This window comes from Pituophis catenifer, unplaced genomic scaffold (assembly GCF_029215685.1).
Source record: "Pituophis catenifer annectens isolate HBS135680 unplaced genomic scaffold, rPitCat1.0.hap2 SCAF_5, whole genome shotgun sequence".
In the NCBI taxonomy this organism is placed as follows: domain Eukaryota; kingdom Metazoa; phylum Chordata; class Lepidosauria; order Squamata; family Colubridae; genus Pituophis; species Pituophis catenifer.
Window position 1 is genome coordinate 9,300,845 of NW_027256885.1, and position 60,948 is coordinate 9,361,792.

The following is a 60,948-nucleotide window of genomic DNA, read 5'->3' on the forward strand; positions in this document are numbered from 1 at the left end:
TGCCTCAGGGTCAGGTTTATGCCTTGTATAAGCAACTGCAGGGATATTCCTCTCCTGATTACGATGCCCTGACAAACAAAACAAAACAGAGTGAGATGTAGAGGTAAAAGATCATGGTGTCAGGCTGAGTGCAGCACACCGCCTTGGCTCAGACGCTATGAATCTTGCCTGTTTGTATGATCTCATTCTGGCTCTGATTTGCATTATCTCACCTTGCCTTCACTATCAGGAGGATGCAGGATGATGACATCTTAAGGGGGGTGAATAGTATCTACCAATTAAAACACTGTTGCTGGTTTGCCTTTTCTGCTTGTAAAAAACTGTATAAAAAAGCAATAAATGCTGCGAAGGAGAGACATCTTCGCACAGAGCAAATGCCTGGACCTTGATTTCTACAAGTACCAAGGACTCCTCATTTCAAACATGAGCTACAGATATTCTCCTTTATTGGTCTACACTCTGATCATTGCATGATTCACCTTGTACCTGCTTATAGGCAAAGACTTAAAACCACAAAACCAACAATTAAATCAGTGAAGACCTGGACGGAGGAGGCAAAGTTAAAGCTACAGGCCTGCCTTAACTGCACTGATTGGAATGTTTTCGAATGTACCTCTGCAGACTTAGATGAACTCACAGAGACTGTAACATCATATGTCAGCTTCTGTGAAGACCTATGTGTACCCACCAGGAACTTGAGAATATACAGTAACAACAAACCTTGGTTCACAGCTAAACTTTAGACTTTAGTTCAGCATTCAATACCATCGATAAAATAAGAGATGATATTGTTTTTGCTGTATCAGGACTCTCAAACCTTGTTATTCAGCTCGATGGGAAAGTTGAAGAAATTAATGAAGCCAACTTAAATTTGGAAAGCAAAATGGGTAATGTCATGACTAGAACAGAGAAAGTGGATGATGAATTGGTAATGTTACAATACAGATCTATGGAGTTTGCTCTGAGATTGAGAGGCCTGAAGGAAAATAGCAAAGAAAATTTAAAAGACATTTGTGCTGATGCTATTGCGGAGATAATTAAAGGAAGACCAGAAGATGTGGCAATCCAAATTGATAAAATTTACAGGGTTAATTCCTGGTTGGCAAAACAAAGACAGCTGCCAAGAGATGTGGTGATCTACTTTACAACTAGGAGGATCAGAAATGAAATTCTACAAGCTTCTTACAAGAATAAAGTTCAGGTGGCTGGGCAGGAGGTGGTGGTTCTGAAAGAGATTCCTCCAAAGATGTTGAGAAGCAGGAAAGACTTTGGCTTTTTGGTAAATGAGTTGAGAAATCAACAAGTGGCATACAGATGGGACGTTCCAACTGGTCTAATAGTGACTTATAAAGGAGAAAGATACCGATTAAACACAGTTTGGAAGGCAAAAGATTTTTATGTAAATGTTTTACAGGCTGGATACCCACCCTCACCGGGGGGGGGGGGGGGGAGGAAGAAAATGGAGATGTTACAACAAGAAAAAGATGGAAAACAGATACAAACCTACGCTGAAGCTGCAGCTGGAGGAATTATTATGGAAGAAGATTTGGATTTTGGGGGCTTACCCCCAACTTTGGAATCACCTAAGAAGGGAGAGCCGAAAGGACAACGACTGACCCGATCAACTTATAAAATCTTTTATCTTTATCTTTATCTTTTATAAAAAGATAAAAAAAGCTTATCAAAGACTTCAGCACGTGCAAAACTACCTAAATCTTTTTTTGATATGATGGAAGATATAGAACTGAGAGATATCTGGAGAGAACGTAACCTGGAGGAAAAAGATTTTACTTTTTTTTCTGATAGACACCAATCCTTCTCCAGGATTGATTTTATACTAATCACAAATGATTTTATTTCCAGGGTGAAGAAGACGAAGATATGTCCAAGAATTTTAACTGATCATAGTCCGGTTTGGATTGAATTTGAACAGGAGAGGGGAGAAAGGCGGTCTTGGAGGTTGAATGAAAATTTATTTAGATATGAAGAAAATGTGAATGAGCTTAAAAAACAAATGAGAGAATTTTTTGTTATTAACATGAACAAGGGTACTCCTATGGAAATGGTCTGGGATGCTAGTAAGGCCTATATGAGGGGTATCTTAATACATATGAATAATAAATATAGACTAAAACAACAAAAGAAGTGTAAAGAGATAGAGGAAGAAATAAAAAAGAAAGAACAATTACTTATATCTAATCCAGGAGATAAGAAAGTAAAAGAAACAATAAATATACTACGAGGGCAATTTAATATGTTAATGGCTGATCAGGTGGCAACTAGTTTACAATATGCTAAACATAATACATTTTGTAATTCCAATAAACCAGGTAGGTGGTTGGCCTACATGTTGAGGAAAAAACAGAAAGCACGAGTCATTAGTAAGATCGAATATAGAGGTAAGGAAGTTTACCAACAGAATATGATTAAAAAGGCTTTTTTGGAATTTTATACAAAGTTATATGCTAGGGACTCAATACAAGGTATAGATATAGATAGATATTTAAAGGAAGGGAATATTTTGGAATTAACGTTGGAACAGAAGGAAGGATTGAATCAACCAATAACTTCTGAGGAGATTGTTGCGGCAATTAAGCAGTTAAAAATAGGGAAATCTCCAGGAACAGATGGATTAACAGCTGTTTATTATAAGAATTTACAGCTTGAAATGGTAGAGCCGCTTAGAACTCTATTTTGTAAAATTCAATCAGGGGGAGGAGTTCCACCCTCTTGGAGAACAGCTTTTGTTTCATTGATTCCGAAGGAAGATCAAAACTGTATTAAACCTGAAAATTTTAGGCCAATTTCACTTTTGAACACGGATTATAAAATTTTTGCTAAGATACTAGCGAATAGATTAATGCCAGTTATGCAACAAGTTATTCACAATGACCAATCAGGTTTTATAAAAGGGAGACAGATGAAATATAATGTTAGGCAAATTATAAACTTATTGGAATATTTGGAGAAAAATAATCAGGTCCCTGCAGCGTTTATATTCGTGGATGCAGAGAAAGCATTTGATCGATTGAACTGGCAATTTCTGTTTAAAATAATAGAAAAAATGCACTTTGGGGAGTATTTCATACATTCAATTAGAGCAATATATCAGGAACAAACAGCACAAATAATAATCAATGGAGGTTTAACAGATGTGTTTAAAATTGAGAAAGGTACGAGGCAGGGCTGTCCCTTGTCGCCATTGTTGTTTATTTTAACTTTAGAAGTTTTGTTGAATAAGCTACGTGATTCTGACAAAATAAAAGGAATTGTAATTAGACAGCAGGATTATAGACTAAGAGCGTTTGCAGACGACCTGGTTCTTACTTTATCTCAACCTATAGAAGCGGCTCCCTATATGTTGGATATAGTAGCTCAATATGGTAAAGTATCTGGATTTAAAGTAAATCTACACAAGACAAAGATGATAACTAAAAATTTATCTTTAACTCAAAGAGAAGAGTTAGGGAGGATAACAGGGTTTGAAGTAGTTAAAAAGGTTAAGTACTTAGGAGTATACATTGCAGCCTCAAATACGAAATTGTATAAAAATAATTATGAAATTCTATGGCAAAAAGTACAGAAAGAAATGGAAAAATGGAAAAAGTTACAACTATCACTACTGGGAAGGATAGCAGCAATAAAAATGAATGTACTACCTAGGTTTTTATTTTTGTTCCAAATGATACCAGTGCTTAAAAAAGATGGAAATCTGATGGAATGGCAGAAAGGGGTTAATACTTTTATTTGGGCTGGGAAGAAACCAAGAGTGAAACTGAAAATTATACAGGATATACGTGAGAGAGGAGGTCTTAAAATGCCTAATTTAAGATTGTATTATGAAGCAGCAGCTTTATCACAAATTAGTGATTGGTTTAACTTAACTGAAGAAAGAATGTTAAACATAGAAGGTTATGATTTGTTATATGGATGGCATGCTTATTTGTTGTATGAAAAAAAAAGTGGATAAAGTGTTTTAAGGGTCATATACTCAGAAATGCATTGTTGAGGGTTTGGAAAAAGTACCAATATAAGCTGAACTATAAGATACCTATATGGGCAAATCCCAGACATGCAATAGAAAATATAAGTATAGAGCAAAAAATAGAGGTGATTACCTATAAAGAGCTTCTTCTTTTGGAAAGGGGTAAGTTGCAACTGAAATCTCTAGATGAATTAAAAGAAGAAGGGATAATTTATACTTGGTTTCAGTATGGTCAGCTTCAAGCTAGATGGAGGGAGGATCAAAAAATTGGGGTTATGCAAAATGAGGAAAATTTGGTGAAACAGATTAGAGATCAAAGTCAGATGCATATTAAAAGGTTGTATAATGCATTGCTGGAAATAGACTCAGAAACAGAATTGGTTAAGGATTGTATGATAAAATGGGCACAAAACTTTCAGGAACCAGTGATGATGGAAACGTGGGAAAAGATTTGGGTCAGAAATGTTAAATTTACGCAAGCACAAAATTTGAGAGAGAATTTTTATAAAATGTTTTATAGATGGCACTTAGATCCTAAAAAATTATCATGTATGTACTCGAACTTGCAAGCTAAATGTTGGAGATGTGAATGTAATGATGCAACCTATTATCATATATGGTGGACCTGTAAGAAAATCAAGGCATTTTGGATAAAAATTTGGTGGGTGATGCAGAACATTTTGAAAAGAAGGTTGAAATTTACTTCTCAATTGTTTCTATTGGGTATAATTACGGACTGTACAGTTTCAGAGACTAAATTGATTTTGAACTTAATATCAGCAGCTAGGCTGCTGGTATCTCAATATTGGAAGAAGGACTCTTTGCTTACTATTGAAGAGTGGATATTGAAAGTAACAAACCTAGCAGAAATGGCGAAAATCTTGGCGTATTTGAAGGACCACATGCAAGAAAGATACGTATCGGAATGGAGAAGATGGATTGATTATATTCAAAATAAGTATCAGACAAGAAAATATCAAATAGCTTATGAATGAATGTTAGTATTAGAAGTATTTGGTTATCTGTAGTGGAGTTAAGGTTTCAGTGGGGGAGGCAGTACTTTGAGGATAAGTAGATTAATTTAGTTTATGTTTGATTAAATGAAATACCTTGTATTTTGCTCTGGGAAGTCGGGGGGAGGGGGGGAAGAAGGGGGGAAAGGGTGGGGGGAATATGGGGGGGGAAATTTTTTGTATTTCTTTTTTGTAAAACTTTTCAATAAAAAAAAATACCATCATTCCAGACACACTTCTAACTAAGCTAAACCAGCTACAGGTACCTGAACACACTTGCAAGTGGATCATAAGCTTCCTAACAAACAGGAAGCAGCAGGTGAAGCTAAGCAGAATCGCATCAGATACCTGTACAATTAGCACAGGGGCCCCCCAAGGCTATGTGCTCTCCCCACTTCTCTCTGTATACCAATGACTGCATCTCTAACAATCCATCTGTTAAACTACTGAAGTTCGCAGATGACACAACAGTGATCGGTCTCATTTGAGACAATGATGAATCCGCATACAGACAGGAGGTTGAACAACTAGCCTCGTGGTATGACCAGAACAATCTGGAACTGAACACACTCAAAACCGTAGAAATGGTGGTAGACTTTAGGAGAAACCCTTCCATACTTCCACGTCTCACAATACTAGACAACACAGTATCAACAGTAGAGACCTTCAAAATTCTAGGTTCTACCATATTGCAAGATCTAAAATGGACAGCTAACATAAAAAACATCATCAAAAAAGCACAACAAAGAATGTTCTTTCTGTGCCAACTCAAAAAGCTCAAACTGCCCAAGGAGCTGCTGATCCAGTTCTACAGAGGAATTATTGAGTCTGTCATCTGCACCTCTATAACTGTCTGGTTTGGTTCTGCAACCCAACAAGAGAGACACAGACTTCAGAGGATAATTAGAACTGCAGAAAAAGCAATTGCTACCAAACTGCCTTCCATTGAGGACCTGTATACTGCACAAGTCAAAAAGAGGGCTGTGAAAATATTTACAGACCCCTCACATCCTGGACATAAACTGTTTCAACTCCTACCCTCAAAACGATGCTATAGAGCACTGCACACCAGAACAACTAGACACAAGAACAGTTTTTCCCCGAATGCCATCACTCTGCTAAACAAATAATTCCCTCAACACTGTCAAACTATTTGCTAAGTCTGCACTACTATTAATCTTCTCATCATTCCCACCACCCATCTCCTTCCACTTATGACTGTATGACTGTAACTTTGTTGCTTGTATCATTACGATTTATATTGATATTGTTTCCTGATTGCTTATTTGTACCCTATGACTATCATTAAGTGTTGTACCTTATGATTTTTGACAAATGTATATTTTCTTTTATGTACACTGAGAGCATATGCACCAAGACAAATTCCTTGTGTGTCCAATCACACTTGGCCAATAGAAAATTCCTATTCTATTCTATTCTATTCTATTCTATTCTATTCTATTCTATTCTATTCTATTCTATTCTATTCTATTCTATTCTATTCTATTCTAGATAGCCAGGAGTCTCTTGCTCATTCAGAAAGTTCTCAGCATTCTTCTCAAGATGCTGAAGGGGAAGTCCTAACAGTTACACTGATAGTAAGACAGGAGAATGTCACAGAAAGGATGTCTTACAGTGGAGATCTTGATGCTCTCTGAGCTTGGCTGTTTGGTTGCAGACATTTCATTACCAAACTAGTTGGGTAAAACTTCATCCGATGACATTGGCTAGTTGTGTAATGACACGACTGCAAGCAAACAACCAAGCTCACAGGTCACCAAGAATTCCACAGCTCCACCTTGAGCTACAAATATTATTTCCTACTGGACGTTTTGCTAACCAACAAGAGAACCAACAGTTAACCAGAGACTGAATTTGTGGACTCACAAGAAATTTTTTTTTAAAGTATACTCAGAATCTCTCAAGAGAATTTGAGGGTGAGATTTCCAAACTTCATAGCCTCCTCCTCCATTCTATACAAACATTTTTAATTGATTGCGCTGGGTGGGGGTGGACTGCAGTATCCCTGAGATCATGCCCAATGACAGTACTAGGAAAAAGTCAACTCCATAACCAGCAGCTCGGAAACTGCAAGAACCTCTTGTCTCGTTGCAGGTGGGGTAGCCCTGGGATTAGGGGCCAGTGGGGAGTGCCGGCAACACTGGCTCTCGTGCCTCCAGACCTCTGACTGCCACCTGGAACATTGGCACACCCTCACCAACGAGCTCCCAGAATCCTCCTCCTTTGGCCCTTGAGGCCCCTGTGATGCCCATAGAACTGCACCCTTCTATCTTGCCTGCTTGCCAAAAAAACCAAAGGGAGGAGCCCAGCACCCAGAGGCCCCTCTTTTGCATGAGGACGTTTGTACGTTTCAAAACTACTTGTTGTGGGGGACCATTTATGCTATGCTCTAGGGAGGTACTTACTGTAGATGGAAGGCCACGCGTGGGGGATTAGGGACAGATGCAGAAGGGCTGGAGAGCTGAGAAGAGCAGGAGGCATCCGACAGGCACCCATTGGAATTGCTACGTGTCCCAAGCAAGCATCAGATGGGTGAAATCAAAAATAATCCCTCTGCCCTTCCGATCTTTCTCTCCCCCCTGCTTTTCTCTCTCACCTTGTAACCTAAGAGTGGTTGTGAAACGCTTCTACTTCTATACAAATCATTGCTGGCTGCAAAACATATTTTTTTAACCTTTCAAAAGGAACAAACCGGTCAAAAGGATGAAGTAATTTCATTTTATAGTCCCCAATAGTGTTTTTTTTTTCTTTTCCACATTGGCTCTTGTTCTTCTTAACTTAAAAATGTCAGAAGCAATTACTGTAGTATTTCTGCACCATTAAAAAAAAGCATCTGCATTGATTTCCCAATTCAATTGGGAATTGTATCCTGCAATTCCCTAGTTTATAACTTTTACCCTGTCACCTATTCTTCCCTGTGCTTTGATTTACCTTGGGGGATGTACAAGGGGGGAGGGCCATCTGTTTTCTTTCAGTTTGGAAGCCTCACAGAAAAAAACGCATGGGAATGACTCCTTATCTCTTTCTTAGGACTACCTTTCCACAACATCTTTGCACCTGTGGATTGGCTCATTCAACATCAAACTGACAGGAGGAGTTTCTAACCACTTTATCATAATGGAATTGCCTGGGGGGAACTCAGACCCTGCTTTGCATTGTCTTGCATTCACTTCCTTTCAATAAAAGTTTCCTTTTGAAATGCTAAAGTTTTGAGAGTCCATGCTTTCTTGAACAGGAGGGAGAGGCAGGACCTTACAGTTGCTGTCTTCAGATGCGTGCTGGCTCAAGCTATGCATCCTTTGGATTTCTGTGTCAAGCAATCCTCTTTCACCCCGTCCATCCTATTGTTTCTAAAAGAGGGTCAGAGAAAACAACACTGTCCTCTTTATTTGTGTTAGGTGTTTTTGTGCCAGCCATGGCAGTTTCTTCAAAGGCCACCAGATGGGACCAAAGAGGCACCTTTGATCCCACTGGTGGGTCAAGGGGCTCCGGCCCCTGCAGCCCAATTGGGGAGAGTTAATGGCCCTCCGGCCCCCTCACACATTGGTAAGGGAGGAGCCAGGGGCCCCTATAAGAACCACTGCACAGGGGCTGCTCTTTCTGCTCTTGTTCTACCTTCCTATGGGACTGATCCATGGGCTCAATCCAGGCATGGATACCTCCATGCCAGGGAAATCATTTTACTCTATTTTACTTCTAAATAAAGACTTAATTTGATTGCATCCTTGCGTGCTGCCTTTTCTTGGAAGCGCCCTCAATGAACCATCGATCTTCGTGAGATCCCTCACAAAGTGGTAGCCGAGGATGGTTTGAGGCAATGCTTCCAAGCCACCAGAAGCAAGGTGCCTGGAGGTTCCAGCAAGAACTCCCAAGAGATGGATGGCAGGAGATCCCCGATTGTGACCAGAAGTCTTCAATCAAGGATGGCAACCCTGCATCCAGTCCCTGATGCGAGCTTCGATCCAGAGGAGGGTACAGATGATCTCTATGCCCCCAGGGGACTCAGTGGAAGGCAAGGGACCCCTTCGCACGCTTCCCTGCGATTGCAAACCACAGAGGAAAGCATGGAAGGCCAGCAGTCCACCCAGGACTGCCAGGACACCGGGGAGGCGGCCAGGGACCAGGCCACCTCCAGCGTAGACCAGCTCACTGGCGAGGAATGCAGAGAGCTGCTACGAACGCTCCTAGCAGCCCGAGGGACGCCAGGAGCCCAGCCACATGGAACACCAGCGCAGGGGGCCTCTGGACACCGGGTAAGTCTTTCCCCAGCGCCCAGGAGGCTCCCTAACATGGCGCCCGCCACCCTGGGGGCCCCTGAGCTTTTGGCGGGAAAATTCCCACCAAATCGCAACCTGCAGCTTCTGGGGCCAACCGGAAGCAACATGGCGGTCCCCAGGCTACCTACTCCAGCGAGGCTTGGTAGGCCCCAGCTAGGCCATGAGGCCCAGCAACCGATGGCAGCCAGACAAAGTAGCATGAAAACTGCTGCCCCCCGCCCAGGCAAGCCTCGAAGTCTGCCCAGCCGCACCTGCTGCAGCGGGCATCAGGGCCACAATCCAAGTCCTGGTCGTGGCCCTGGAGGCCACGATGACCGCAACCTCAACCTCGGGGGTAGCCAGCCCCCCTCACTACCCCCAGGAGACCAACGAGGGGGGGCGTCCAGTCCAGAGCCCCCCAGCCACAACCCACGCCTCCAGAGTGTCATATTCTGCTCTCCAAGGTGATTCGAACCGTTGAAAACACGACTCGCAGGCAAAGAACGAGGTTGTAAACGGGTTTACTTTTCATTTCTTGGAGCAGTCACACACGAACGTTATTGACAAACATAAACTCTCGACACAGAGAGTCCCAGAAGAAACCCTGGGGGCTCCAGCCTTCCCAACACCCCCACTGAGGCAACGGAGGACTCACCTCGATGACTTCAGGGGGCCTCCAGCCGAGCCTCCCACTTCCCAAGATGGCTGCCTCCTCCAGAGTCTTCAGGGCCAGCGGTGGGCCCCTCCAGGCAATCCTCAGCATTTTCAGGCTTTTCCGGCCCCATCCTGCAGCCTTCGCCCCCTGGTAAGTGTTCCAGTACCGGGGGGGAGGGGGGGGCTTCCAGAAAACTCTTCAGAGCTCCACAGGCCTGGGCCCAGGCCTGGCCCTAAAGCACAGAGAGAGAGGTCCGCTCCCGTCAGCTCCTGGGCTGGAATGAGTTCTGAGCATGCTCAGTTGGCCCCATCTGAAAAAGAGAAAACTTATCAGAGAAAAATACTTATACTCGCCAGCAGAGGGCTCCTTCTCCCATTTACTTCAATGGAATCCTCCCAAAGGTACCAAGGACAGCACAATGGACAGGTATTTTCTGCTCCTGCTTATTCCCTTTCTTCAGTACTCCCGAATAACTTTGAAAAATTACATCTGGGGGGTGAAAACTTCAACATCTGGAGTAAAGAGATACAGGTATGTCTCTTCAAAGAGAGGACCCTAGAAATGGTTCTAGACCCCCCACCTTTCCCTTGGGGGCCTCAAGAAGAGTGGTACCACAGGAGAGTCTATACCACTCTACTGAGCTCACTGGATGCTAAATTGTACCCTAGCATTCCAGATGGGCTCACAGCTGGTGAAATTTGGGGGTTGTTATATAGCTTATTTACTAGTGATAGCTTGGGCTCCACCACAAGACTCATTGGGGTGTTTTAAATCTGTCTTCGGACAAATTGTTTAATTCGGTTTTATTCTGTTTTTAAATTTTGTATTTATGTGTTTTTATCTTGTGGCTGTTCACCGCCCTGAGTCCTTCGGGAGTAGGGTGGTATATAAATCAAATAAACTAAACTAAACTAAACTAAACTAAGACTCACAACGGAGTTCTATAACACCAAGCTAAAATTTGGGGCTAGCATGGCTGAGCACCTGGGAAAGTTGAAGGCACTCAGGGCAGAACTGGTGCTCAGGGACTACCCCGTGACTGAGGCCAACATGATCACTGTCATTCTGGCATCTCTGGACAAAAGTTGGGGCAATTTTATTGTCTCACTAGAGGGAACCAGAAAGGAAGCCATGACTCTGTCCTACCTCACAGGGAGGCTCAATGAGGAAGACAGGAGGCGTAGAGATGCGGGAGAGTACACCAGGGCCACAACTCATCGCATCAACAGAAGGCACCAGAGTTCAGAGCAGGTTAATGCTCTACCCAAGTGTTTCATCTGTGGCTCTGAGGAGCATCTGAAGAAGGACTGCCCCCATTATCAGCAAGGACCTAAGCGTGGCTCCAATCAAGGAAGGGGCAGGGGACAGAAAGGGGGCCTGGCAGGGGCAAAGGTGATGCTAAGGGCAATTTTGTGAATACTAGCTATTTCACTTTGTGGCGGACAAAGGCTGATGGCCCTACTGGACTCTGGTTACTGGACTCTGGGGCTTCATCTCACATTGCTAACTTGAGGCAAGGCTTTAAGAGGTTGAGGAGAATTAACTCCTCTGTTAAGGTTGCAAATGGTAACAATGCTTTGGTTGTTGGGGAGGGCACTGTCTCTGTACCAGGGCTGGGCAATGTCGAAGGTGTATTACACGCTCCCTCTATAGCCAATAACCTGTTAAGCATAACCAAGCTATGTGATGATGGCAGGGTGGAGGTATTGTTTCGCAAAGGGGGAGGTCATGTCACTCCAGACAAAAGGGTCATTGGGAATGTTACCATTATAAATGGTTTGCCATATTTCTCCCCCGAGTACCCAGCCACAGGAGACAGCTCACAGGGTGCCACCCCAGAAGGGGCCTGCGCGCAGAGAGAGAGAAAGGCTCCACAGCCAGCTCCCAGGCTGTCAAAGATGCACAAGACTGAGGCAGCTGTGCCCACGCCGCCTCAACCAGTACCACGGCCTTCCAAGGCCAATGCAGGCAAGAAACCCGAGCCTCAGCAGGCACCTAAGGCAGATAAGCCCAAAGAAGGGCCTAAGGTGCCAGCACCGCCCAAGGCAACCAGAGCCAAGGGGGTGTCAGGGGGAAAGCCGCTGCATACTAAATGTGCCCACCTCTTACATCGGAGGTTAGGCCATGCGAGCTTCCCAGTGGTTAAAAAGATGGGGGAATTTGCTGAGGGGATTCATCTCCAAGATTGTGAGGTGTTTCTGGACTGTGCCATCTGTAAGAGGGCAAAGAGGAAGGCCGCCCCAATACCTAAGGTGTCACTGCGTAAAACTCAATACCCATATCAATTAATACATGTTGATTTGGTTGGGCCATTTACACCGTCCCTAGGAAAAAGGCAGTATTTCCTCACTGCCGTCGATGATTTCTCGAGGTATGGCCATGTGTATACCCTCACAGAAAAGTCTAAAGCCTTTGATGCCATAAAATCATTGTACAACTATGTGAAAACTCAGTACAAGACAAAGATCGCGCAGCTGCAGAGCGACCGTGGGGCTGAGTTCATGTCCCAAAAATTCCAGGACTGGATAAGGCACAAGGGCATACACCATTTTCGTACAGCGCCTTTTACACCTGCGCAGAACGGTGTGTCAGAAAAATGCAACGGCATTCTGCAGACCATGGTGCGCAGCCTGATTGCGGATGCTGGGGTTGCGGAATCGTACTGGGCGGAGGCGGTACATTACGCCAACTACACCCTGAACCACACCTGGAGCAGCGTTGTGAACCAGACCCCATATTTTCTGGTCCATGGTAGGAAGCCAAATTTGGGACACTTGCGTGTGTTTGGCTCCTACGCTTGGGTGCACATCCCCAAGCAGCTGCGAAAGAAGGGGAGATCCGTCTCCCAGAGACTGAGGTTCTTGGGCTATGCCCCTGGCTCCAAGGCCTACCGATTCCTGGGAGAAGGGGGCAGGATTGTGACCTCCCAATCTGCCTCCTTCGAAGAGGACTCCAATTGGACCCAGATCCACTCAAATGATCTGGGTCCATACATTAACCGGCCCAGCAAAGCTGCACCAACCATGACACCGCCTGAGACAACCACAGACCCTGCCACCGATGAGAGCGAGGAACAGGACAAAGAGGTCAGCCTACCTGGTCCAGATGAGGAGGATAAGCCGTCCAGTCCTGAGGGGGAAGACACGCCATCTTCACCTGACTCTTCGCCTCCAGCGATGCTCCAGAGGCCCATGATGCCCAACGCCTGGGACCGAGGGCCTCCACATCCCGGTCGTGAACAACCAGTTGGCGAGGAACCCGCAGAGGAAAAGGGTGGTGGGTGGCAGGAGGTCAGAAGGTCAAAGCGGTCCAACAAGGGGGTCCCACCTAAGAGAATTGACATTGGGCACGTCGCATCCGTCAACAGCGTCGTGGTCACCCCAAAGACTTTCTCTGTCCTCCAGGAGCTGCCCGTCGAAGAACAGGAGAAGTGGCAGCTCGCGATGGAACAGGAGATGGAGAGCCTGAGAAAACTCAAGGTCTTCACCCCCGGGCAACCACCCAAGGAGAAGAAGGTCATTGGCACAAGGTGGGTTTTCAAGGCCAAACCACTTGCCAATGGCCACTACCTGTACAAGGCCCGCTTGGTAGCACAGGGGTTCGCCCAACGCTACATGGAGGAATACATTGAGACCTACTCTCCAACTGTCCGGGCAGAAAGTGTCAAGGCCGCCCTCGTAACTGCAGCCGCTCTTGGGAAGGAAGTCTACCAATTTGACATCCAGCGGCCTACCTCCATGCCAACTTGGACCGACAGATCTACGTGAGGGCCCCTCCTGGTTACCAGCAGGAGGGGGGAAACACATGGCTACTCCAAAAGGGATTATATGGCCTCAAGCAGTCGGGGAAACTCTGGTACGACTGCCTCAAAAAGGGTTTAGAGCGAATTGGCTTCAGGGCATTTCATGCAGATGAGTGCGTTTTTACACGTGACACCAAAGGTGATACAGAACGGGTGTTGGTTTACGTGGATGACCTCCTATACATAGGGCCTGGCAAGGATAGGTGTGACGAATTTGCCAAGGCCCTGGGGGAAAAGTTTACCCTGAAGTCCTTGGCGCGGGTTGATAGGTACCTGGGTGTACATATCTTGGCCACTAAAAAGGGATTTGCATTATCCCAGAAAGAAAAAATTGAGGAATTGTTGGCCAAATGTAAAATGGCGGAGTCTAACCCAACACGTAGCCCCATGCAAAGTGATTACTACGGCCACAATCACAAAGACAGCCCTGACTTCACAGACAACAAATTATATAGATCTGTGATTGGCTCCTTGCTATACATTAGCAATTGGAGCAGGCCTGACATAGCTTTAGCTGTAAATCTATTGTCCAGGCACGTGGAAAACCCAAAGGAATTCCACTGGAATGCTGTCAAGAGGGTACTTAGGTACCTCAGGGGCACGGCTGATGCCCTCCTTATGCTGGAGCCAGAGAAGGGGAAGCCAGCCCAGCTCTCCGCTTACTCGGATGCAGATTGGGCTGGTGACACCAAGAGTAGATGGAGCACCTCTGGTTTCCTCATAGTGCTAAATGGCTGCCCTATCCATTGGCATGTTAGGCAGCAAAAAATTGTTTCTTTCTCCACGGCTGAGGCAGAATATGCCAGCCTATCGGACACAGCAAATGACTTAATTTGGTTCAATGCTCTGGTAACAAGCATCTGGGCACCTCCTACTCTGCCCATCCAAATTCAGGAAGATAATACGGCCACAATTGGGATCTCAGGGGCATACGTGGTGGGCTCTAGGTCCCGCCACATAGACATCTGCTACAAGAATGTCAGGCAGCTTGCCAGAATGGGGTTTGTACACATCAAACATTGTAACACTACCGACCAGTTAGCTGACCTGTTTACAAAACCTGTGCCCATTGACCGACACAACCTTCTGTGTAAGCGTTTGTGTTTGGTTCTGTAAACCTGTACATGTCTATGACACCTGCTCGCCCTCTCATGTATATTCTCTGGTACCTGTCATTGGCTGGTAAGAAGGGGAATTGTTAGGTGTTTTTGTGCCAGCCATGGCAGTTTCTTCAAAGGCCACCAGATGGGAGCAAAGAGGCAACTTTGATCCCACTGGTGGGTCAAGGGGCTCCGGCCCCTGCAGCCCAATTGGGGAGAGTTAATGGCCCTCCGGCCCCCTCACACATTGGTAAGGGAGGAGCCAGGGGCCCCTATAAGAACCACTGTACAGGGGCTGCTCTTGTTCTACCTTCCTATGGGACTGATCCATGGGCTCAATCCAGGCATGGATGCCTCCATGCCAGGGAACTCATTTTACTCTATTTTACTTCTAAATAAAGACTTAATTTGATTGCATCCTTGCGTGCTGCCTTTTCTTGGAAGCGCCCTCAACAAACCATCAATCTTCGTGAGTTCCCTCACAATTTGCTTAAAGCAAATAAAGCTTCACGTTGGCAAGCTATTCGAATCTGAAAAGATTCTGGGCAAATTGAGAGTTGGAGAGGGGGAGACCAAAAATGTCAAGTCTGAAAGGAGGGTAGAGATAGAGCTTTAGAATAGCACATGGAGGAATGCAGAATAAAGAACCGCAATTTTGGGTGAATGTGTCTACCAGCACATTTGAAATTCACATGACCTTGTTGGAAGAAACATCCTTCTGGGTTCTGCTCCAAGTGGGGAAACAGACACTGGAAACATGGAGACTGCTTGGAAAGATGGTTTAATGGTGGACAGGATCACATGGCTTGAGTTCCTGAACAGAAAAGGGCAGATACAGTAAATCCTCGGGTTTTTATGCTTTCTCTGGCTCTGCATTTCCTGGGGCCCAGAAAGAGTATCCTGATTGGTTGTCAGACTCCCAGGGGGTGGGGGTCTTAGCTAGTCTTGCTGGCTGATGGTCACATGTGCTTCCCAGGTCACATGTGGTGGGTTTCTGCTGCTATTGATTGGAGGGCTAATCCTATCTTTGTTGGATCTTTGGCAATTCCTGCTATGGCTCTGCCTGAAGGAGGCAGATCTTTGTTATGTAGAATAGACTGGCCCAGGCCTTAATGGCCCATTGACAAAGGGTGGGGGGCAGGAAGGTGGGAGCTGCTTTGTCTGTAAAATATGCTTCTCCATTTCTCATACAGGGAAATATAATATTCTGCCTTTTTCATATTTCATAAAATATTTCACTCTTCCAGGAAAGGGGTGGGTGCTAACTTCCTACAACCTTTTCTTGCACCCCCATTAAGGTGCTGCCTCAGGCTTAACCAAGTGATCGATAACAGATACTTCTCACTTTTATTTGTACCATGAATCTTCTTGTTGTAAATCTTTTTTTCCCCATTTTTGTTTTATAGCAAATAATTTGCATTACTCTCTTTGAATTTCATTTTCGTAGTTTCAGGGCAGTTTTCCATTGAGTTTTAATCGTATCATTCAGGAGACTTAACTATAGAACTTGCAGTTCTATAAGACTTGCAAGTTTGTAGGAAGTTAGCACTCACCCCTCTCCTAGAAAAATGAAATATTTTAGGATATACTAAAAAGGCAGAATATTTTCCGTAAAAGAGAAGCAGAAACTCAGAGAAGCAGAAACTCAGCTCCCCACCTTTGTTAATGGGCCATTAAGGCCTGAGCCAGTCTATTCTACATAACAAAGATCTACCTCCTTCAGGCAGAGCCATTTAATTGCCCTTTATTGCACCAGCCACCAAGTTTCAACCAAACTTGGCACACAGACAACCTAAAAGGCTAGCTATGACCTCTGGCAGCAACCAATCAGGATACTCTTCCTGGGCCCCAGGTAGTTCAAAGCCAGAGAGGGCGTAAAACCCCTCACAGCATCTCTGCCCCTTTTCTGTTCAGGAACTCAAACCATGTGATCCTGTCCACCATTAAACCATCTTTCCAAGCAGTCTCCATGTTTCCAGTGTCTTTTTCCCCACTTGGAGCTGAACCCAGAAGGATATTTCTTCTAACAATTCTATTACTACTTATTCTATCCCCTTTTTCTTCTCCCCTGCTATCTTCCCGTTTCTTCTAACAAGTTTATTAAGGATTTTATCACTTTATCGTTGCCATTAATAAACATGGTTAGAATTAGCAGCATCATATCTCATGTCTGTGCTTTACAGGAGATTTTTGAAGTTTCCTAGTCCTGAATGCACCAAACAGCGGGAGCTCACGCACACTGAACACGTTTGCCAATCTAAATACAATAAGGGACCAATCACAGAATTCCCAAGTGCCATTAAGGTAGTAAACTATGAAAAATAATTAAGATTAGTGTGAATCAGTCTCAAGTTTGACATGCTGGTTTCAATGTGCCACTTCTCACGAGGCCTAGAGACTCTTTTATTATGTTTTAGTGAGTTCCTGATATTGTTCCAGCAAACTGGGTCCCCCCCCCCCTTTTTTTTGTATGGATCTCCTCTCCTGACACCACAATCACACCCCATGTTTTCTCAAAACAGTTCAGAGAACACCTGTCAATATACCTTAATGGGCAATTCATCCAGCCCATTAAATCAAGCTAGAAATATTCTCATTGTCTGTATCAATCTTGAATGGGACTCATGCTACTTAAAGCAAAGTTTTCTGTAACTTTGCTTCAGACAAACAGGGATTGGGCAGGTATTTTTTAACCGATCAAGTGGCAAGCCCAATATTTCTTTCTCCTTCCCCTAATATAATCTCTATGATTCACTTACATTTCTGGACTATCTACCGTTCTTCTTAGAGCCTTTCCATAATTCTTTTTCTTCCTAAAATGTCCAGCAACTTCTTCAATGTTATTTTCCGTGCATCCACCTGGTTTTCTCAATATCTGCTACTTTTCTCTCTGGAATTGCTTGCAATTGTGCCTTTTTAGATGTTCCTCGTTTAGAATGTAAACACAGCTATGTTGGCCATCATATGTTTACAGAACAGGCTTGGGACAGTCCTAACCTGGTTTGGGGAAGGAGTTTGTTAAGGTTAGCAAGAGTTGAGGGGCCTGACACATGTACAGAGCAGATTCTGCCTTCCTTTTAGCCTAAATAGCCTGAACAGGTCTATCACAGGTAACCAAGCTGGTGATTAAAAGCAGAAATTAACGTTAAATGCAGAAATTACCATTTAGCTTATTATTATTTTAATCACTACGCGAGCGGGAGGGTGGCGGAGAATTACCATTTGAGTTTTCTTCCCGAGGGACCAAAATATCTTGGGCCCCCTGTAGGAAGAATATCTTTCTGGGTTCAGCTCCAAGTGGGGAAAAAGACACTGGAAACATGGAGACTGCTTGGAAAGATGGTTTAATGGTGGACAGGATCACATGGCTTGAGTTCCTGAACAGAAAAAGGGCGAGATACAGCGAGTCCCTGGGTTTTATGCTCTCTCCGGCTTTGAACTTCCTGGGGCCCCGAAAGAGTATCCTGATTGGTTGTCAGACTCCCAGGGGGTGGGGGTCTTAGCTAGCCTTGCTGGCTGATGTAATCTTCCCAGGTGCCATGTGGTGAGTTTCTGTCCTAGATGGGTCCCATTGTGTTAGTTTCTGTTGCTATTGTGTTGCAGATGATGGTCCATTGACAAAGATTGAGTTTCTGCCTCTGGCCCATTGACAAAAGGGGGGAGGCAGGAAGGTGGGAGCTACTTTGTCTTTAAAACATGCTTCTCCATTTCTCATGCAGGGAAACATAATATTCTGCCTTTTTAATATTTCCTAAAATATTTCATTCTTCCAGGAAAGGGGTGGGTGCTAACTTCCTACACCCCTCAATTAAAACCACTCACTTCCTCTCTGAACAGCCTAGCTGTTCACCAAGAGACACACAGTCCTCAAGTGACAAATCTGTTTTGTTTGTTGATATGAATCAACACTGAAAGAGAGGTAGTGTCTTCTATCTGTGTTTATACACAATTGTTTCACAGCCAAGTAAAGTGAGCGTTTTCATTTCTCTGAAAGCTGATTCACCCATGCGGCCTGAGAAACATTCTCTTCTTTCAACTGATAAAAAAGATTCTTTTTTCTTTTTTCCTTCCTTCCTTCCTTCCTTACAATTTTTACTAGAGGACTCTGTATTCCCACCAGCATTATAAAAAATATATGTAGCAAAAATAATGAAGCACTGCAACAAGTAGCAACTTGTGGAGAAACCATCTGGTAAAATAAACTAAAAATGCAGTTACAAAAAAATGGGAAGTTTTCAGCTCAGCTAGAACTGTCACAAGCATTTTGAGGATTAAACTGCATTTAAGTTGGGCGAGAAGTCATAGATGTCCAATGTTTACATGTGCAATAGAAAAACTCCTGGTTATTGTTCTCTCTTCCCACCTGGACTATGGGTGGTCCTCAATTTACAACCACAATTGGATCCGGAACATCTGTTACTAAGTGAAGTAGTTGATAAGCAAGTTTACCTTTTTCGCTGCAGGCATTAAAGCAAATCACCGTGGTCAATAAGAGAATCACACAGTTGTTAAGTGAATCTGGCTTCCCTATTGCTTGTCGGAAACTATCCAAGAAAGTTGCAAACAGTGGTCACGTGATTCTGGGACATGAACTGTCATAAATACCTGCCAGTTGCCAAGTGCCCAAATTTTTATCATGTGACTGGGGGCATTGTGATGGTTTTAAGTACAAGAACCAGTTGTAAGTCTTTTTTTTTTTCAATGCCGTTGTAACTTTTGAATGGTCACTAAGCAAATGGTTGTCGAGGACTGCCTGTAGATCCAAAGCACTTTAGAATCCCTTGAATTCTAGGGAACTTTGTTTTGTTTTGCAGCAAAAGAAAGATTTTGCTCTACCTCGTCAATGGATGTTAATTATTTCAAGCAGATTTTTCTTTACCAGTGCGTAAAATGACGTCACACAACAGGGTCAGGGAATGTCTCACCAAACTGTTAATAGCCCAAGGATTTCAGGGGAGGAAAGGAACACAGAGTGTAGAAATCGCAACTGGACGCTTTTAATACAAAAACAAAATCCCCTTTATTGACTGTTTTGCATGTTTCCCCCCCCCCAAGTCTGTAAACAAAGAAATAACAAAATAAAAGGGAGGGGTACCATCCCCCTCACATGCAACCAAGAAGCCTGTGTCCTTTCAAATGACACGCCTGCTTTGCCACCATCACTCAGGGATGTCAATGACCAGCTCATCGTCACCATCCAGGGGGTCTTCGCTGCTTCCCTCCCCTGCGTCACTGAACATCTGGTGGGGCACCATGCTGAGGATTTTAGGGGGTGGCAGCTTGGGAGTCCCTCTGGGTGAAGGAAAAGGTAATCCCACCACGACGGAGGAACAGTCCGAGTGGGAGGCTGGGGGCAGCGGGAGCTGCAGACGAGAAGGAAGAGAAAAACTGAGACAGATGTTGGATCTTGTGGCTTTTTCTTCCTTTTTTCCTCCTGCTCACTTTCTTTCACGGTCCCATGGAGATCTGGCTTTTCACATCATCCTGACCCATAATGATGCTTTGGTTCTTTGACATGGTTTATTTTGTGGTTTATGCCTTAAATCAAAAGTCTCCAAACTTGGCACCTTTAAGACTTGTGGACTTCAACTCCCAGAATTCTGGGAGTTGAAGTCCACAAGTCTTAAAGGTGCCAAGTTTGGGGACCCCTGGCTTAAATGTAGTGTTGAGTCATTCACAACCCACAAACCACATGAGATCCACCATGTCCCTCAAGAGCATCCCAAGAATGCATAGTGCCAACAATTCTCCCACCATTTTTCAACAGCTATGGGCTTAAGGGGTAATACAGTATGGGTGCCTTAGGGCCATATGCCCATGAAATCTTCCACAAGAGGCAGACCAGTGGTGCACCCAGTAATCTGAGTGACCATGTTACCTCTACAGCTCCTGGCTTTGCACGGAGTTCCCTGCCTTACTTTATGGGCCACTTAATGCGGGTTTAATATACCATATTACGCAAGCGTATCCTGGTATTTGTGCACCCAGCCACAAAGATGCAAGGCACGGTAAAAATTCCATAAATCAATGAGATTCTTTTCTCACAACGTAATGCTGAAAGTCTTATAAACCCCTGAAACCCAACAACAGCTCCGCTTTCATCTAGAAAATTTTTATGACTCTAGCCCAAAGCACGGGAATCAAAAGCAAGTTTGGATGAGTGAATATCTGCTGTAGGCGTGCAGTATTATTCATAGAACATTTCATAGAAGCCTCAAGCCACGATAGCACCAGGGTTCAAAGTTAATTTGAAGTTTGAAGCATAGATGCATCTCACTTCTTTTATCATAGCTTATTCACCCCACTCAATCAGGGCAACTTCCCTAAGAATAAAAACTTCTTCAGTGTTTGTTTGTAAGCTTAAACACATCCGACCTTGCATATTCATCTCACCCCTGCCCACCCAAGTGTGAATGCAGTTGTGAATTTAATCCAGCGCTATAGATTCCACATCCAGCATGCCCCTAAAGCAAGACTGCATCCACCCCCACGACCTTCCTTGAGGTACCTTGAGCGTGTGGGGCCTTGCTGACCACCGGGCAGAGCGAGTAGCGTTGCTGTCAGGCTGGGGGAGGACAGGTTCGGGCCCCAGTGCCAAGTAGTCAGAGGGGAAGGGAGCATAAGTGGGTGAATTCAGCTGGGTGGGAAAGGGATGGCGAGAGGGAAGAGATGGAATAAAAAAAAATCAAAATATGAATGATGAGCAGGTGATCCTCCCCAGTTGGGGAGGGTTGTATTAAAACTGTGATCTGAACACATCTGGAGGACGTCAAGCTAGGGAAGGCCAAGTCATCATCTTCACACCAGCAATGGACCGATCTAGTGGCAGTCCAACTGGGCCCCTTCAGATGGTTAACATTGTCACCACAACCAGCCAACATGAGTGTTGGTGAAGATGATGAGCATGATAACATTTGGATGGTGCCAAGTTACAAAAATCTGATGTAACCCATCTTTTTTCCTCCTTCACACTCATAAACATTTATTGATATGTCACAATTTTGATGGATCATGTACAATGGACGATTTATTGCCGGCCAATGATAAAAGTTATTCACACCACTATTTTCTGGGCCTCAGATGCTATATAATGTCACATAAGTGTTTTAAATTCCTTCTGTGTTTTAATTTTTATATTCCTTATATAGTTATTCAAAGTTTTCTTTGTTTAGATTATTACACTAATTTTAAGTATCATATTTTCTCTTTTTAATGTAAGATGTTCCAGACTTGAAAAATAATAAATAAATAAATAAATAAATACTAAACAAACCTCAAATCTGGTTCCTTAATTATTTTTTTCCCTCAACAGTATGGAAACCCTTCCAAATGCTTGGATTCTTTGGTGCCCTCTTTTTAACTACTTGTGGAAATAGTTCTCCAGAGTCATCTTTTTTTCTGAGAAGTTATACATCCACAAATATATCCTGCAAGACAGATTAACACCAGCATCTTGGTCAGACACTCATTCACTACATGTTTGCATCCAATTTATACTACATGGGCCACCCAGGGCTTCCAGATCCTTAGCCAAGATGATGAATTGACTCGATCTCAGTCAATGACCAATATATAATAAAACTCAGCAATGTAAAACAGGCTACATGAATAGGGGTCAGCGTAGATCATAAAATTAACTGGATGTATCAGGCACACTTAACCTAACAGAATTACATGGATTTGAAAGTTTTTTTAAAAAATGTAAATACAACCAGTCAGAATGACTGGGAAAATTACTGAGATGTGGGGTTATCAACCTGAAGATGTAGCAGCACAAAATAGGGAATATAAAGACATATTTCATGGCTTCAAAAACTCCTTTTGTGCATGGGCAAACTTTTAATTTAAAAGAGATGCCCTTGTATTCACCTAAGACCACTTAGGATGGACTTTCAATTGTACCAGGGAGATTAAATGTCCTTTTACATTTAAGGATTCTAATTTGGTTAAGGAAGGTGAAGGAGCTAATTCAAAATAGATCCTTGGAAGAGATCCAGGCCTAACCAAATATTAACACTGTAAATCCATCAAAGCCTTTGTTGCACACATTTGATCAAGTGCAGAGAGTTAAAGAAAGTCCAAAGAGCTCCATTTTTTTTTTAAATTTGATTTATATGCCGCCCTTCTCCGGAGACTCAGGGCAGCTTACAATGCGCTAAGCAATTCTTTTATCTATTCCTTTGGGACAGAATGAAACAAAATTATCAATAAGGACTCTACATGGGCAAATTATATTTCGGTCCAGTGTGTAAAAATACAACCAAATATTGGTCTTAATCTAACTCAGGCTGGCCTACAGTGGAAGAACTGCTTTTCCATTGCGCTGCTTAGGCAATTCAAGCGTGGGTTTTCTCTCATCTGCTTGCTAGGGACTGAATGTAGTATTTATTTAAATCTGTTGTGACCACGCCTCTCTTGCTCTGCTGAGCCTCAGTTGTTTCGCTCAGTCTAGCAATAGGGACATGTGTACCACTGCTCTAGCAGTTAGTGTAGTTAGTTTTGAATTTTAAGGTTTTTTAGTTTTAGGTTGTTTTGAGTGGGAGCAGAAGAGGATTAGATAGAAACAGCTTGTGGCTGCAGCTGGTTTCTTTTTGCTGCGGAAGGTGGGCAGTTCATTTCTGGGGCTCCAGATCAACTGCCCATGACTTCACTTGATTGCAGCGAGCGGAGTCTTGTCCATTGTGGGCAACTCCGTTGAGGCTACTTCAGCCCTTGGTTTAGCTGCCGGCGGGTGAGCTAGTTACCCGGTCCTCCAGCACAACCGCCACCGCCATTTGCTCCCTCATCATCGGGCGGCTCCAGAGTCCCTGCTCGGCACGCCGAGGCAAACTCTGTGAAGATTTCTGGCCTCACGGTGCTTTTTGGAGCGTTTTCTCTTCAGCACCTTGAAAGTCGGCTTCATTGGCGGCGAAGAGGATCGGAGGTTGCAGGATGGTCCGGACTGCCACGGAGGCGCGTCGGAGGCTTGGAAATCGGCCTCGTCCCATTTTGTAAGAGATTTGCGAGCCGGCTGACAGATTTGAATCTCCCGCCAAAACTTTTCTGACAGGCTGCATTGAGAGGCGGCTAATTAAGGAAGACAAGTCTTCCAGAGCCACATTTCTATTAAATTTGGGTGAGAGCGCTGGAAGGCAGTTTTTTTGTCTCGCGCCATTTTGGTGTGTGGAGGCACTGGCTGTCTGGATTTTTGCACCATTTTACAACGGCTGGCGCTGAGCTGGGACTGGCTTCTGATCTATTTCGTGGCAGCCTGGGGTTATTACTTGTGTTTAGGGACCTATTTCACCGAGGTTTTAGGTCACAATGGGAGATCAAGAATTTTCCTCTGATATAGAGGAACCTATTACACCACCACCACCACCACCACCCCCTGAGCTAAAAGAGCTTCCGAACAAAAATCTAAAACCTCTGCTCCACTGTGCAGGAAGGATTCTGGTAGCAACAGACCAGCTACACCCCTGCCTTCCTCGAAGTCATCCACTGGGGATAAGGATGCCCAAAGAAGGCATAACGCCTTAGAAAAACAGTTTGCTAAGGCTCAACAAAGGGCACAATCTACCACTGTTCCTGCTACTTTTCAGTCAGAGGTTCTGGACCCTTCTGTTCAGCCTGATGTTTCTCTGCCTCAAAAAGGGGCAGACTTGTCAATACCTGAGGTTCAAGTTTCCACTTCCGCTCACCACCAGGTTAACCTAGGGGAGGTGCAGGTGAGACAGGCCACAGGGCGCTTGGTTCCAGAAGCAACATTTACCCCAACAGAAGTGGGGCTCCGCTTGGGGGAGGGGCAGGGACCTGCCCAGCCATTGGATTTTCAATCCTTGTTCACTAATGCTTTAGCTCAAGCTCTTGCTTCTGGTCTGCACCAAGGGGGTCATATGCCATCAGTGGTGCCAGGGTGGCAATCCCAACCTCAGGTCCAAACAATTCCCAGACTGGTGTCACCTGTCCAGCAGGAATCAATTAGTAGTGAAAAGGCCTGGCTGAAGGAAGATAGCAGGGATCCCGATTTTTCAGAGGATGAAGGGGTGTTACTGGATAAGCTGGCTTTCACCATGCTTTTTCGTCCTTCAGTATTCAAAACCTTACTTCGGAAAGCCAAGATGGCTACTAATATGGGGACTATTGTTAATCCAAAAGATCACATTTCTGAAGTAGTAAAGCCTCATGAGGAGTTGTTTGCAATTCCTACACCAGATCAGGATTTCATTCCTTGCCCAGAGTTATTTTCAGAAGTTATCAAGAGACAGTGGGACCAGCCTGGTGCTTTATCGGCACCTAGCAGTCATGATAAAAAATTATATTGTGCAGATCCTGTTTTAGACGGCCTGCTTAGTCTCCCCACGGTTGATCCACCTGTAGTCAGCCTTTCATCTTCCACAGTTTTGTCTAACAACATCGTGGAAGTTTTGAAGAGGGAGGATAGGCGAGCAGAGGTTTCCTATCATAAAACTCACCAGGCAGCATCTTGGGCCATCAAAGCCGCAATGGTGGCGTCCTTTTTCAATCGTGCCACCTTAATTTGGCTGTGACAGTTAAGGGAACGTCTTCCTCCGGAGGACACCAGGATCCAGCAGGATATTAATAAGATGGTGGCAGCTACTGAGTATTCAGCTGACGCCTGCTTAGATGCGGCCAAATTCGCGTCACGAGCTTTGGCCTCTACTGTAACTTCCCATAGACTCCTTTGGCTGCGCCTCTGGAGAGCGGATCTGAAGTCTAAATGGAAGTTGGCTTCAGCTCCTTATAAGGGATCTGATCTTTTTGGGCCAGCCCTAGACCCGATTTTAGTAGAAGGAAAAGACAAAAGAAAGGTGCTGCCATTTTCCTATCAGAGGCCGGACCATAGATACTCACCGTACTCCCAACGACAGCCCTTTCGGCAGGATGTTGAACCCAGCGGGTCCTACGCACACAGACCTTATTCCCAGGGATTTGATCGATCCTCAGACAGACCTTCAGAGACCGGGGCAGATATAATCCCCCTTCCAAGAGACCATATAGAGGAGCCGGGCCAAGGCCCGCTAAAAGGGGCAAGTGACTCTCCGTCACATCTTCCTATTGGCGGTCGTCTAAGTCATTTCCTCAGCCAATGGGAAGTCACATCATCCGACGCTTGGGTTCTTCGGACGGTGGGGCAGGGACTCACCCTAGAATTCCACTCCAGCCCTCCAGACTGTTATATCCAATGTCCAATTTCCCGACAACAGGAGAAGTGTCACTTTATGGCTGCAGAGATCCAACATTTGTTGGACATCGAGGCCATAGAGCCTGTTCCTTCAGGGCAGGAAAGAACAGGGGTGTACTCAATTCTTTTCCTGGTGCCCAAGTCTTCAGGGGGCTGGAGGGGGAACTTGAACCTCAAATCCCTCAACAAATTCATTCAATAACGGCGTTTCAAGATGCAATCCCTCAGGACGATTTTGGGCTGCATACGGGATGGCGACGTCATGACATCAGTGGACCTTCAGGAGGCGTACCTCCATGTACCCATCCATCCGGCACATCGAAGGTTCCTACGATTTGGTTATGCCAACCATCATTATCAATATCGGGCCATGCCGTTCGGCCTGTCATCGGCCCCGAGAACATTCACCAAGCTGTTGGCAGCGTCCATCCGAGTGGTTCCGGTACGCATTTTGTGCTACCTGGATGATGTATTAATTCTTTCGACCTCCCATCTGCAGGCCAAACAGGACCTACAGACGGTTTGCCAAATACTCAACTGTCACGGCTTTTCAATCAACTTAAAGAAAAGTCATCTACAGCCAACCATGTGTATCAGCCATTTGGGAGCAATGATAGATTCCGTGAAAGGTCAAGTTTTTCTGTCATCTGACCGACAACAGGACATCAGGACACTTGTGGCACGCATATTGGCACAGAGATGAGTCACTTTGCTCAACTTGTCTCAGTTGCTAGGAAAATTTATCTCATGTATTTCAATAGTGCCCTGGGCACGCAGACATGCGAGACCACTTCAATGGTTCCTGCTGCTGTTCCAGAGGGCCAGTCGGAGAAGCTCTTGGTTCAAGGTAGCCCTTCCTTCCAAGGTATGTGTTTCCCTCAAATGGTGGGCTTTGGGGGCCATTATGAAAGGGTGTGTGTTTCAGGACCCCAACCGCATTGTGGTGACAACAGATGCGAGCCTCTCCGGCTGGGGAGCTCACCTGGGTACTCAAGTGGTCCAAGGACAATGGTCCCAGGCAGATTGCAAAAACAGTATCAATTGGCTGGAGCTGAGGGCAGTACACCTGGCCCTTCGCCACTTTCAGACCACCTTATTCCATCAACATGTTCTTGTTTTAACAGACAACATGGCCACGAAAGCCCACATAAATCGGGAAGGGGGCACCCACTCTCGGTCTCTGATGGAACAGACAGAGAGTTTGATGAACTGGTCAGAGACTCACACATTGTCATTGAAGGCGGAGCACATCTCCGGGGCATCCAACCTCTGGGTGGACTGGCTGAGCAGGAAGCGGCTGGATCCCTCGGAATGGAAGCTTCATCCAGATCTGTTTCAGGAACTTGTTCGCCTGTTCGGTCAGCCGTCCATCGATCAATTCGCCCAGCCGGAAAACGCTCAGCTCCCAATGTTTGTCTCCCAGTTTCCTTGCAGGGGAGCAGTGGACTGCAATGCTCTACGATGCAAGTGGCCCCCAGGCCTGCTTTATGCCTTCCCTCCCATTCCTCTCATCCCGAGGGTAATTCGGAAACTGTTAACAGAACAGGCAGAACTACTACTAGTTGCCCCTCATTGGCCAAGGCATTCCTGGTGAAACAGAAGGGTCTTATACTATACCTATATTAATCTAAGTATTGTATCATGCACAGTATTATATTGTTTTCTGAGGTACTGACGTTGGAGCAGAATTTATGTTGCAAACCTCAGGAAAGTACAAGGAACAGAAATAAGGAACTTGTTAAATGTACCGATGAACTTAATGACCTATGTTCTATATCCGTGATGGCGAACCTATGGCACGCGTGCCACAGGTGGCACACAGAGCCATATCGGTGGGCACGCGAGCTCAGCTCTGGTGCACACATTTTCAGGCCTTCTGGGCCACCTGGAAGTAGGAAAACAGACTGCTTCCTGCCTCTGGAGGGCTTGGGGGGTGGAGAAGGCCCGTTTTTTACTCTCCCCAGGCTCTAGAGACTCTCTAGAAGTCTGGGGAGGGCAAAAACGGCCTTCCCCCGCCCCCCCCAGAGGCCCTTGGGTGGGAGCCTGGGGAGAGCAAAAGAACGGGCCTACCGAGCCCACTGTGCCATCACGTGCCAAAAGCGGGGGGAACGTGGAGGGGGGGTCGCACATGCATGCACGGGGGTGGGGCACGGGGCGCATTAGAATTATGGGTGTGGGCACACACACACACAACCCCCCCCTGCACGACCCCCGTTTTTGGCACGTGATGGCAAAAAGGTTAGCCATCACTGTTCTATATCATCCCTGTAACGAATTTATATTAAGAAACATATTAGCAGAAGTGTTCACGGAAAGTAACAGACTGTGTAAGATAGTATCCATATATGGAAATAGAGTCAGAAGCGTAACACCTCTGGCGTGGCTAGAATTGCAAAATGTATAAAAGGTACACCTTGGGCGTAGCCCAGGGTTCGGAATCTGACATGTGAATGCTCCGAACCTTTGCTAGCAAATAAACCTGTGTTCTCCAACTTTTGTGGTCTTGTCTCCTGCATTTGGGAAAGTGGGTTTTCCCGCTTCACTGGTATGCCGACCTGGTGAGCCTCTTCATGTCCCGTTCCTGGAGAATTCCTCAGGACAGGATCTCTCTCAGCCAGGGGGTCGTTCTCCATCCAGACCCCCAGTGGCTCCAGTTAACTGTATGGCACTTGAGAGGATCCTCCTGAGGAAAGACAATCTCTCAGGGAAGGTGATAAACACCATCCAGGCCGCCAGGTGGCCTTCCACTACTAGGATATACGATGCATCGTGGAGGACCTTCTGTCTTTGGTGTTCTCAAAGACATGTTGACCCGACGTCAGCGTCCATCTCTGACATTTTAGACTTCTTGCAAGCAGGACTGGACAAGGGATTGGCCCCAACTACGCTGCGGCGACAGGTTGCAGCGTTGTCAACCGTGCTAGCCCAGGACGTTCCCCATCCCGTTGCACAACATCCACGAATTCGGGGGTTTCTTCAGGGGGCCACCAATCTCAGGCCTCCTGTGATACATCGCTACCCTACATGGGATCTGTCCTTAGTCCTGCAAGCCCTTACGGCTTCTCCATTTGATCCACTGGCTTCCATTAGTCTACGCCTTTTGTCATTTAAAATAGCCTTTCTCCTAGCCATTACATCGGCAAGGAGAATTTCTGAACTGGCTGCCTTGCCCATCAGAAGTGACTTGTGCATATTCCATGCAAACACGGTGGTTCTACGGATGGATCCTTAATTCCTACCAAAGGTGAACTCCAGCTTCCACCGGGCCCAAGAGATAGTGTTGCCTGATTTTTGTCCGGCACCCAAACATCCGTTAGAAATAGAGTGGCACACATTAGACATCAGGAGGGCTCTCCGTAGTTACATTGCAAGGACTGCCTCATTTAGAAAGACTGAGGCGCTTTTGGTATCCTTTCACCCGTCTTCCATGGGGAGGAAGGTTTCATCCACAACCGTAGCTCGCAGGATTAAAGCATGTATCTCATTGGCCTACAGCAGTAAGGACAAACCTTTACCTGGTAGGGTGTTGGCCCACTCTACAAGGAGTGCGACTACGTCTGCGGCCTGGGCCATTCAGGCATCAGTCGTTGACATTTGTAGAGCGGCTATGTGGACTTCGCTGACACCGTTTGTGAAGCATTATAAGTTGGACAGTTTTGCCTCGGCTGAGGCGTCCTTTGGGCGTAGGGTGCTACAGAGTGTCCACTCAACTAGGAACCCGGGGCCCAGCCAGCCTCCCTCCCACTAAGTCTGAGCTTGGGTATATCCCACGCTTGAATTGCCTAAGCAGCGCAATGGAAAATGGACGTTGGCTTACCTGAACGTCCCTTTTCATTGCGATGCATGGCAATTCAACCTGCCCTTCAGGCTGCCTGGTGTTTGGCCCGGGGAGCGTTGTTTATGCTTCGTAGGACACGTTGGTGGACGACGCCTTCGCGAAACAACTGAGGCTCAGCAGAGCAAGGGAGGCATGGTCACAACAGATTTAAAGAAATACTACACTCAGTCCCTAGCAAGCAGACGAGAGAAAACCCACACTTGAATTGCCACGCATCGCAATGAAAAGGGACGTTCAGGTAAGCCAACGTCCAATTTAAGACACAGCAAGGAGTTTGGAAAATGTTTCTAAGAAATGTAGTATGGACTCTTTCTAAAGAAGCTAAGGAACTACATGGGCCTAACTGGACATCATATAACTATGCTCTAAGTACACTTGGGTGTAGCAGAGCTAAATGACATCCCTTTAGTGCAAAACGGTGTTTTTCAACTTTTTCAACTTTTTCAACTTAAGTTGTATGGACTTCAACTCCCAGAATTCTCCAGCCAGCATGACACGGTTGCCAAGATTGGAAAACCAGGTAAAAGTAGGATTGAAACACTGCAATGTATCTCAGGGTCTTTTGTGTGAGAAAAATCATCATTGTGTCACTCTCCCCATTTAAGCTTATATAGTATGTCTTCCTGCAGCCTCCAGAAGATCTGGGACAGCAGAAACATAAAATGCCCTCAGTCCAAAAAAGTGCAACATTTAAATCTTTCCAATGTTTGGGAAGGGAACCAGGGATGCAGAAACAACTTACAGCTCTTCATTTAGGCATTTTTTTTTAAAAAAAAACAGTTTATATCCAAACATATTAGAATCATGTGCCATGTTCTTCCAGGCATCCAATTACCATTGACTAAGATAAATGGAGGCCTAATTTTTATGCCTATGTTCAGCGCTAAGCTCTTGGAAATAATAAGGTGACATGGAAGTGACATGGAAACCAAGCTAGAGGAAAAAATGGGATGAAGCCAAAGCCTTGTGATATTAGTTGGGTTAGCAGGACAAGTAGAACTAATAGAGTCCCAGCAGCCGCAGTTGTAAAACATGCTAATCTTGGTTGTGGGAAGTGGGCTTCTGGCTTAGAGTGCTATCTGTGAACTCAACCCACTTTGGAGTTTTTCCATTTTAATGATTTGTGCAAATCAAAACACGAATTAATGAAATAGCTAAGGGAAGGAAGCACACTGGGCAAACTCAAGCATTCAGTAAATCTTGATAGTAAGGTGCCCTTTGGGGACATATATTATGGAACAGGACTATTAAGTGTGTAGTGTTGGGGTTTGGTTTTTTTTAGCAGCAGTCAGCAGTCCCACTCCAACACAACCATGCCGAGAGCATTGCACACACAAAAAAACCCCTTTGTTTCTTTTTTTTTTTTTGAACTAATTCTGATTTATTGTAAAGCTATATTAACAGAATCCTGCAAGTCTGAAAGTACAAATCTACCATTGTCACTTTTTACTGCCTGATAAATTAGGGTGGCTTCCTCCTAACTTTCTTTTTCTTTTTTTTTTAATTTTTTTTTATTATTAAAATATAAACACAGATATAGACAATACAATACAAAGACAAACAAAAAACCCACCACCTACAAACCCACCTAACATTTTACATTTACGCTTTTGTCATCAACAGAATATATGTCATTGAGCTTATATAGTTTAATAAAGAGTAATTATTAAATGTCTAATTCCAATGTTATAACTTTTCACTACAAATTTACATTTCTTATGGGTTCATCTCCTTGTGAAAGTCTTTACCCTAATTTCTGTCCTCTACATTTTTGCTGATTTTCCTTTCCAGCCATTGATACCATTGGTGCCATACAAGATAGTATTCGCTTTCTTCCTTTTCCTGGAGTTCCAGCGTCAATCTGTCCATTTCAGCACACTCTGTTATCTTTGCAACGATTTTGTCTTTGGATGGGAGTTGGTCTGATTTCCAGTTTTGCGCGAACAGTAGTCTTGCTGCTGTCAAGATATGTATGATGAGATATTTCGTTTCCTTAAGATGTTGTGCCGTTATCATGCCAAATAGAAAAAATTCTGGACTGTTTTCTATTTGAATGTTTGTTATTTCTTCGACAATATTTTTTATATCTTGCCAATAGTGTTGGACTTTCCTACATTTCCACCAAGTGTGATAATATGTCCCCTTTTTTGATTTACATTTCCAACACAACGCCGAAGTGTTTGGGTGTATTTTGGCAAGTCGGGCTGGTGGTAAGTGCCATCTATAAAACATCTTAATGAGGTTCTCCTTGTAAGATGTGGCTCTTGTCATTTTTATGTTCTGCTTCCATAATTTCTCCCAGTCTGCCAATTGAATATTATGTCCTATGTCCCTGGCCCACATTGTCATATTATGTTTAACTGTTTCTTCTATTAATTTGTCTCTCAAAAGGTAGTTATATGTTTTAGTAATCATTTTCTGGTCTGCTCCTAATAAAATTCTGTCCAGTTCGTTCAGATCTTTTGCAATTCCATATTTGATTTTATCCGCATTGTATCTTGAGTGTATTTGAGTGTAGTGCCACCAATCAATATTTATATCGCCATTTTGGAGTTGATGTCTTGGAGTGAGTTCTCCTTCATGATTCAGTAAATCTTGGTATCTCATCATCTTTCCGATTTCAAGGGTATTTGGAAATATCAATACCTCCATCGGGGACCACCATTTTGGTATTTTAGTATAATAAGTTTTCTTAATTCCCTGCCAAATCTTGAAGAGTGAGGCCCGAATTATGTGTCTTTGGAAGTACATGTGTTGTTTGTCTGGTCCATCCCATAGGAACGCGTGCCATCCTCGTATGAGATCAAAGCCTTCTAGATATAACATTCTTTTGTCATCTAATCTCATCCATTCTTTAATCCAGGTCAATCCGGTTGCTTTATAATATAGCTCCCAGTCTGGTACTGCAAGGCCTCCTCTGTCTCGTGTGTCTTGTAGCGCTTTAATCTTAATTCTGGCCTTCTTTCCCTGCCATATATAGGTCATTGTAATTTTGTTGAGATTTTTGAAGAAGTCCCTTCCTGGATGTAATGGTACTACCTGGTATAGATATAGTACCCTCGGTAATATATTCATTTTAATTGAACTGATTCTGCCCATCAATGACAATTGTAGCCTGTTCCAGATTTCCAGGTCTTTTTTAATTTCTTTTAGTAATTTTGTGTAATTGTCTTCTTTGATCGTGGTTGCTTTCGCCGTCAGCCAAATACCTAAATATTTTATCTTCTTTACTAATTGGATTCCTAATTCTTCTTCTAATTCCGATCTCTGAGTCTGGGTCATATTTGGTATCTTAGTCTAGGAAAACTGAGGTAAATAATGTCTTAGAATTCTCCTTGCTATCTGATTCCAGGCTACATTCTCTTATTCCTGAGGTAATCTGGTTGAAAGTTTGTCTAAAGTCACTGAAAATCAAGGTTTTCTGACTTAGTTTCTTATACAGGTAGTCCTCAACTTACCATTCAAAGTTACAACAGCACTGAAAAAAGTGACCGATTACTGTTTTCACACTTATGACCGTTGCAGCAGCCCCATGGTCATGTGATCAAACTTTACAAGCTTGGAAACTGGCATGTATTTATGACGGATGCGGTGTCCCGGGGTCATGTGACTACCTTTTGTGACCTTCTGACAAGCAAAATCAATGGGGAAGCCAGATTCACTTAACAACTGTACTACCTTAACAATTGCAATGATTCACTTAACAACTGTGGCTAGAAAGGTCGTAAAAGGGGGCAAAACTCACTTAACAACCATCTTGCTTAGCAACAGAAATTTGGTGTCGCTTAGCAATGGAAATTTGGGGCTCAATTTTGGTTGTAAGTTGAGGACTACCTGCAATATAGTACAACTTTCAACATTTCAAACCAGCAGAGTCAAAGCAAGAACAGTTCTGATCCAACCCACCTGAAGGAAATCAGGCTGGGGAACTATCAATCTCTGTTAAGTCTTTTCCCAGCTTCAGGGTCCATTTTGGACAACTATCTACTCAGCTTTATTACCCAGATGGAGACAAGATTACTCACTGAGGCTATGTAGGGCAATGATGTCCCTGAAGCTGGAAGCCCAAAACCAGATGTTGGCTGCAGAGAAAGACCTGAGGAGGATGGTGATGAGGCACTGCCAAGCTGGGGGCTTTGTTTTCTGTGAGCAGAAAGAGATGTCATGGATGAACAGCTACCAAAAATGTGCTCCATAGAAACAGCCTGTCTTGAATACATGGGAACGACCCGTTGTGCTAAAAGGTATTGTTTCAATAAGACAACAGGCAAAAAAGGTCCCTTGACTTACAAAGGAGATCAGCTCACTGACTGTGCTAAACCATGCAGCTACTATGGGGAACATCTTCAGAAAAGGCAGGCACAGCCATACACCTGTGTTTTAATGATTCAACTGTGGAGGTGGCTAGTAGTATTAAGTTTCTGGTTGTGTAGCTGACAAGCAGGTTATCTTGGTCACTCATCAGTGAGACACTGATGAAGTGGGCACAGCATCGCTGCACTTTTGGCATTGTATGAGAAAAACACATCTTTTTCTCCTGTCCTTAGCACTTTCTACAGAGGGACAATTGAAAGCACACTGTCGTATTGTATTACTGTTTGGTTTGGAAGTATTCCTGTTTCAGACAGGATGGCTGTGCAGAGGGTGGTAAGGACAGCAGAAAAGATTATTGGAAGTTCACTTCTTCTGTCCAGGACTTAGCATATAAGCGCTGCTTGACCAGGGTCTGCAGTATTGTCAGGGATGCTACACGTCCTCTCCATGACCGGTTTTCTTTCTTATCTTCTGGGAGGTGGCTTTGTGGTATCCAAAGCAGAACATCTAGATTCAGTCACAGCTTTGTTTCATATGGTTTTAACCTTGTGAACTCTCAAGACTCTATATATTTATATATATACACACAATTAATATTTCATTTTAATGTGTGCCAATGTATACACAGAAAAGTGACAATAAAGGTTATCTTATCTAGCCCAATTTTTCTCAACTTTGGTAACTTGAAGATGGGCAGACTTCAGCTCCCAGGATCCCCCAGCCAGCTCTAGCCTGTAGGCCTAGTCCAGGGGTCGGCAACCCGCGGCTCTGGAGCCGCATGCAGCTCTTTCGGCCCTCTGCTGTGGCTCCCTGTCAGCTGATCCCACCACTGGCTGGCCCCACCCCTCCCCTCCCAGTCACTCCTCACCTGGCCTGAGAAGGTAAGGGCGACAGTGGGGGATGGAGACTCGCTTTTGCGGGGCAACCGTAGTCCGCCTTCGCCACGGTATATTTGCGCTCAAGGCAGCCCTTGCCTCCCGCCGCTTTGGGCTTGGAGCTGTTGCCGCCTCCATGGCCTGCCCACTGCTCTCGCAGCGCCTTGCGCAGCACAGTGAAATTTAGCAAGCTTCACAATGGGGGAGACGTGGTCCCTTCCTCCTCCTGGAGCCCATTACGATGCAGAGCCATGATGCGACCCCAACCCACTTGCCCCTGGCAACAGCAGTGGCGTCAGAGAGAGACAGAGAGACAGAGAGAGAGAGAGACAGAGACAGAGAGAGAAGGAGAAAGGTGAACATACCCGAGGCCGGGTATGGCAAGAGGTGACTGGGAGGGGAGGGGTGAGGCGGGGCCGGGTGCGGCGGGGCAAATAATTTAACAACCGGTTCTCTGCCCTAATGACCAGCTGGGTAGGCGTGGCTGGGGGGGTCATGTGACTGGGTGGGAGTGAGTGATGTCGAGTTGCCCATGCACACCCAGTCACACTGATTGTTATATTATTGGCTCCTGGTGTTTTCTTTTCTGTGGGAAACGGGTCCAAATAGCTCTTTGAGTGTTTAAGGTTGCAGACCCCTGGCCTAGTCTGTAGGCCTAGTCTGGTCTCACAAGACCATCTCCTACACCCACCACTAGAACATTGTTTAATGAAAGTCACTGTGGACATGCGTTGAAAATATCCAAGAATTCTACCTCTTCTCTGCTAAAGAGAACAGCCCCTTTAGCCTCATGTAGTCATCTATCATCTTGTTTTTTGCATTTTCTCTCTATCCTGAAGCCCACCACATACTCACCTCTTGAGGGACTGAAGCTCTGTCCCTTTCAGCATCTCTCCATCACTGTTGTCTGAGGAGGCTGTTGCTTCCGAATCTGATTCCGGAAAAATAAAATCAGACAAAGTCATTCCACTTCCTTCTGCCAGAGAGTTATAGACTTCACATAATGCTGCCGTGTGCATTTGCATCATTTCCTGGTGATGTTGGTTAGGTGAGCTCATCCAGGTTGGGCTCCCCAGCGATTTTCATGACTGAGAGAGGATCTCTCAAATTTTCTGGATTCAAGGTCAAAATACAGGTAGTCCTTGATTTACAACCACAACTGAAGCCAGAATTTCCATTGTTAAGCAAATGAATTGCACCCAATTTTATGACTTTTGTCACAGTTGTTAAAGAGAATCACTGCTGTTGTTAAATGAATCATGCGGTTTTTAAGCAAATCCAGCTTTCCCTATTGACTTTGCTTGCTGGATGCAGCCTGGAAAGGTCGTAAATGGTGATCACACGACCCCAGGACACTGCAACTATTTTTTTTAAAAAAGTTTTTTCAGTTTTATTTCTTATACACATAATATAAAATGTACATTTTCTTATACATAATTAATCCTACATATACATGTTTTCTTTAAAGAAAGCATTGAAATAAGGCATTTTAATTACATTCGGAGTTGCTCTTCTACTCTTTCTTCCCTCATTTCGCAACAAACCTTCTTCTCCTCCTTTCTTTCCCTTCCTTCCCTCCCTCCTCTCCTACTTTCTCCTTCCTCCTCTCCTACTTTCTCCTTCCTCCTCTCCTACCTCATCCTACTTCCCCTTCCTTTCCCCCACTCCTCTCTTCTTTTCCCTTCTCACCTTCTCTCCTACTCCTGTCCCGTACCCTTCCTTCCTCTCCTTTTCCCTTTCTTCTATTCCTCTCACTCCCTCTCCTCTTCCTACCATCTACTCCTCTCTCCTTTCTATCTTCTTTGCTGTGGAATATTCTCCTTGTTTGGTATCCGAGCAACTCCTGTATTCTAATAGTATATACTTTCTTTCAATTTCTTTTCAGATTTATTCTATCTATCAGTATTGTCATCATAATTGTACATTTATTCTTATTATCTTCTTTCTTTTCCCCCCTCCCATCCCCCTTTTTCATTTACTCTGGTGTCATCTGGGTTTCTATTTCTTTTTTATCCTCTCCCTCGTTTAACTTTCTATTATCTAAATCATTTATCTATCCTCTTATCTTCATATTTCTTTTCTAACCATATATAAAATCTTCCCCATGTCTTGAAATACACTGATTCCTCTTTATTTCTTATTCTTAAAGTTAATCTATTCATTTCCGCACAGTCTAAAATCTTTTTTATTACTTCACCTTCTGACAGAATTTTTTCTGTCTTCCAATTTTGTGCAAATACAATTCTTGCTGCTGTTATTATATGTATAATTCGGTACACATCTTCTTTACTATATCTCTCTGGGAGAATACCCAATAAAAAAACCTCTGGTTTTAATTCTATAGATTTATGTAATATTTCTTCCAACCATTTCTGTATTCTAGACCAATAATTTTTTGCTTCTAAACATGACCACCACATATGATAATATGATCCCGGCAAATGCAAACATTTCCAACATTTGGCTGATTTATCCTTAAACATCTCTGCTAATCTTTCTGGTGGCATATGCCACCTATAAAACATTTTATATAGATTTTCTTTATATGCAGTTGCCATTGTCAATTTATAATTCCTTTCCCATAGTTGTTGCCATTTCTCTAATTCTATTGCATATCCAAAATTTTTCGCCCATGTTATCATTGTCTCTTTTACCTCTTCATCTTCCAATCTAATTTGCAACAAATAATTATACAGTCTTTTAATCATTTTTTCATCCTTTCCAGTCATTATCTGATCCAGCTCTGATTCCCCCCAATTAAAACCATATTGTTTCAAGTCTTTATCATATCTTGATTGTATCTGCAGCCGTGTATACCAGTCAATCTCAATCCCTTGTTTTTCTAAGTCTTGTTTCTCTTTTAATTCTCCCTTCTCTGTTAAAATGTCTTTATATCTTCCAATCTTGTCCATGTTAATCATATTTGGGTGTGTCAACGCTTCTATTGTTGAAAGCCACATTGGTACATCAATATAATGTTTTTCTTTTACTCTTTCCCATACTACCAACAAACCATTCCTTACACAATGTCTCTGGAAGTATCCATGGATCCTATTTTTTCCATACCATAAGAAAGCATGCCATCCTAGTTGTAAGTCATGTCTTTCCAAAGTCGATAGTCTTGTATTTCTCAATAAGATCCATTCTTTAATCCAAGTTAACATCGCCGCTTGGTGATACAATTCCCAATTTGGTAGACCAAATCCTCCTCTAATTCTGGAATCTTGAAGCAATTTAAGGTTAATTCTCGCTTTTTTCCCTTGCCATATATATTTCCACATCATTTTATTCAAACTTTCAAAGTATTTTTTCTCCAACTTTATCGGAATTGTTTGAAAGAAAAACAACAATCTTGGCAATACATTCATTCTGATTAACGCTATTCTCCCCAGTAAAGATAATTGTAAATTTTTCCATTTTTCCAAATCTGTTTCAATTTGGTTTCTTAGTTTATAATAGTTATCTTCCTTCACTGTAATACATCTGGAGATTAATTGGATACCCAAATATTTCACTTTCTTCACTATTTGAATATCTATCTTCTCCATTAATTGCTTCTTTTGTTTTTCTCTCATATTTTTAACTATAATTTTTGTTTTATTTTTATTTATTTTCAATCCAGCTACTTTTCCATATTCTTCTATTTGCTCAATTAACTTTGGACCCGTTTCTATTGGTTCTTCCATAATAGCTATTTTGCCGCTCTTATCGCGTCATCAGATAACCGCCCAGCCGCCCTGTTTAGGGTGACCCGCTCCCTCCTCCATCTGGGAGCGCGGGAGGACCCCTTGCAGGGCCGAGCTGAGGATTTTGTACAGTATCTGGATGATAAAATAACTCAGATTCGGGAAGACTTGGCCGCCGACTGGGTTAGTTCAGACGAGATGACTGAGGCAGGCCTTGAGAGTGTTATCTGGGAGGAGTTCGATCCTGTGGCTCCCGAGGACGTGGACAGGATCTTGGGGCGGCTGAACGCAACCACACGTTTATTGGACCCGTGTCCCTCCTGGTTGGTGCTGGCTTCCCGGGAGGTTACACGAGGCTGGCTCCAGGGGATTATTAACGCTTCTTTGAGCGAGGGTGTCCTGCCGGCCGCCTTGAAAGAGGCGGTGGTGAGGCCTCTCCTCAAGAAGCCATCCCTGGACCCGGCTGTTTTGGCTAACTATCGTCCAGTCTCCAACCTTCGCTTTATTGCGAAGGTTGTTGAGAGTGTGGTGGTGTGACAGCTTCCCCAGTACCTGGATGAAGCTGTCTATCTGGATCCACTCCAGTCCGGCTTCAGACCTGGGTACAGCACGGAAACGGCATTGGTCGCGTTGGTGGATGATCTCTGGAGGGCCCGGGATAGGGGTTCTTCCTCTATCCTGGTCCTATTAGACCTCTCAGCGGCTTTTGATACCATCGACCATGGTATCATGTTGCGCCGGCTGGAGGGACTGGGAGTGGGGGGCACCGTTTTGCGGTGGCTCTCCTCCTATCTCTCCGACCGGTCGCAATCCGTGTTGACAGGGGGGCAGCGGTCGACCCCAAGGCGCCTTGTTTGTGGGGTGCCACAAGGGTCGGTCCTCTCGCCCCTCCTGTTCAACATTTATGTGAAGCCGCTGGGTGAGATCATCCGTGGTTTTGGGGTGGAGTTCCATCAGTACGCTGATGATACTCAGCTGTACATTTCCACCCCAGACCATCCCAATGATGCCTTGGAAGTGATGTCCCAGTGCCTGGAGGCCGTGCGGGTCTGGATGGGGAGAAACAGGCTTCGACTCAACCCTTCCAAGACCGAGTGGCTGTGGCTGCCGGCGTCCCGGTATAGCCAGCTGACGCCATCGCTGGTTATTGGGGGCGAATCATTGGCCCCCACGGAGAGGGCCCACAACTTGGGTGTCCTCCTGGATGCGCGGCTGTCTTTAGAAGGGCATATGACAGCCGTGGCCAGGGGGGCTTTTTGTCAGGTTCGCCTGATACGCCAGTTGCGCCCCTTTCTGGACCGGGACTCCCTACGCACGGTCACTCAAGCACTCGTCACTTCTCGTCTAGACTATTGTAACGCTCTCTACATGGGGCTCCCCTTGGGGTACACCCGGAGGCTCCAACTGGTGCAGAATGCGGCTGCGCGGGGGATTATGGGAGCGACGGGGCGCTCCCATGTGACTCCTCTCCTGCGCGAGCTGCATTGGCTTCCGGTGGACTTCCGGGTGCGCTTCAAGGTGTTGGTGATCACCTTTAAAGCGCTCCATGGCTTAGGGCCAGGGTACTTACGGGACCGCCTTCTGCCACCAATAGCCTCCCACCGGCCGGTTCGCTCCCACAGAGAGGGCCTCCTCAGGGTGCCGTCGGCCAGACAATGCCGGCTGACGACCCCCAGGAGGAGAGCCTTCTCTGTGGTGGCACCTACCCTATGGAACAATCTACCCCCAGAGATACGAGTGATCTCCGACCTTCGGATTTTTCGTCGGGCCCTAAAAACTTATTTTTTCCAGTTAGCCGGTCTGTCTTGATTTTAGGGTTAGTTTTAAAATTTTAATATTGATTTTAATTGACAAGTTTTAAATTATGGGCCAAATTTATAAATTATTTTAACTTTATTTTTTAACTGTGATGTTTTGTATAGATGTTTTTATCTTGGCTGTTCACCGCCCTGAGTCCGAAAGGAGAAGGGCGGTATAGAAATTTGAATAAAGTAAAGTAAAGTAAAGTAAAGAATACTAAATCATCCGCAAATGCTTGTAGCTTATACTCTTCTTTTTTAATACTCATCCCTTTTATTTCTTTGTCTTGTCTTATTTTCCTGTTTAAAATTTCTAGGGTCAGAATAAATAATAGTGGAGATAACGGACATCCTTGTCTAGTTCCTTTTCTTATATCTACTTTCTCTGTCATTTCACCGTTTATTATTACTTTAGCCGATTGGTCTTTATATATAGTCTTAACCATATTGATAAATCTGTCCGCAAAATCCATCTTTTGTAATTGTAAAATCATAAATTGCCAATTCTCGTTATCAAATGCTTTCTGCACATCTAAAAATAATAATGCCATTTTTTTCTCTGGATGTGCCTCATAATATTCTAATGTATCCAAAATAATTCTTATATTGTCTCTAATGTGTCTTTTAGGCAAAAAACCATTTTGGTCTGGGTGTATAAATTCATTTAACAGCCTCTTCAATCTTTCCGCCATAATTGATGCAAATATTTTATAATCTGCATTTAATAGTGAAATTGGTCTATAATACTTTATTTGTTGTAAATCTGTTTCTTCTTTTGGTATAAGGGTTATATATGTCTCCATCCATGAGTTTGGTGCCTTGGCTTCTATTAATAAATCATTAAATACTTGTAACAATATATTACTTAGTACATCTTGCAACTTTTTATATACTTCTGCTGGTAGCCCATCTGGTCCTGGAGTTTTTCCATTCTTCTGCCTTTTAATTCCCTCCATCAATTCCATCATTGATATTCTTTCTTCTAATGCTTTTTTAAATTGTTCTGGTATTTTAGGGGTCGTTGCTTTTTCCAAATATTGTTCTATCTTTTCTTCTGGTATCTGCTCTTGTTGATATAATTTCTTATAATATTTCTCAATTATTTTTTTCTTTTTCTCATTTCGGTAACATATCTTTCCCTCTTGATCTAATAATTGAGTTATCAGTTTCCTTTCTTTTTCCTTCTTCATCTTGTATGCCAGCCACCTTCCTGGTTTATTTGGATTTTCAAAAAAGTTTTGCTTTGATGCTTTTATTTTCCTTGCCAATTCTTCATTTTCTATTAAATTCAATTTATGTTTCCCCAATTCCATTAGGTTTTTAATTTTTTTGTCTTGTGGATTTTTTTGCAATTCCTTCTCTAACTTCTTATATTCCTGCTCCAACTTCTTTTGAATTTGTCTGTCCTGTTTGTTTCTTTTTCCTGCATATGTCATTGCCAAACCCCTTATGTATGCTTTGCTAGTGTCCCATACATTTTGCAATGATGTATCTTCTTTTCTATTTTCTTTGAAGAAAAATGTCAATTCTTTTTCCATATATTGTACATATAAAATCTTTCTCATTTAATAGGCTTTGATTTAATGTCCATCTCATTCTTTTTCTTTGTCCTTTCCATGTCATCATTATTGGATTGTATTATATATAGCCCATATATTTGCTTCTATATCAATCTTGTCTATCTTGGATATTAAGTCTGTGGACATCCACATCATATCTATTCTTGACCATGACGTATGCCTGTTTGAGTAAAATGTATATTGTTTTTCCTTTAAATTTCTTTTCCTCCAAGCATCCTGTAAACTTAATTAGTCTACCATTGTATAAAATGTTTTTGGGAGTGTCTTTCTTGGTTTTTTATTCACTTTTGTAGATTTATAATCTAACTCATTATAAACAATTGCATTAAAATCTCCAATTATGCAAATATCTTCATCTTCATATTCTAATATTTTTGGTGTAATTTTGCATAAAATTCTTGATTTTCATTTGGAGCATATATACCCACAAGTAATTTTTTTTATAGTTCATTACAATTTCTACCATTAATACTCTTCCTTCCTCATCCTCATATATTTGTTTGGATTGTATTGTCTGTTTGATGTAAAATGCTACTCCTCTTTTGCTTTGACAAGCCAAAGTTGTATACAATGTCCCTAATTTTATTCGTTCCAAAAGTTTTTTATGTTGCTTTCTAATATGCACTTCTTATAAGCATATAATTTCTAATTTTAGCTTCTCTAATTTATTGAATATTTTCCTTCTCTTTATTGCCGAGTCTCATTGCATATCTTGTGCACACTCTGTATATCTCGTCGATTCCACTTAATATCCCTTCCTTACTTTCTTCCATTGCTTCTGCTTGTATCTCTGCAATTTTCTCTGCTAAATTTTCTCCCTTTTCTTCTTCAATGTTTTGTAATCTTAAATAAAAATCAGCTTTATCCATTTCCAGGTTTATAATTGTTTTTTCCTGATTTTTATCAGTAACTGTAAGTCTATAGTCCATCTCTTCAACTTTCTTCTCCGTTGCTTCTGCTTTTTCTTCCATTTGCTGCAATCGTTGTTCATTTTTCCCTATCATTTCTTTAACTTCTTTCAATTCTCCTTCCATTTTTTCCATATTTCCTTCCATTTTTTTCCATTCTCCCATCTACCTTGTCTAATCTTGTCTTAAGATCTTCATATATAGTCTGTAGCATATTTTTAATTCCGTGTTGACTTTCTCTTGCTGTGATGCAATTTCTGTTGTCTTTTGCCCTGTAGTACCAGGCGTTGTTGATATTAATGGTGATGATAGATGTTGTATTGTTTTCTTCATCTTGTTTTTTTTCAAATCTTACTACCCAATTTTATAATCCAAATATTCAATTTCTTTAAATTCAAAATGCCCAATCAGACTCTTCAGGTTGATACCCTAATCCACATAGATTTGATCCATAAACCATACAAAAAGCCAAGAACAATCAAGCAGCCCAAAAGGGCAAAAATAGAAAAAAAAGAAAGAAAGAAAAAAAGAAAAGAAAAGAAAAGAAAAGAAAAGAAAAGAAAAGAAAAGAAAAGAAAAGAAAAAAACAGTTCAGTGCAAAAATAAAAATTCACTGGTCCAAAACCCAGGTGTTTGCCCAAAATATCCAACCAAGCAATAAAAAAGAGCCTTGGTAGTACAGTGGTCTAAGGCACCCTGTTATTAAGCTGGTTATTAAGACCAGCTGCCTGCAATTACTGCAGGTTCGAATCTCGCCAAGGCTCAAGGTTGACTCAGCCTTCCATCCTTTCTAAGGTAGGTAAATTGAGGACCCAGTTGTGGGGGCAATAAGCTGACTTTGTATAAATATACAAAAGAATGAAGGCTATTGCTTAGCGCATTGTAAGCCGCCCTGAGTCTCCGGAGAAGGGCGGCATATAAATCAAATTAAAAAAAAAAAAGGTGAAAAAAGGATATCTCCCCCCCAAAAAATTAAAAAATAGAAAAAAACAAAAACCCTGCCAATGAACTCTTTTAAGTCCAGGAAGAGGGAATTTCTACAAGAAAAAAGGAAAAGGAAAAGGCACAAAAAGAGAAAAACCAGAAAGAAAAAATAATATTCCAAAATACCACTATTCTAAAATATTCCAAAATTTGTAACTCCATCAAGCGAAAGGAAAAAAAACAAACAACTTTCTTTTTCTTTTCCTTCTATATCTTCCCCCCTCTGTTACAAAGTCACAAGACTGCTTCTTATCAAAATCTTCTTGCCAGTTTCCAAAACATCCCAAGGTCACTCCACTCTCATCTTTTCCTTTGTCCAATATATCTCTTTAATTTCCTCTGCAATCCAAAATAGTCTTTAAAAAGAAAAAAAAATAACAATTTCCTTTTCTTCTTTCAGCTTTAAACCCCCAGCTTCAAAACTCGAAACTCAAATTTTCAAATTACAGTTCTTTAGCCAAAAATGCCTCTTTTCCCAATCTGCTTTCAATTTATAAAGTTACTTTTTCAGCTCTTGTTAATTAGCTTTTATTAATGGCTTCCACTTCTTCGCCGTTGTACCGGTGTGGGAATGCGGTGGCCATAGTACATGTATAGACCAGTTTAACTGGTTGGACACGTGTATGGAGCTTAGCACCGAAATAATCTGACTATGAAAAGCGGGTTCAACTGGATACTCTCTGAAGGGCCCTATTTTGTTCTCTCTTTGTTCAGAACATAGACTGTATTTGCAAAGATAAGAGACATCTTCTTGCGGAACATTCCTGAGAAGTGAGGTAATCAGATAACAGGAGATGGGCCTCTCGCCTGGTAGTAACTGGCAGCAAATAGCCAGAGTTAAGTTTTGTTTTTGCACCTTAAGTATCGCTTTCCTAGAATTCACGTGATTTACTGTAATAGGTAGAATGTGAAACTTATATGGAGAATATATGGATGTTTTTCTATCTCTTGTATGTAATATGAGATGTGTAGCCATAATAACGCCTTCTGATGACGCTGTATTTTGATAACTAATAAAAGAGATGGTAGGCTTTTGTTCTCTGCTCTCTCATCCCGAGAAAACACTTGTCCTGTGTTTTCCTAAACTGGACCTCCCATGAGAAGCCCGCCAGGATGAATGCAACATCCCGGAGGTGGGGAGGTAGCCTTTTTCCACTCCCTCCCCTCTTTGCCAATTTTCTCAAGTAAAATAGTTTTAAAAGTTCAGGAGTTAAATATATAAAGGAATTTTGTTTCCAAGACCATAGTTTCTCACCCAGTTGATCACCTTGTTCTTTTTTCCTTCTCTCCTTGCATGTGGCCGCCCGGCTTTTGACAGCTCCTAATGACTGTCTTCCCTTGCTGCTGGGTCGGAGGCTGATGCCGGCACTTCAGGGAACTTGCAACTTCCCTGTTCGTGCCTGCCTGTGCCTCCATTCTTCACTGTCCCTACAGGACAGCTATGATCCCTGGGGATCCCCTAAAGCAGCTGAGATATCAGCATTTTCCAGGAGCCCCGGAATTTTCCGTACCGCCGCTGGCGCTGGCCACACACCCCTCCCTGGACACTGCAACTATTGTGAATACATGCCAGATGCCAAGCAACCAAATTTTGATCAGGTGACCACAAGGAATGCTGTGCCAGTTTTAAGAGCGAGGACTAGTTGTAAGTCACATTTTTCAGTACTGTTGTAACTTTGAACGGTCACTAAATGAATGGTTGTTAAGTCGAGGACTAACTTTATTGCATCGACTCCCTTTTCAGACACTAAATATAGCTCCCTTTGCATAGAAATCCACTTTTTCTCAGCTTGGCTCTGCAAACTATCCTGTGAAGCAAGCACTTCTATAAACCATGTTTACTGAACTATACACCATCCTAAGTATACCGTGACACTGCCTGAATTCTCAGATACCAAAATCTGCATTTAGTTACACTTCTAATTTGCATAATTCTGAATAGTCAAAGTATGTTTTGGAACAAGTCACTCATCTAATTTATTTATAACTCACTTTTTGCCAGCAGCTTCCTCTCCTAACTGAGGTTATCAGAGATACCACAACAAACCCATTTGCAACAAAATGAAGACATCTCCAAAACAACGTCAACATTCAATTTCTAGCCATTCATCTTTACAGAGACAGCTTTAAAATAAAGAATGTCATGGGTCATTTATCCAATCTAGTCAAAATCACCAATAGGACTGAGCAGCAAGAAAAATGTAGATAAATTAGTAAATTAGGCTTCACTGGGCAGCTAAAAACTCACCTGGCAATTGGATATTAAAATAAAAAGCCAATGTCAGCCAAATATAAAATATAATGCAGAAATAAAAGTGCTTAAGAATAACATGTCCTGGGGGAATCAAATATTAACAAGTAATCAGCAGCTGGATCCTCAAGGAATATAGCAATTAAAATTTTTACAAGCACCAATATAAAAAGATGCTATGTGCAGAAGAATTGGAAAAGAGGGACCACTCACACCAACTCAAAGGAGGGGAAAACAAGCCAGAAAAATTAACAACACGATGGTTCATGTATTTGTACATAAATAAATTTCTTTCTGCATGAAGAGAGATAGCAGCTTCAACATAGTCTCCTAGGCTAGAATTTAGTTTTCCCTAGTTAATAGGGCTAGTAATTTTGGAAGTTGTAGTTCACTGTTGCAGTCCATACTTTAGGGAAGGGATCAAGTTAGGGAAAGGCTCAGGATTAAACCTCAACCATGGATATCTATTTGTATGCTTGCTTATACAGGTTGTCCTCATTTAATGACTTGTTCAACGACCATTCGAAACATACAACAGCACAAGAAGTAGTAGTTACGACTGGTCCTTGTATTTACAACTGTTGCATGTCCCTGTGATCAATCCAGGCGCTTGGCAGCCAATTCACAATTACGATATTGCAGCATCCACAATCACATGATTTGCAACCTCCTCTGCCAGCTTCTCACAATCAAAGTCGATGGGGAAGCCAGCAGGAGGTAAGAAGTCCTCACTTAATGAAAGCAACCAGGAATGCCATCACTAAGCAGCAGAGTCATGTGAGGTTTTTTTAATTTACAGCTATGTCACTTAATGACCAGGTTTTTGATCACAATTGGTGTTGTTAAGTGAGGACTGCCTGTACACACTTGCACAATTTTTAGAATCACAACTGCTTGTTAAACCAATGATTCTAGTCCACCTGGAGACAATTTTTAGATGCCAAGCAGACATAATAGCTACGCAGGTAATCCTCAATTTACAACATTTCATTTAATGACTGTTCAAAGTTACAACTACACTGAAAAAAGTGATTTATGCCGACTTTTCACACTTACGAAAGTTGAATCAGAATTTGTATGCTTGGCAACTGACTCACGTTTATGATGGATGCAGTGTCCCAGAGTCATGTCTTTTGCAACCTTCTGACAAGCATAGTCAACGGGGAAGCCAGATTCATTTAACAACCGTGTTACTAATTCAACCACTGCAGTGATTCACTTAACAACTGCATCAAGAAAGTCATAAAATAGGGCAAAACTCACTTAACAACTGTCTCGCTTAGCAAAAGAAAATTTGCACTCAATTGTGGTTGTAAGCTGAGGACTACCTATATTCAAGGATGTTTTTGCAATATCTAACTATTAACCAATGCCATTGTCAACCAGAATCAGAAAATCTACCACTGTGGATTTGCCCTGGTTTGATTCCATAATATTTAAAAGCAAGTAAAAGGTACCTTGGTACCTTTTGTGGAATATGGACCACTTTTATCTTTAAAAGATAAACTACAAATGATTATAAGGATGTCAGATTCAGTTAAGATTTATATATTTGATATGAAATCCTTTAACCTGCCATGTCATTGTTTTATTCTCTTCTGGCCTGAATAGGTGATGTTATACCCACAACAGCCAAATTAATATTATTAAGCCCCTTTATAAAGAAAGAGGATATCCTCCCCCTTCTTGCAGCACCATCAAATGGAGGTTGTGAGCCTCACTTTACCTGAGGAGTCTTCATCCACATTCTCATACTGGAGCAGGCGATCAAGCAGGAAACTAGAAAAAGGAAACAGGTAGGAAAAAGCAGTGACTCAGACCTCATGCTTAATTGTTAGGAAGAGACCGAGGCCTTAAGCTGGCTCCAAAGATTTGCCGTTTTCCTGGGCCATCCTCTATTCCAGGGCAGGCATCCAGAATTGAGCTGCAATTATTCCTCGGCAAGAGAAAGATCTTTGCACATACAGGTAGTCCTTGACTTACAACAGTTCATTTAGTGACCATTCAAAGTTACTGGAAAATGTGACTTATAACCGTTTTTCATAGTTACGACCACTGCAATTTTGATCATGGTCACATGATTAAAATTCAGATGCTTGGCAACTGATTCATATTTATGACCTTTGCTGTGTCCCAGGGTCACGTGATCCCCTTTTGCGACCTTCTGACAAGCAAAGTCAGCGGGAGATTCACTTAACATCCGGGTTACTAACTTTATCAACTGCAGTGATTCACTTAACAACTGACACAAGAAAGGTCATAAAATGGGGCAAAACTCACTTAATGTCTCACTTAACAACAGAAATGTTGGGCTCAATTGTGGTCGAAAGTCGAGGTCTACCTCTAGTGGCTCATAGGCTGAGATGCACAGCTCTTGATAAAGAGAGGTTGTTGACAGATGCAGGTAGTTCTTGATTTACAACCAAAACTGGGACCAGAATTTCTATTGCAAACAAGGCAGTTGTTAAATGATTCACACCTGATTTTACAATGGTTTTACCACAGTTGTTAAGCAAATCATTGCACTTGTGAAACCACCACTTCCTCCGCTGACTTTGCTGGTCAGAAGCAGGCTGGGAAAGTTACAAATGATGGTCACGTGACCCAGGGATGCTGCAACCATCATAAATACGTGCTGGTTGGCAAGCAGCTACATTATGATAATGTGACCATAGGGATGCTGCATTAGTTGTAAGTGTGAAGACCAGCTGTCAATCACTTTTTCAGTGCTATTATAACTTTGACAGTCGTTAAACAAATGGTTAAAAGTCGAGGATTACCTGCACTAGCAAAGAAGAAAACCAGCAACTGCAATCTATAAGTTTCAAGTGATATCCTCTATTTCAGCACCCCACAACCTTTTGGGCACCAGGGACCAGTTCCGTGGAGAGGTTTTTCCGTGAACCGTGTAGGATATAAGGGAATTCAAAAATAAAATAGTAATGAAGGGAATAGTAATAAATGAATAGAAACTTGTTATTCTATTGTACAATATATGTTATGCTGCTACAAAAGTATTTTCCATTTAAGCATTTATTTGTTAAGCATTTATAATATATGTACCTCTGTAAAAACATATGTATGAAATCAATTGTATCCTTCCTGCATTAAGATCTAAATATGACTGAATTTTACAATGTAGTTAGATTATATGCTTTGCGGAACTTTTCTCCCATGTCTATGGTGCATATGCTTGGAGAAGGACATGTGGGCATTATCTTGTTCTTTGGCATAGGAGAGGGGCCTGCTGAGGGTGCACGGAGACATTCCTTAAAACTGAGAGATGCTATGTAGATGTGTAATGGAGAGGTATGGAGAGGTACAGGAGGTGCTGAAGAGAAAGTAATCTGAGAAAACAAAGAGAGAGATAATGTATTCCTTTGAGGCATCTTGGATTAGCTGAAACCCCGGAGGGCCTGTCCAATAAATCCAAAGGAGGAGGGAAATGGGACGTCAGGATAGGGAACTATAAAATGTAATGCTTTTGAAAACTTTAGGTGTGGCTTCCTGGCTCAAACTCCTTGTTGAGGTCTCTTCTGGGATGCCACCCTATTTTGCAAAATTGATTTTATTATTTTCTTTTAATAAAGCCTTGTTGGTTGAATTCATTTCCAACAACCGGAGGGGAAGTGTTTTCACATACTGCCTGAATCCCAGAGATGGGGCTTTGCTTGTTTACGCGGCCCAGTTTTTGGCATGCCATGGCCCAGTGCCAGTCCCCAGACCACAGTTTGGGAACCCCTGCTCTATATGGCAGATCCAAGGTTCAAATCCACTTTTACCCCCATCCAGGCATTGCAACAGCCTGAGAGCCATTCACTTCTCAAGAGAGGAAGCAGTTGACCTCTGTCCAATAACACTGTAATGGACCAGTCTGGTCCCAGGCCCTTTGCTTGCTACTAAGACCTTACAGTCTCCATTGCAAATATTAACAAGGTTTGATTTTACTTTGTTTCCAAGCCCAGACTAGGTGGCTGCACATATCTCAAAGAGATGTTGCCCCTTCAACTGAGATGTTGTTTCTTCGTTTTTAGTGTCTTTAAACCTGTTTTGACTCCTTTTTTTAAAAGTTTTTTATTTTTTACAAACACATCAATGTGTGAACAGTGTGGCACCTGAGTGTCATACATTTTAATACAAATAAAATAGTATTAATCATATTTGTTTCATTTAACAAGCTTATATAATCCTTGTAATAATAGTCATATTTTTATGTTTATTAAATTAAATGAATTAATCTTTCATTATTTAATCATTCAATATTTCAATGTGTCCTTTCTATGCCAATCACCCTGTTCTAAGTATACCTTTTAATACAAATAAAATATTATTAATCATATTTATTACTTTTAACAAGCTTATATAATTCTAATAGTACAAACATTTATGCTAAATTGAAATCTTCCATTATTTGCTTGTTCAATTTATAATCCTTCATTATTTAGTTATTCAATATTTCAATGTTATTTTTGTCAATCACCATATTCTGCATGTCATACATTTTAATACAAAGTATTTTTGATCATATTTGTTACATTTAGTAAACATACACCTACTCATATTGAATTATCTTCCATTATTTAATCAATTTGAATCATCATTCAAATTCTAATTTGCCCTCTTACTATTACTTATTATATAAAAATGTGTATTTTATTAATCCTCCTCTCTCTAGTTTCCATCCCTATTCCAACTTTGATTATGCCACTACTGTATTTAAACATATTCCCTTTAACCATCATCTCTTACTTGCTTTAAAGCTTTAATTGTTCGTTTCTTAGCTTGCCTCCCATATTCCTCTCTTGGATCTTTATTTCTGTCTGCTTCCACATCTTGGCTATTCATTGTAAACATTTCTCCCTTCTCTGCCCTTCTCCGTTGTCTAGCTTCCAAAATATCTACTCTTGCCCCTATCTCTCTCCCATAAGAATCCTCCTGGTTCTCCGGTTCCTTTTTTAATTCCCTTAGGATACGCTCCCCTTGGCTTGTGTCATCAATCTTTATTATTTTTGTTATTATCTCCTCCTTGTCATCTTGTTTCATTTGTTTTGTCTGTTCCATTTTTTCCATCTACTCTTTCAGTTAGTTCCTCCTCTTCCTGGGTGTCTTGATCACTCATTGTCCTTTGTGTTATATTTCCCAGCATTCCATCCATGCTCTCTATTTGATTAATTATTTCCTTAAAATGCCTTCTCAGTGTCTCCCTTGTACTTTGGATTGCTGACGCCATCTCTTCCCAGGTTCTACTCCTTTCTCCTTGATGAAGCATCTTGTTAAATTTTATTGTGTCCCTCTATTGTCCAATAGTCCAAAGACCATATATTAAAACCTATAGCCACTTCTCAAAAGAATTCAATATTCTTGGTTCTTGTATCCCAAAATTACTCAACCTGTTCCTCTGGATACTCCCATACATTTTCCAGAACCTCCTTATGTTCCTCTATAAATTCAGTCTTGTATTGTAATCTTCAGGGGTCATTTTAATGATAAAGTCTTTTGTATTATCACATTTAAATCCCAAATAATCAAATAGTTCCAAGATTTTGGGAGTATGTTGTTCTTTCTTTCATCAGCAGGTGGTGCTCTTAGATTGGAGTTCAATATTAACCAGTTTTCATTTTCCCCCGATGTAAAAAATAATGATTTTTAAGTAGATAATTCCAGCATTTCAAAATGCCTATCCAGAGCTGTGCCTATCCAGTTTGAAAGTCCAATTTTCTGTATTTCAGCAATTTTTCTGCCTTTTCCCCTTTAATTCTGCAATTTTAAAGTTTTTTCAGAGTGCTAGATTGCTGCTACTTTAAAAATAGTTGTGCACCTCTCTTTTCCTGGATATTCTTTTGGGGTTAAAATTTGAATAAAAAGAATTCTTCTCACCCAGAAGAATTCTTCTTGGCAGCCATCTTAGACTGCCTCTTCTCCACGTCGTGGCATAGAGGGGAAAAAAAGCCCTGGGGCTCAGAAGGAGAGTGTCAGCCTTTGCCTTTTTATTGCCATTGTAACGGGGGGGGGGGGGGGGGGGAGGGGGGAGCTGTCTGGATGTCGGGGGGGGGAGTGAGCTGGTGGAGTAAATGAAGAAAGTTTTTCCTCAGCATCTCTCCGCAGTTGGGAAGAGCGCTGATAATCACTCAAGGTCAACCGGTGTGGCATACCAGGAGGATGGGGCCATCGGAAGCTGCACCCCACAAGACCCCTGGGGGGGATCTGGATTGGATAATCCTGACCAGACGATTGCGGGGAGGGTTTTAGGGATGCTTTCTTTATGTGATTTTCGCACCTATTACCTCAGACCTTGTTTTTCTTTGGTTGCATTCAGTTCATACTCAGTAAAAGTACCTTGCTCTATGAAAATGGAGTCGGGGGTTTTCTTTCTTGAGTACTGAAAGGAGGCATACGTCCTTTGCGATCTCTCCTGCGACCACTCAGAGCGTCCCTCCTTAGCTTCACCACCCCTACAAGGCGGCTTTGGCTCCTTTTGGAGCCCACAAACAGGGAGAAGCCCGCACAGGAACAGAGAGCTCCGTTCTCTGTGACTGGTAATGCTACGAAGCTCCACCCCTCTCAGCCTGTTTTGACTCCTGATGGTCACCTGGACCACTCTTGTGCAGGGAGTTTTTGGCAGCATCTTTCAGAAGTGGTTTGCCACTGCCATCTGAGTGACTGGCCAAAGGTTACCCCACTGGCTTTGCACCCTAGAGCCAGACTAGAACTCCCAGCCTCCCTGTTTCTAGTCTGGTGGCTTTAACTATTACGCCAGAGGTGTCCAATCTTGGCAACTTTAAGACCTGCTGCTGGCAGGGGAATTTTGGGAGTTTAAGTCCACGGGTCTTGAAGTTGCCAAGGTTGGACATCCCTGTACTGCACCAACTATTTCTAGAATAGAATAGAATAGAATAGAATAGAATAGAATAGAATAGAATAGAATAGAATAGAATAGAATAGAATAGAATAGAATAGAATAGAATAGAATAGAATAGAATAGAATAGGAATTTCTTTTTATTGGCCAAGTGTGATTGGACACACAAGGAATTTGTCTTGGTGCATATGCTCTCAGTGTACATAAAGGAAGATACGTTCATCAAGATACCTCTAACTCAAATGATTAAGCTGCCAATTTTAAGGACAAACATTCAAAAGGCGTTTGGATAAAATAAAATGACCAGTTAGACTTCTGCCTGCCACCCGGCCATTGAAGACTCCAGACTCAAGTGGGAAAGGGTGCTAATTCTGTCTTTCTGCCTCTACATTCTAATTCTGATTGAACTCTTGGCAATTTCACATACCCTCTATCCTTCCTCATCAAATCAGCTTACCTTTTATCCTGCGAAACTTTCAAGAGTTTTATTTGTGCTTTTCTCAGTTCTTCTTGGAAACATTCTTGCTCCTGAGAATTTATTTAAAAAGGCTAAGTGTAAGTAAGGAAATAGTTTATTAAATAAATCTCCAGACCATTTTAAGTACTCTAAGAGTAATAACAGTACGTAGGTATTTTAAAATGAGACATTATTAAAATCTGAACACATTACACATTAAATTAAAATTTAAATCTAAAATCTAAACAATGCCATTAAAATCTCTGAACCTTTGTAACATAACACTTTAAAATGGTTAAGAAAATAGAGTAGGGACATCTTGTCAGACTCCTAGGGAATAGAAGCACAACATAATTATTCATGTCAGGCAGAATCTACTACAGGTAGTCCTCAACTTTCAACCATTTTAGTGACCATTCAAAGTTACACCGGCACTGAAAAAAAGTGACTGATGACTGTGTTTCACATTTACAACTGTTGCAGCATCCCTATGGTTAAAAATTCAGACACCTGGCAACTGGCTCATATTTATGACAGTTGCAGTGTCCCGGAGTCATGTGATCACCTTTTGTGACGTTTTGACAAGCATAGTCAAAGCAAGGATGTAAAATGATGCAAAGCACATTTAACAACTGTCTTGCTTAGCAACAGAAATTTTGGGCTCAGTTGTGGTTGTGAGTCAAGGACTACCTGTATTCCTTTCAACCTTGCTGCATTAACTGCAAAAGTAGCAACTCATTGGGTCACAAAATAGATAGTAGCTTGTAGGAGAACATACAATTTACTTTGAACATACCCTCATATCAAGTAATGGGGATCAATAAATATTTAACATACAACCAGCATTCCAATATACTGTATGTTCTATTTCACTTGTCCACATACAGTTTCTCTCTAGGATCTGGAAAGATTAAGTGAGTGCCAGGTGTCACACCAGACAGTTGCCACCCCTGGTTCATTTTTCCTTTTGGGGGGTTGATCCTCCCCCTCCATAAAAATCATGTAAACAGGCACAGCAAAAATTGCAGCTTTTCAGAGCCACCAAGTAGCAGCCAATTGCTAATTGTTTAAGTTTCAGTTCTTGGTCAGATTTTGTATTCCTGCCTGAGTTGGCTCCCTTGTTCATTACTGGTAGTCCTCCACTTACGACCATAATGGAGCCTGCCCATTACTATTGTGAGTCGTAGTGCAGGTCACCCAAGTGACCAGCTTGTTTTTCTAACTTTTTTTGCAGCAGTCGTTAAGCGAATCCATTGTTCGTTATGGGCCACTTTTTGACAAAAACTGGAAGTAAATGCCAGTTTGGAGAAAATATATATAATAAAACATGGTCATATAACCATGGGTGCTACAAATGGCCATAAATGTGGGCCAACTGCCGAGTACCCAACATGCTCTCATGTGACAACCCCCAACAAACCAGAATCACTTTCTAAGTAGACTTGGGAAGGCCTGTCATAACTTCAAAGAGTCACTAAGCAACCACTCATAAATTGAGAACTATCTGCATCATCAATATACAGTAATATGATTATTCATGTTATCTTTTTACAGTATTGTTTTGTGAATTATTCCCTTATAGGCAGAATTACTGTTTTAAGAAAATAGCTCTTTAGTGTGATAATACTAATTGGCTGTATTAAATGGAGATAAATTCTCCCCAAATTTTGGGGGCCTGGGGGGGGCAGGTAATTCCAGCAACCTGCAAGGCAAATTAGTATTATTGTTCCTTTTATACTACTGCAAATTTGACAGACAAGGCTCTTCTGGCACTAAGTTGTTTGCTTAGTGTTCCCTTAGCATATCATGTGAATCCAGTTATTGTGGTTTGGAAAGCAGGGTCTAGGACCCAAATGGGCATCCTGTGGGACTAACCCCCTTTCTTGCAGTCTCCTCAAATTCTGTAGCCCAGTGATGGAGAACCTTTTCAGCACCGAGTGCCCAAACCGGAACATGTGTGCATGCACGTGCATGTGTGCGTGCCAGAAACCCGAAGACCAGCTGGCCGGTGCGCATGCGTGCGCTGGCCAGCTGGTCTTCAGGTTTCCGGCATGTGCGCTGGGCAGCTGGTCTTCGTACGTGCCAGAGGACCGGAAACCCGAAGACCAGCTGGCCGGCGCACATGTGTGCGCTGGAAACCAGAAGAGCAGCTGGCGGTGGCGCATGTGCCCACAGAGAGGGCTCTGTGTGCCACTTCTGGCACGTGTGCCATAGGTTCACCATCACAGCTGTAGCCTGTTAGCTCAGTGTTTCTCAACTTTAGTAACTTTTAAGATGTGAATAAAATACAATTGCTGGGTTCACCTAACATGTGACACTTCAGCAAACAGTAATATTTTACCAGGATGGTCAGCAAAGTAGTCAGTCACAAATTGTAGATGTGTATGTTACACACTGACCTGTAAAAACCAGTTAGTTGGAACTAATTGCTGAATGGATGACCACTAAGGCTGTATGGAGACAGACAACTCCAAAACACATCCCAGAATAAGGCAAGGACAAATTATTTCTGAGCTGCTGCTAACAAAACAATCTAGGTCAGTTTGTACCGCTTTACAGCCCTTTCTGTAATAATCCTTTTACAACATTCATGTAGGAGGTCTTTTCTCTCTGATCAACCTCATCTCACCTGTCATCACACCTAAATTTACTCAACATCCACACGTGTTTCCTTTCCTCCCCAAATAATTATTATTATTATTATTATTATTATTATTATTATTATTATTATTATTATTATTATTATTATTATTATTATTAATTATTATTTTATTTCTATACCAGAAATATGTCAGAATCTCTTTAAATATCTGCGACGCATGCGGTCAATATGATTTTTACCATTTATTCTTTCTGGTAAAACTCCCCTTATTATTCTCACCCCCACCCCCAGGTCTTCCTAAAATATTTGCTCCTCCAACCCACCCCGTTTCTTTCTACCGGCACCAATTCTCTTCCACCCCCGAAATTCCCGGCCGTTTACATAAATCAGGAATTTGAGCCTCCTCTTTAAGGCTCTATAACGCCTCTTGTAGCCCCCACCGCCCGGATCCGGCTCTCCTGCTCCGTTCATGCCATGCTGGGGAAGTAACGTGGAACAGGAACCGCGATTCAAAGCTGGAGTGGGAAAACTATATTTCCCGGCATGCTTCGGAAAGAGGGCACGTGGAGAGCTCAGAACTACGTCTCCCAGCATGCATTGTGAGGAAAAGCACTAAAGAGTCATGGTGAAATTTTTCTTAACGTTCAGCGTTCCTGCTTTATTTTGTATTCTACCCACGTTTGTTACGAAACAGTAGGACCGAGTTTAGCCTGGTAAAATCTCTCCTGTCTTGCTTTGGTTATGGATAAATACATTGCCTGCACTATTTTGCCCCATCTCTTTGCTTCATTTGTTGGTTTCAGTAAATGTAAACTTTGGGCATGTTGAGAAATGTTATCTGTCAATCATGCATTCATATAATGGAAATGTGGAGATATAATCAATGTAATACAAAGCCAATTTAGAAGAATGCTATAGAATATTTCCCCCATCAAGTTCACTTTTACCCGCAGACCGGGGAAGATTAGCCGCAACAGTTGTGCCATTGGTCCCAACTCAAAGGGAATTGACTTGTCCACTTTGTTTGCTATGTGACCATTTATTTGTTTTACATTTTTTCAGCTCAGCCAAATCAAACCGGACAGGCACAGTAAAATACAAACACAATAATGCAGTAATAAATCACCTTATTTTAAATCAGGTAGCAACTGTCAAGTAATATTTAGTGTATGATAACATGATAAAAGAGAAGTAAACATATATACACAGTCCACATAAGTAAAACTTCTACGGGGTTATGGCTGTAGTGGAATGGAAGGACTAAAAAACATTCCCAGGTCAGTCAGAGACAGCTTTATTGCGCAAGGTTCAGAGCCAGATTTGTACCTGAAGCTTTGAACAAAGAAAGAACTCTTGATACAATGGTTTTTATACATTTCTAAGACAAAGGATTCAGTGAGATCATACATTTTCCATATATGGTTAATCATGAGATCATACATCCGATTTTCCTTCTATGGTTACATACACTGTATAATAAGTTCATCTAATTACTTAAAGCATTAATCTTAGTTTACAAAATTATCTTAGCCACACAACTTTTCTTAAGTGCTCAGAGTTGCTAATGGGAGAATTACTACTATCCTTGGGTAAATTCATTGGATTAAGTAACTCTTTGTAACATATAAGTCTTTGTGTCATTCACAGTCAGGTCACTCAGATGTTTTTCCATATGGCAGTCCTTTCCGTGACATCTAGGTCTCAGAAGATATATTACCACTTAAAGGGGTTTAACTGTTTGTTAATGTAATTTCCAACAAGCACTTTCCTCTCTTATAATAATGTGAATAGAGAGGGTCTCTCAGAGTTCATGTATCCAAGCACGTCTTCCCCTTATAATAATATGAATAGATAGGGTCCCCCAGAGCCCATATATCTGACTCTGTATGATTCTTATTTTATTCACATTATTTCTTTTATCTACATTATTCTTTATTTGCTATTTACCTCATTCCCCCCTGTGGAAGTTTTTCCATGCATAAACTTCCATTACTTCCTACACAACACTCTATGTCCCTTAATACACAAAGCCAACATATAATATCCCACAACATATGACTAATCTAGGCAAGAGATAGGTATTTCTTGATCTTCACTCTATTAATCCTTGGAGGTACTCCCTCCATTCTTTTCCCAGACCCTATTTTGACATATGTGTCTGTTTCAGAAACTTTTTTTTCTTCAAGAAAGCGCTCTGTCAAAACTAATTCCTTCGCAGTCTGTATCTCTTTCACTGCTCTGATAGATAGCTGTTTCAGCACAGGGATTGCACAAGGAATAAAAGCTAGGCCTGCACAAGGAATAAAAGCTAGGCCTGCCACAGCCATATCAACAAGAATAAGTTTTGTTTAATCCAGCCGGATCCAGGCAACCAAGAAAACCACCTGTCAGTTGTTTGTAACCTCTGACTTATCTTGGATGCCCTATCCTGCAAATCCTTGGCAACTTCTCTGACCACACCTGATTTATTCACATAGAAACAACAATCTTCTCATACCTCCTCTCTCTGCGGCCACAAGGTCTAAGGCACGTCGATTTTGTAAGACCACTGCTGCCAATGACTCTATCTGGTCTTGGACTTCCACCAGGGTTCCAGCAATTTGGTTCAGGCTTTCTTCTGATAATTGCTGAAACTGTATTACTGAGTGTGTTACCCCACCTACACCTGTTCCACTGCAGTTCCTATCCCCATGATTACTAATAGTGGGACTAGGATTGGTACCCGTTTCTGAACATGCCCCATGAGAGGAACAGGGATGGTATGTTCTCCACTGACAACATCTATTTCAGGAAAAAGGAGTACTAGTGTGCATGTTCCGGTCCAATTTGTTGGCAAACATAAATACACATCCCTTTCACATAAGAAGATTTACGGAAAAGGCATGTGCTCGGTTGTTCCTTGCATTAGTCCAGACCCCCAAAAGCCCCCACCACAAACATTCCCGTCAGCGGCTGTAATGGGACTTTTAGTGAAGGGTCCTTTTGCTTATCTTCGAGGATTGGACCTTCAAAAAGATACCGGGAGGTAGTATCCCAGGGGGAAAGAAGACACATAAACCTGTGTTGGACCTAATGGAGAACCAGATAGTGAAGTGAGGGGGCTGGAACAGACTAGTGCACCTTTCCTTGGATACCTTCCAGGACCTCTTCCATCCTCCCCATTTTGTGATGATGGCAGCTGGTGGTGATGAGAAAGTGAGTGGTGTGCAGAAGGAAAAAAGATCTTTGGTTAGTTTTACATCCCTGAGGTTCATTCTAGGACCAAGGTACACTTCTGATGGACATTGTTCTTTTATCAGGGATCCTATAGGCCTACCAGGTTTCTGATGTCTCTACACACAGGGAAGGTGACCCTATGATTTAACAAGGTTTCGACCCAATTCCAGTATCCCTGATATGCAATCTCCTCTTTTCAATTATTGTAGGGGCCCTTCTATTCCCCCCTGTACTGGGATTGTTAAACTCTTAACCTTAGGTCTAGGAGTTGGTTTAGGAATAAGGTACCCACTCCACCTTCTGATGCCACGTTGTTGGCGGGAGTGGACTTGACCCAAAGTGTCCCCATTCAGTGTCTTGATGCTGCTAGGTCCCCTGGGATTCTTGACATCTTCAAATCCTTCCGCAGAGACAAGGGGAATTTCTTGAACATCCACACAACCTGGGGAACTACTGTTCAAGCTAGCATCACTCACTAGACCCTTGGCTAATAGTACCCACAACCCCGAATAAATCATAGTGACTTTATTCTCACACCCACAAGGCCTTAAGAGCGCAAGACCCGAAGTTTACAAGTTCACCATGTTAGGAAGAGGGTTAGGGATATGTGTAACTTGGGGTAGGGCAATATCAATTGTATTAAAACAATACCAACAGAAGGGCTAAAGTAGCTGTTGCCCAGAGTCCCCACACCCCAATCTTCCTCAACCATGAGTGTTTTTAATAAGCGCTTACTGGATACTATCACTGTTAATGGGTTTTACATTACAAACTATAGTCATGGAATGTTGTCTTCCTCCGTTCCAAGCTTCGGCCGTGCGTAGAGAACCAGCTTCCGGGGTGGTTCAGCAAAGCTTGACGATCACCACCGTGCGTTGAGAGCCCGTTGCCGGTAGGACTCAGCAGGGTGTATTCTTCTTGAACCTCAACACCAAGGGCCGGTCAGTTGTTGTCACCTGGTATGTGACTGGATCACTTTGGTCTGCGGGCTTCAGTCTCGTCCAGTGGATCCAGGACCGTCCTCCTAAGATCTTAAAAGCACAATTACAAAACCAATATATCTGGGAGAGCGTGCAAAGGGATCTGAGCAGTTGTAGTCCTCTTCAGTTGGGAAACAGCATAGGCAACCACTCAATCCTGAGAAAGAAAAAAATACAAAAATAGTCCAGATGATGAAGAACGCTATTCCCACTGGTTACTGCCCACCAGTCCCTTGGATCCTTTGGATCATCAACTTCAATGTATCTCCTTGGTGAGATTCCACCTTCCACTCCTTTGGGGCTGGCATGGGCCCTTTCGCTTGGGGTTTCACTTCCTTTCAGCAACATCCAATCATCGTGGTGGAATTTATGGACTGGAAACTTCAAAGGTGGTGTTTGGGCTAATAGTCATTGTTTCCTAAAAACTTTAAAATATCTGGACAGTTTATACACATATTGTTTCAATACTTTGTCTCTGGTTTCCAGGAAATTAATGCATATGCTTCCTGTAGTGAAAACTACTCCAAACAACAGTTCATATGATGATAATCTTTCTAGGTTGGGTATAATAAAACTCTTGACAC

The 60,948-nt window shown here is 42.7% G+C and overlaps 2 protein-coding genes across 2 annotated transcripts in view; one reads left to right on the forward strand and one right to left on the reverse strand.

Moving 5' to 3' along the window:
- DOC2A (double C2 domain alpha) overlaps window positions 1–7,253 on the forward strand; it is an 18,988-nt gene extending 11,735 nt beyond the window's left edge. The window contains 1 exon segment of the mRNA XM_070944662.1: window positions 7,114–7,253. Coding sequence (XP_070800763.1) covers window positions 7,114–7,253 — 140 coding nt within the window.
- Window positions 7,254–19,957: 12,704 nt separating this feature from the next.
- Window positions 19,958–56,652, reverse strand: INO80E (INO80 complex subunit E). Its single transcript, XM_070944519.1, has 7 exons — window positions 56,550–56,652; window positions 53,567–53,637; window positions 47,979–48,031; window positions 35,900–35,975; window positions 33,881–33,998; window positions 21,341–21,469; window positions 19,958–20,195 (listed from the first exon to the last, which is right to left on the reverse strand). Exons 1-7 carry the CDS (start codon window positions 56,637–56,639, stop codon window positions 19,992–19,994), a joined length of 741 nt encoding a protein of 246 aa, XP_070800620.1. The 5' UTR covers window positions 56,640–56,652; the 3' UTR covers window positions 19,958–19,991.
- Window positions 56,653–60,948: the final 4,296 nt, after the last annotated feature.

Excerpts from the sequence above, each read along its gene's own strand:
- INO80E (XM_070944519.1), bottom strand. The coding sequence starts at position 56,639 with ATGAACGGAGCAGGAGAGCCGGATCCGGGCGGTGGGGGCTACAAGAGG. Across the intron at positions 33,999-35,899 it reads GAGCTTCAGTCCCTCAAGAG|AAAACAAAGCCCCCAGCTTG; the intron begins GTGAGTATGTGG and ends TTCTGCTCACAG. Across the intron at positions 20,196-21,340 it reads CAAGGCCCCACACGCTCAAG|CTCCCGCTGCCCCCAGCCTC; the intron begins GTACCTCAAGGA and ends TCTCGTCTGCAG.